Here is a 72,089-nt window from a genome sequence, read left to right as displayed (position 1 = left end):
CTTCCTACAGATAAGTAGCCTGAGTAACACTTTTGCCCGTCCTTCTGACAGATAAGTAGCCTGGGTAACACTTTTGCCCAGCCTTCCTACGTATAAGTAGCCTGGGAAATACTTTTGCCAGGCCTTTCTATTGATAAGTTGCCTGGGTAACACCTTTGCCAGGCCTTGCTATGGATAAGTAGCCTGCATAATACTTTAACCCGGCCTTCCTACGGATAAATAGCCTGGGTAACACTGTTGCCCGGCCTTCCTATGGATAAATAGCCTGGGTAACACTTTTGCCCAGCCTTCCTACGGATAAGTAGCCGGGGTAACACTTTTGCCCTGCCTTCCTACGGATATGTATCCTTGGTAACACTTTTGCCCGGCCTTCCTACGGATAAGTAACCTGGGCAATACTTTTGCCCGGCCTTCCTATGAATAAATAGCCTGGGTAAGACTTTTGCCCGGCCTTCCTACGGATGAGTTGCCTTTGTAACACTTTTGCCCGTCCTTCCTATGGATACCTTTCCTTGGTAACACTTATGCCCGGCCTTCCTACGAATCAGTAACCTGGGCAATACTTTTGCCCAGCGTTCCTACGGATAAGTAGCTTGGCTAACACTTTTACCCGGCCTTCCATTGGATAAGTAGCCTGGGAAATACTTTTGCCTGGCCTTCCTACTGATAAGTTGCCTGGGTAACACCTTTGCCCTGCCTTGCTATGGATAAGTAGGCTGCATAATACTTTTATCCGGCCTTCCTATGGATAAGTAGCCTGGGTAACACCGTTGCCCGGCCTTCCTATGGATAAGTAGCCTGGGTAACACCGTTGCCCGGCCTTCCTATGGATAAATAGCCTGGGTAACACTTTTGCCCAGCCTTCCTATGGATAAGGAGCCGGGTAACACTTTTGCCCTGCCTTCCTATGGATAAGTAGCATGGGTAACACTTTTCCCAGCCTTCCAATGGATAAATATCCTGGGTAAGACTTTTGCTCGGCCTTCCTACGGATAAGTAGCCTGGGTAACACTTTTTCCCGTCCTTCCTACGGATAAGTATCCTTGGTAACACTTTTGCCCGGCCTTCCTACGGATAATAGCCTGGGTAACACTTTTGCACGGCCTTCCTACGGATAAGTAGCCTGACTAACACATTTACCCGGCCTTCCTTTGGATAAATAGCCTGTGTTTCCCGACAGCATGGCCTTCCTACGGATAAGTAGCCTGAGTAACATTTTTACCCGGCCTTTCTACTTATAAGTAGCCTGAGTAACACTTTTACCTGGCCTTCCTTTGGATAAATCGACTCTGTTACCCGACAGCCTGGGATTCCTACAGATAAGTAGCCATACTTTTGTATGTAAAAGGATACACACTGCGCTGTCAATCAGAACTGTGATAGTAATAATGGGTAGTGTAATACAATAAAAATATAAATATAAGGCACACCAAGCACAATGAGTAGAGGACACGCTGTAATTGGATGTAAAAAGCTCTTTATATAGACAAAAATTAAATGTAAAAATAAGGTGGGTAATAAACTAAAATTGGAATATAATTAACATTTAAACACATACATATAGGACCACAAATAATTTACTAAGATTGAAGGTGGGTAATAAACTAAAATATGAGTATAACTAACATTTATGCATATAACATAGATGACCACAAATAATATACTAAGATTGAGATGGGTAATCAACTAAAATTGGAGTATAATAAACACAATTGCATATGTTAATACACAGTACAATTCCTGATAAATAAGCCAGTATAATGAGGATAAAATAGCAGACTTAGTGAATTTCATAGACCACCGTAAGCTGGCGTCCCAGCAGGGATGTAAGGGTGGTATTGAAATAAAGGTAAAAATGTCCCTTCAGAGGATTGCCGTTTTGAGGTAAATACAGTGAAAGTGCTTATAGCAGCCAAGGATTAGAGCCAAGTTGACCTTAATTAGCGTGTAAGTTGACACGCACAGGAGTTCATGCAGGTGCTTAGTAGGCAAAACAAATAAGCAGGTGTTTGTAAATTAGTAAAGCGTAGCAGGCACAGTTAGTAGTAAGCCCAAACAGCAGGAGTTTGCGAGTTGCGCTTTGAATAGCGGGTATGGATACACTCACTGCGTCTTGAGGGATATGGCACCTCAGCGGGCTGCTTTGCGGGTAGCCTGTCGGATCGATGCAAGCCAGAAGCCGGTTTCTGTGTAGGGATGTACGCCGGGCTGCGTGTTGGGGAGATGCGGCAAAACGCCTCCAGCCGGGTATCGTCACGGCAGAGGGTCCTGGGACTGAGGATGAGGGCGGAAGTCCGTCACAAGTCTGCTGAGTAAACTGGCGGAAGTGGGGCGGAAGTGGGGCAACGCGTTTCGTCTCCCAAGCCACTGGAGACTTTTTCAAGCTGTGATTTAGCCATTGCTAGTGCTTCATATTTATAGATCCATACTTATATAGGTCCTATGGAGTAAAACTTTTTTCCCGGCCTTCCTACAGATAAGTAGCCTGAGTAACACTTTTGCCCGTCCTTCCTACGGATAAGTAGCCTGGGTAACACTTTTGCCTGTACTTCCTACGGAAAAGTATCCTTGGTAACACTTTTACCAGGCCTTCTTACGGACAAGTAGCCTGAGTAACACTTTTACATGGCCTTCCTACGGATAAGTAGCCTGAGTAACACTTTTACCCAGCCTTCCTATGGATAAATAGCCTGTGTTACCCTACAGCCTGGCCTTCCTACGGATAAGCAGCCTGAGTAACACTTTTACCCGGCCTTCCTACGGATAAGTAGCCTGAGTAACACTTTTACCTGGCCTTCCTATGGATAAGTAGCCTGAGTAAGACTTTTACCCGGCCTTACTATGGATAAATATCCCTAGTAACACTTTTACCCGGTCTTCCTATGGATAAGTAGCCTGAGTAAGACTTTTACTCGGCCTTACTATGGATAAGTATCCTTAGTAACACTTTTTCGCCCAGCCTTCCTACGGATAAGTATCCTTGGTAACTCTTTTGCCTGGCCTTCCTACGGATAAGTAGCCTAAGTAACACTTTTTCCCGGCCTTCCTATGGCTAAATTGCCTGTTTTACCCAACAGCCTGGCCTTCCTATGGATAAGTAGCCTGAGTAACAGTTTTGCCCGGACTTCCTACAGGTACTGTAAGTAGCCTGGGTAATACTTTTGCCCGGTCTTCCTGCGGATAAGTAGCCTGGGTCACACTTTTACCCGGCCTTTATACGGATAAGTAGCCTAAATAACACTTTTACCCGGCCTTCCTATGGATAAATAGCCTGTGTTACCCAACAGCCTGGCCTTCCTAGGGATACATAGCCTGAGAAACACTTTACCCGCCCTTCCTACAGATAAGTAGCCTGGGTAACAGTTTTGCCCGTGCTTCCTACGGATAAGTAGCCTGGGTCACACTTTAACCTGGCCTTCCTATGGATTAGTAGCCTGAGTAACACTTTTACCTGGCCTTTCTACGGATAAGTAACATGAGTAACACTTCTACCCGGCCTTCCAACGGATAAGTAGCCTGGGTAACACTTTTACCCGTCCTTCCTACAGAAAAGTAGCCTGAGTAACACTTTCACCCGGCCTTCCTATAGATAAATAGCCTGTGTTACCCGACAGCCTGGCCTTCCTAGGGGTACATAGCCTAAGAAACACATTTACCCAGCCTTCCTACAGATAAGTATCATTGGTAACACTTTTACCCGGCCTTCCTACGGATAAGTATCCTTGGTAACACTTTTGCCCGGCCTTCCTACGGATAAGTATCCTTGGTAACACTTTTGCCCGGCTTTCCTACGGATAAGTAACCTGGGTAACACTTTTGCCCGGCCTTCCTACGGATAGGTAGCCGGGGTAATACTTTTGCCCTACCATCCTTCGGATAAGTAGCTTGGGTAAAACTTTTCCCAGCCTTCCTATGAATAAATAGCCTGGGTAAGACTTTTGCCCGGCCTTCCTACGGATAAGTAGCCTGGGTAACACTTTTGACCATCCTTCCTATAGATAACTTTCCTTGGTAACACTTTTGCCCGGCCTTCCTACGGATAAGTAACCTGGGCAATACTTTTGCCCGGCCTTCCTACGGATAAGTAGCTTGACTAACACTTTTACCCGGCCTTCCTTTGGATAAATAGCCTGTGTTACCGACAGCCTGGCCTTCCTACGGATAAGTAGCCTGAATAACACTTTTACCCGGCCTTTCTACGGATAAGTAGCCTGAGTAACACTTTTGCGCAGCCTTCCTACAGATAAGTAGCCGGGGTAACACTCTTGCCCAGCCTTCCTACGGATAAGTAGCATAGGTAACACTTTTCACAGCCTTCCTATGGATAAATAGCCTGGGTAAGACTTTTGCTCGGCCTTCCTACGGATAAGTAGCCTGAGTAACATTTTTAACCGGCCTTTCTACTTATAATTAGCCTGAGTAACACTTTTACCTGGCCTTCCTATGGATAAATCGCCTGTGTTACCCGACAGCCTGGGATTCCTACAGATAAGTAGCCTGAGTAACACTTTTGCCCGTCCTTCCTACGGATAAGTAGCCTGGGTAACACTTTTGCCTGTCCTTCCTACGGAAAAGTATCCTTGGTAACACTTTTACCCGGCCTTCTTACGGACAAGTAGCCTGGGTAACACTTTTGCCAGGCCTTCCTATGGATAAGTAGCCTGAGTAACACTTTTACCTGGCCTTTCTATGGATAAGTAGCATGAGTAACACTTCTACCCGGCCTTCCTACGGATAAGTAGCCTGGGTAACACTTTTACCCGTCCTTCCTACAGAAAAGAAGCCTGAGTAACACTTTCACCCGGCCTTCCTATGGATAAATAGCCTGTGTTACCCGACAGCCTGGCCTTCCTAGGGGTACATAGCCTGAGAAACACATTTACCCGGCCTTCCTACAGATAAGTAGCCTGGGTAACCCTTTTGCCCGTCCTTCCTACGGATAATTAGCTTGTGTAACACTTTTACCCATCCTTCCTACGGATAAGTATCCTTGGTAACACTTTTACCCGGCTTTCCTACGGATAAGTAGCCTGGGTAACACTTTTGCCCGGCATTCCTACGGATTGGTAGCCGGGGTAATACTTTTGCCCATCCTTCCTACGGATAAGTATCCTTGGTAACACTTTTACCCGGCCTTCCTACGGATAAATATCCTTGGTAACACTTTTGCCCGGCATTCCTACGGATAAGTAACCTGGGCAATACTTTTGCCCGCCCTTCCTATGGATAAGTAGCCTGAATAACACTTTTACCCGGCCTTTCTATGGATAAGTAGCCTGAGTAACACTTTTGCCCTGCCTTTCTACAGATAAGTAGCCGGGGTAACACTTTTACTCAACCTTACTACGGATAAGTAGCATGGGTAACACTTTTCCCAGCCTTCCTATGGATAAATAGCCTGGGTAAGACTTTTGCTCTGCCTTCCTACGGATAAGTAGCCTGGGTAACACCGTTGCCCGGCCTTCCTACGGATAAGTAGCCGGGGTAATACTTTTGCCCTGCCTTCCTACGGATAAGTAGCCTGGGAAACACTTTTGCCCGGCGTTCCTACGGATAAGTAGCCTGGGAAATACTTTTGCCAGGCCTTCCTACAGATAAGTTGCCTGGGTAACACCTTTGCCCGGCCTTGCTATGGATAAGTAGCCTGCATAATACTTTTACCCGGCCTTCCTACGGATAAGTAGCCTGGGTTACACCATTGCCCGGCCTTCCTACGGATAAGTAGCCTGGGTAACACTTTTACCCGTCCTTCCTACAGAAAAGTAGCCTGAGTAACACTTTCACACGGCCTTCCTATGAATAAATAGCCTGCGTTACGCGACAGCCTGGCCTTCCTAGGGGTACATAGCCTGAGAAACACATTTACCCGGCCTTCCTACAGATAATTAGCCTGGGTAACACTTTTGCCCGTCCTTCCTACGGATAAGTAGCTTGTGTAACACTTTTACCCATCCTTCCTTCGGATAAGTATCATTGGTAACACTTTTACCCGGCCTTCCTACGGATAAGTATCCTTGGTAGCACTTTTGACTGGCCTTCCTACGGATAATAGCCTGGGTAACTGAAGGGTTAAATCTAGAACCCATGTCGCATATAAGAATTTGCACGTAGAATGCTCTCATTTTCAGTAGACTGTTTCTCTATAGCTACATTTCAAGGTTACAGAATAATAAGTCTGTGTGTCTTATCACTTCCACACTGAGCTTCTACTTTCAACCCCCCCCCTTTGGAATTGCTATGCAGTGTGTTCATGCTTAAACTCCTCTATAATCGAAAACCCCCCTCTCTCACCCATTCTCTTGTGTATAATATCTTGTATGCCTCCTGTTTAATCTGCCCAGCAACTGTTAAACAGCCAATAACAAAGTACCACACATTTGTCCACACCCATGTATCATGTCTTTTTAACTTACTGTTAAACTTCTAATAAACCAGAATGTTTCTTGACTCGCCACCGTGTGTTTGGTGTGTAGGGTTAAATCACATTCTCACGGGTACCTAAGGGGCCACCAGGTCGAGGGGCTACACATTTATCCTTACAATTTGGGGGCTTCGTCTGGGATTCAGCCGGCCGTCCCCTCCACGGGATTGCGGCCACCTGCTGAATTTGAGAATCTGAACTCACTCCGTGTTCCGGGAACACGTGACAAGGTAATATTTAAGTCCGGGACTTAATATTACGTAATTGTATGTAAGGAAATTTATGACGCCATAAAATGTATCAGGGATACAAGGACCAGAGGTCCACGTCATAAAAAAAGGACCTGGGGTCCACGTAAAGGTAATTCAAGTCCGGGACTTGAGATTACGAAACAGGTATCCGGGATACCGCAATTGAACCAGGGGTTCACAGAGAAAGCCTCCTCGATCTGATCGCCTAAATATATGTATGTACATGTTTGTCTGTTAATGTTGCAAACTGTGTATTTGTTTAAACACTCAGTAGACGGATGGTAAGTGCACGTACGCTGAAGTGTTCTGTCTGTCTTATATACAATTGTACTGCATATTTTTGTATTAAGGATACTCAGTGGACGGTTGGTAAGTGTGCGGCCGCTGAGTGTCATTACTGTGTAGAGCGATTATAAGTAGATTTGCAAAGTGATTTGGCTACTGAATGTCATTTTGTTTAAAGTAATTTTAAGTACAATTGCGACTTGACTTGTGACAGATATTATTGTGACCATATTGACTGATATACTGTTATATTATGGGATTATATTAGAGTAAAGAAACAGAATATCCCCCGCTTTTACCAGGAGAGACATGTAAAGAATATGTTGCCCGTGTCTCCCCCACAAGTTACTATTTTATTAACCCTTGGGTAGACAATTTAGCGGGATAGATAGGATAATTAAAAATCGTCCCAAACCAATAATAACACCAATAGGATGTATAATATATTTATAGAAAGCATGCAAAGGACGCAGTTTTACCCAAGGAGATATGAGACTCATTGTTAATGATATAATTGACCATTACAATAAATGAGACTGGGAAAAAGTTCCACTTATCAGTGTACCCTCAGTCACACAAACAACTGTAGGTTACCCACTTAATACACAAGAAGGCATAGATGCTATGTGGGATCAACTTGCTGCACATATGAATGAAGTGTTTAAAGCACGCTCATCTCTCCCCATAGCTGTAAGTTGTAAACAGAAACAGTGACAAATTTCTGGAAGAGATTCAAGAAGTGCTGGACCGAGGAAGCAGGTCTGCCGCTTCTGCATAATGATAATTTACTTGTTTCTACTTTCATTAATAATCTGCTGCCGATATATATATATATATCCTCGCTGTGAAGCAGAGTGTTTCAACTTGAACCTCTGATACAGTGAAGGATTTTAAAAAAAACATTTGTATGAAAAGGAAGCAGCAGGTTGTTTTGAAGTTAAAAGAAACACTGTCACACCATCACATACCCCGTTCACACGCTTCCAAAATCAAAACAATCCTAGGAGACAGAATAAATCATTCCGTTCTCCTAGAGACAGACTACCTCAGAGGGCTCCTGCGGGACCCCCACCCAACAGGCAGACAAGCTGCTATAATTGTAAAAGGGATAGCCATTGGGCTAGAGACTGTCCGTTCCCTTCAAACAAACTCCGACAGGTCAGTAACCCCATGCAGCCCAGCCAACCCAGACCTAGAGACAACCCCAGATTTCAGATTGACTGGCAGGGACAGACCTTAAAGGGCCATGACATAGGAAAACATGAATTTACTGTAATACCTGACTGCCCAATGAATTTGCTAGGCAGAGATCTTCTCTCTGTGCTAGAAATCACAATTAGTCCATCAGAAGCAGGAAAGGGAATTGATGTTTCATAACCACACTTGCTCATGACTGACAGTTCTGACCCAAACACAGAATTAGACACTGTAAATCCTCAGATATGGTCAACAGGACCTCAGAGCAATAAACCAATTAATTGTCCCCATTGCATCCATTGTACTTGATATAAACTCACTCATCTCAGCCATCCCTGTAGATGCCGCCTACTTCTCAGTAACCGATTTGAAAAATATATTTTTTAGCATACCTGTGGACACCCAGACACAACTGTTATTTGCATTTTCTTTGAGGCCAGCAGTTAACATGATGCAGGCTGCCACAGGAGTATATTGACTCCCCTGTTGTGTGCAGCATCGTGCTCCAAGCCACATTCCCTGGCACCCCCCCCTATGGTTCAGTCCTGCTACAGTATGCAGATGATCTGCTTATCTGTAGTTCAACAAAGGAGGCATGCCGAGAGGATGGTATATCACTGTTAAACTGGCTCTGTGAATGTGGGCACAAAGTGTCAAAAAGCAAAAATGCAATGGTGCAAAAAGAATGTTGATTATTTAGGTTTTGTCTTGACAAAAGGGGAAAGGAAAGTCAGCCCACAACGCATACAGTCTGTACTGGGTCTGGTCCGCCCAAACACTATTATTGCAGACAGTGGATTTCTGACTGTTCCTACTATGATAACATTTTGAGACAAGCCACACTCAATGACAAACCTAAACAGATACAATGGTCACAAGAAATGTTAAATGCATATGAAAGCCTTAAAAATGTATGTTGATGAAAAGTCTGGCATTGACCCTCCCAAACTATGTACAACCATTTCATTTATATGCAAGGGACAAAATGTAAAACCATGGCGGGTGTGCTGACAAAAAAAACATGGAGGTAAGCTGCGCCCCGTGGCATTCTTTTCCAAAGTGATGCCGGTGTCGGTCCAAGGTATGCCTGCCTGTCTTTGGGCACTGGCGGCCTGTGCAATGGTAGCTGAGATGGCAACCACACTCACCCTAGGCTCACCCACTGTTCTCCATACCACACATAATGTAGTAGCATTACTTAAAGGGCTACACACACAACATGTTAGCCCAGCGTCTTAGTGGAGATGAGGTTCTGTTGCTAGGAAGCCCCTCACTCACCATTAAGTATGCAAACGCATCCTCAGGCCCCGCACCCATTCTAAATGCACTTTTAGGACTAAAGGGCTCCCAGGATGACATTCCTGACGATCATGACTGTTCTGCATCAATAGAGTCAGAGACCTCCCCTAGACTTGACATTTCCCTTGTACCAATACCAGGTTCTGACCATGTATTTGTGGATGGTTCTTGTAGTAGACCCAATGACTCGACATATCAGGCAGGCTACGCAGTGGTACGCCTCCCAAATGACATTTTAGAAGCGAGACCCATTCCATATCAATCAGCACAAGCTGCAGAACTCATAGCGCTCACAAGAGCTTGCCAAATGTAGAAAGATAAACCTGATCACTGAACTACAAAGCTCAGCATCACAAAAAGACTTGGATGACTGGTTATTTCCAATATTGCAGAAAAATCCTATAACAGGATTGATCTGCAAAGAGGGGAGACCATGCATACCACAATCAAGCGCCCCATTGTTCATTGCTCACTACCATGGGGTAGGACATTATAGCAAAATCACCACAGCTATGCTTTTAAACAAAGATTTTTACATCAAAGATGCAAAAACAGTTGCACGCATACTGACACAAGAAATCATCCCTAGATGGGGATGCCCGCTGCAGATAGATAGCGACAAAGGCACTGCCTTTACAGCAAAAAAAAATCACACAAGCTTTAGTGAAAGCATTTCAAATAGAGAGGAAATTTCACATTCCTTATCATTCCCAAAGTTCAGGGATAGTGGAGAAAAGGAATAGGACTTTAAAGGACAAACTTAGGAAAGCAACAGGAGGAACATTTAATAAATGGAAACAAACCCTCCCCATAGTCCTAGCAGAGATTAGAATGACCCCCCCAACAGACTCTGGGTTATTCACCCTTTGAAATTTTAATAGGAAGACCTTTCCCCACGCCCTGGGCTAAGAAACCATTAGTAGTCCAGGAGGGAGACCTAGAACAGATTAGAGAAGAGTATGTTAGGTCCCTCATCACCAGACTTAGTGAAATTGAACATGGTGTTATTTGTAAAAATCTTTTTAATCCACAGGAATCAACACATCCTTTCCAGATCGGAGACAAGGTCGTTGTGAAGGTCCTCGCCAGAAATAAAGGTCCAGGAGATTTCACCTATGGTCCAGAGACAGAGATCGTAGCGGTAACGAGGACGGCTGTCCTTACAGAAGAGAGTCCAGTGTGGATACACGCATCCAGGGTAAAGAGAATCCCGAGTAACGTCCCGGATAGAGAACAGTTCAAGGCGAGGTACTAATGGGGGCAGACAGCCCTAACCTCCTACATGATGGAGAAGACGACTCACCAGCAGATGAGGTCATTCTAGAATTCTGGACGATGGTGGATAACGTATATTATTCTATTGATTCTTGTTTGCCAGATACCTTTGCACAAAAACTGAAGTGGACATGACTGAAAAGGCAGGCGTATACATTTTCTGGTACAATTCTTTCAGCACCGAGGTAGCCGCCTACCAGATAGACTTTTGCACCATTAACCCCTGTGTCTCCAAACGATGGACATAGGGATGTAATAAGAATGGTCACCCAAATGGTATAGAGCAGGCCCTTGTTCAATTAGCAATCTATATATTGATTATTCTTACTATTATCTGTATTGTTGTATTTTGCATTATACCATGTTGTAGAAAACTTGCTACCAAAGGTATTGAAAATACTCTTATGTATGAATCCATTGCCCCTGCACACGCAAATTCCCCTGAAGGCTACAAACAATATCTTGCTAAGCACAGAAATAAGGAATTCAGTAAGAAGAATCATATCATCTAAATTCATGATTCTAAGAGGGGATTGAAGGGTTAAATCTAGAACCCATGTCGCATATAAGAATTTGCACGTAGAATGCTCTCATTTTCAGTAGACTGTTTCTCTATAGCTACATTTCAAGGTTACAGAATAATAAGTCTGTGTGTCTTATCACTTCCACACTGAGCTTCTACTTTCAACCCCCGCCTTTGGAATTGCTATGCAGTGTGTTCATGCTTAAACTCCTCTATAATCGAAAACCCCCCTCTCTCACCCATTCTCTTGTGTATAATATCTTGTATGCCTCCTGTTTAATCTGCCCAGCAACTGTTAAACAGCCAATAACAAAGTACCACACATTTGTCCACACCCATGTATCATGTCTTTTTAACTTACTGTTAAACTTCTAATAAACCAGAATGTTTCTTGACTCGCCACCGTGTGTTTGGTGTGTAGGGTTAAATCACATTCTCACGGGTACCTAAGGGGCCACCAGGTCGAGGGGCTACACATTTATCCTTACAGTAACACTTTTGCCCGGCCTTCCTACGGATAAGTAGCCGGGGTAATACTTTTGCCCTACCATCATACGGATAAGTAGCTTGGGTAACACTTTTCCCAGCCTTCCTATGAATAAATAGCCTGGGTAAGACTTTTGCTCGGCCTTCCTACGGATAAGTAGCCTGTGTAACACTTTTGCCCGTCCTTCCTACGGATAACTTTCCTTGGTAACACTTTTGCCCGGCCTTCCTACAAATAAGTAACCTAGGCAATACTTTTGCCCGGCCTTCCTACGGATAAGTAGCATGACTAATACTTTTACCCGGCCTTCATTTGTATAATTTGCCTGTGTTACCCGACAGCCTGGCCTTCCTATGGATAAGTAGCCTGAATAACACTTTTACCCGGCCTTTCTATGGATAAGTAGCCTGAGTAACACTTTTGCCCTGCCTTCCTATGGATAAGTAGCATAGGTAACATTGTTCCCAGCCTTCCTATGGATAAATAGCCTGGGTAAGACTTTTGCTCGGCCTTCCTACGGATAACTAGCCTGGGTAACACTTTTTTCATTCCTTCCTACGGATAAGTAGCCTGGGAAATACTTTTGCCCGGCCTTCCTACTGATAAGTTGCCTGGGGAACACCTTTGCCCTGCCTTGCTATGGATAAGTAGGCTGCATAATACTTTTACCCGGCCTTAGTACAGATAAGTAGCCTGGGTAAAACTGTTGCCCGGCCTTCCTATGGATAAATAGCCTGGGTAACACTTTTGCCCAGCCTTCCTATGGATAAGTAGCCGGGGTAACACTTTTGCCCTGCCTTCCTACGGATAAGTAGCATGGGTAACACTTTTCCCAGCCTTCCAATGGATAAATATCCTGGGTAAGACTTTTGCTCGGCCTTCCTACGGATAAGTATCCTTGGTAACACTTTACCCGGCCTTCCTATGGATAAGTAGCCTGAGTAACACTTTTACCTGGCCTTCCTACGGATAAGTAGCCTGAGTAACCCTTTTACCCGGCCTTTCTATGGATAAATAGCCTGAGTAACACTTTTACCCGGCCTTCCTATGGATAAATAGCCTGTGTTACCCTACAGCGTAGCCTTCCTACGGATAAGCAGCCTGAGTAACACTTTTACCCGGCCTTCCTATGGATAAGTAGCCTGAGTAAGACTTTTACCCGGCCTTACTATGGATAAATATCCTTAGTAACACTTTTTCGCCCGGCCTTCCTACGGATAAGTATCCTTGGTAACTCTTTTGCCCGGCCTTCCTACGGATAAGTAGCCTGAGTAACACTTTTACCCGGCCTTCCTATGAATAAATTGCCTGTTTTACCCAACAGCACAACACTTTTATTGGCAAGCTGCTCAATCAGAGGTCTGTCATTCAGGTGCCAACAGGGAGGGGTAAATCTGGTTAGGAAAAAAAACAGTTTGTTTCCCTATTGCACACTGAATGAGAAATATACATATAATAATCAGATAATACAGAGATCTTGGTTGCATATATCTGCAGATATAGGGTTAAGCCCCCAGGCCGTACGTCAAGGCATCTCTGTCACTGGGGGTCCCTAACACTGGGTATGGGTCTGGGGTGTGGGCCCCCAATATGCCGGCACAGGCTGACTACTCCAGGGCAGCACACAAATGAAAGTTAGTAGGTGTTAAATAAGAAGCACATAAGTGCTATGTAGGAAGGTGAAGGTGTGATGAAAATAATACATACAATGTGATAGGGAAAAACATAAATGTTAATAAAGTGTTAGGGTGTGTCGACCTGGAGCAGACCAGCCATACCAACAAAGAGGGAATCACACTCCCAAACCCATCCCATGCACAATAACAAATTTATGGGCCTAATAGCCCAGTGTAAGGCCACATGATAATGGCTTACAACATCTGAGAGCCAGCTTACCTGGAGATACCCCTGGCTTCTCCAATGGCACTCAGGTGTCAGCAATCCCTCCTAATGCTGACCCATCTATGCCTCTCTCAACTGCACAACACTTTTATTGGCAAGCTGCTCAATCAGAGGTCTGTCATTCAGGTGCCAACAGGGAGGGGTAAATCTGGTTAGGAAAAAAAAAACAGTTTGTTTCCCTATTGCACACTGAATGAGAAATATACATATAATAATCAGATAATACAGAGATCTTGGTTGCATATATCTGCAGATATAGGGTTAAGCCCCCAGGCCGTACGTCAAGGCATCTCTGTCACTGGGGGTCCCTAACACTGGGTATGGGTCTGGGGTGTGGGCCCCCAATATGCCGGCACAGGCTGACTACTCCAGGGCAGCACACAAATGAAAGTTAGTAGGTGTTAAATAAGAAGCACATACGTGCTATGTAGGAAGGTGAAGGTGTGATTAAAATAATACATACAATGTGATAGGGAAAAACATAAATGTTAATAAAGTGTTAGGGTGTGTCGACCTGGAGCAGACCAGCCATACCAACAAAGAGGGAATCACACTCCCAAACCCATCCCATGCACAATAACAAATTTATGGGCCTAATAGCCCAGTGTAAGGCCACATGATAATGGCTTACAACATCTGAGAGCCAGCTTACCTGGAGATACCCCTGGCTTCTCCAATGGCACTCAGGTGTCAGCAATCCCTCCTAATGCTGACCCATCTATGCCTCTCTCAACTGCACAACACTTTTATTGGCAAGCTGCTCAATCAGAGGTCTGTCATTCAGGTGCCAACAGGGAGGGGTAAATCTGGTTAGGAAAAAAAAACAGTTTGTTTCCCTATTGCACACTGAATGAGAAATATACATATAATAATCAGATAATACAGAGATCTTGGTTGCATATATCTGCAGATACTGTATAGGGTTAAGCCCCCAGGCCGTACGTCAAGGCATCTCTGTCACTGGGGGTCCCTAACACTGGGTATGGGTCTGGGGTGTGGGCCCCCAATATGCCGGCACAGGCTGACTACTCCAGGGCAGCACACAAATGAAAGTTAGTAGGTGTTAAATAAGAAGCACATAAGTGCTATGTAGGAAGGTGAAGGTGTGATTAAAATAATACATACAATGTGATAGGGAAAAACATAAATGTTAATAAAGTGTTAGGGTGTGTCGACCTGGAGCAGACCAGCCATACCAACAAAGAGGGAATCACACTCCCAAACCCATCCCATGCACAATAACAAATTTATGGGCCTAATAGCCCAGTGTAAGGCCACATGATAATGGCTTACAACATCTGAGAGCCAGCTTACCTGGAGATACCCCTGGCTTCTCCAATGGCACTCAGGTGTCAGCAATCCCTCCTAATGCTGACCCATCTATGCCTCTTTTACCCGGCCTTCCTACGGATAAGTAGCCTGGGTTACACCATTGCCCGGCCATCCTGCAGATAAGTAGCCTGGGTAACACTTTTGCCCGTCCTTCCTACGGATAAGTAGCTTGTGTAACACTTTTACCCATCCTTCCTTCGGATAAGTATCATTGGTAACACTTTTACCCGGCCTTCCTACGGATAAGTATCCTTGGTAGCACTTTTGCCCGGCCTTCCTACGGATAAGTAGCCGGGGTAATACTTTTGCCCGGCCTTCCTACGGATAAGTAGCCGGGGTAATACTTTTGCCCTACCATCCTACGGATAAGTAGCTTGGGTAACACTTTTCCCAGCCTTCCTATGAATAAATAGCCTGGGTAAGACTTTTGCTCGGCCTTCCTACGGATAAGTAGCCTGTGTAACACTTTCACACGGCCTTCCTATGAATAAATAGCCTGCGTTACGCGACAGCCTGGCCTTCCTAGGGGTACATAGCCTGAGAAACACATTTACCCGGCCTTCCTACAGATAATTATCCTGGGTAACACTTTTGCCCGTCCTTCCTACGGATAAGTAGCTTGTGTAACACTTTTACCCATCCTTCCTTCGGATAAGTATCATTGGTAACACTTTTACCCGGCCTTCCTACGGATAAGTATCCTTGGTAGCACTTTTGCCCGGCCTTCCTACGGATAAGTAGCCGGGGTAATACTTTTGCCCGGCCTTCCTACGGATAAGTAGCCGGGGTAATACTTTTGCCCTACCATCCTACGGATAAGTAGCTTGGGTAACACTTTTCCCAGCCTTCCTATGAATAAATAGCCTGGGTAAGACTTTTGCCCGTCCTTCCTACGGATAACTTTCCTTGGTAACACTTTTGCCCGGCCTTCCTACAAATAAGTAACCTAGGCAATACTTTTGCCCGGCCTTCCTACGGATAAGTAGCATGACTAATACTTTTACCCGGCCTTCATTTGGATAAATTGCCTGTGTTACCCGACAGCCTGGCCTTCCTATGGATAAGTAGCCTGAATAACACTTTTACCCGGCCTTTCTATGGATAAGTAGCCTGAGTAACACTTTTGCCCTGCCTTCCTATGGATAAGTAGCATGGGTAACACTGTTCCCAGCCTTCCTATGGATAAATAGCCTGGGTAAGACTTTTGCTCGGCCTTCCTACGGATAACTAGCCTGTGTAACACTTTTTCCATTCCTTCCTACGGATAAGTAGCCTGGGAAATACTTTTGCCCGGCCTTCCTACTGATAAGTTGCCTGGGGAACACCTTTGCCCTGCCTTGCTATGGATAAGTAGGCTGCATAATACTTTTACCCGGCCTTAGTACGGATAAGTAGCCTGGGTAAAACTGTTGCCCGGCCTTCCTATGGATAAATAGCCTGGGTAACACTTTTGCCCAGCCTTCCTATGGATAAGTAGCCGGGGTAACACTTTTGCCCTGCCTTCCTACGGATAAGTAGCATGGGTAACACTTTTCCCAGCCTTCCAATGGATAAATATCCTGGTTAAGACTTTTGCTCGGCCTTCCTACGGATAAGTATCCTTGGTAACACTTTACCCGGCCTTCCTATGGATAAGTAGCCTGAGTAACACTTTTACCTGGCCTTCCTACGGATAAGTAGCCTGAGTAACACTTTTACCCGGCCTTCCTATGGATAAATAGCCTGAATAACACTTTTACCCGGCCTTCCTATGGATAAATAGCCTGTGTTACCCTACAGCGTAGCCTTCCTACGGATAAGCAGCCTGAGTAACACTTTTACCCAGCCTTCCTATGGATAAGTAGCCTGAGTAAGACTTTTACCCGGCCTTACTATGGATAAATATCCTTAGTAACACTTTTTCGCCCGGCCTTCCTACGTATAAGTATCCTTGGTAAATCTTTTGCCCAGCCTTCCTACGGATAAGTAGCCTGAGTAACACTTTTACCCGGCCTTCCTATGAATAAATTGCCTGTTTTACCCAACAGCCTGGCCTTCCTATGGATAAGTAGCCTGAGTAACAGTTTTGCCCGGACTTCCTACAGGTACTGTAAGTAACCTGGGTAACACTTTTGCCCGGACTTCCGACGGATAAGTAGCATTGGTCACACTTTTACGCGGCCTTCATACGGATAAGTAGCCTAAATAACACTTTTACCCGGCCTTCCTATGGATAAATAGCCTGTGTTACCCAACAGCCTGGCCTTCCTAGGGATACATAGCCTGAGAAACACTTTACCCGGCCTTCCTACAGATAAGTAGCCTGGGTAACAGTTTTGCCTGGCCTTTCTACGGATAAGTAGCCTGGGTCACACTTTAACCTGGCCTTCCTATGGATTAGTAGCCTGAGTAACACTTTTACCTTGCCTTCCTACGGATAAGTAGCCTGGGTAACACTTTTCCCCTCCTTTCTACAGAAAAGTAGCCTGAGTAACACTTTCACCCAGCCTTCCTATGGATAAATAGCCTGTGTTACCCGACAGCCTGGCCTTCCTAGGGGTACATAGCCTGAGAAACACATTTACCCGGCCTTCCTACAGATAAGTAGCCTGGGTAACACTTTTGCCCGTCCTTCCTACGAATAAGTAGCTTGTGTAACACTTTTACCCGTCCTTCCTACGGATAAGTATCCTTGGTAACACTTTTACCCGGCCTTCCTACGGATAAGTAGCCTGAGTAACACTTCTACATGGCCTTCCTACGGATAAGTAGCCTGGATAACACTTTGCCCGTCCTTCCTACGGATAAGTATCCTTGGTAACACTTTTGCCCAGCCTTCCTACGGATAAGTAGCCTGGGTAACACTTTTTCCCGGCCTTCCTACGGATAGGTAGCCGGGGTAATACTTTTGCCCTACCATCCTTCGGATAAGTAGCTTGGGTAACACTTTTCCCAGCCTTCCTATGAATAAATAGCCTGGGTAAGACTTTTGCCCTGCCTTCCTACGGATAAGTAGCCTGGGTTACACTTTTGCCCATCCTTCCTACGGATAACCTTCCTTGGTAACACTTTTGCCCGGCTTTCCTACGGATAAGTTACCTGGGCAATACTTTTGCCAGGCCTACCTACGGATAAGTAGCTTGACTTACACTTTTACCCGGCCTTCCTTTGGATAAATAGCCTGTGTTACCCGACAGCCTGGCCTTACTACGGATAAGTAGCCTGAATAACACTTTTACCCGGCCTTTCTACGGATAAGTAGCCTGAGTAACACTTTTGCCCAGCCTTCCTACAGATAAGTAGCCGGGGTAACACTTTTGCCCAGCCTTCCTACGGATAAGTAGCATGGGTAACACTTTTCCCAGCCTTCCTATGGATAAATAGACTGGGTAACAGTTTTGCCTGGCCTTTCTACGGATAAGTAGCCTGGGTCACACTTTAACCTGGCCTTCCTATGGATTAGTAGCCTGAGTAACACTTTTACCTGGCCTTCCTACGGATATGTAGCCTGGGTAACACTTTTACCCGTCCTTTCTACAGAAAAGTAGCCTGAGTAACACTTTCACCCGGCCTTCCTATGGATAAGTATCCTTGTTAACACTTTTACCCGGCCTTCCTACGGATAAGTAGCCTGAGTAACACTTCTACCCGGTCTTCCTACGGATAAGTAGCCTGGATAACACTTTTGCCCGTCCTTCCTACGGATAAGTATCCTTGGTAACACTTTTGCCCAGCCTTCCTACGGATAAGTAGCCTGGGTAACACTTTTGCCCGGCCTTCCTACGGATAGGTAGCCGGGGTAATACTTTTGCCCTACCATCCAACGGATAAGTAGCTTGGGTAACATTTTTCCCAGCCTTCCTACGAATAAATAGCCTGGGTAAGACTTTTGCCCTGCCTTCCTACGGATAAGTAGCCTGGGTTACACTTTTGCCCATCCTTCCTACGGATAACTTTCCTTGGTAACACTTTTGCCCGGCTTTCCTACGGATAAGTTACCTGGGCAATACTTTTGCCCGGCCTACCTACGGATAAGTAGCTGGACTTACACTTTTACCCGGCCTTCCTTTGGATAAATAGCCTGTGTTACCCGACAGCCTGGCCTTACTACGGATAAGTAGCCTGAATAACACTTTTACCCGGCCTTTCTACGGATAAGTAGCCTGAGTAACACTTTTGCCCAGCCTTCCTACAGATAAGTAGCCGGGGTAACACTTTTGCCCAGCCTTCCTACGGATAAGTAGCATGGGTAACACTTTTCCCAGCCTTCCTATGGATAAATAGACTGGGTAAGACTTTTGCTCGGCCTTCCTAAGGAAAAGTAGCCTGGGTAACACTTTTTCCAGTCCTTCCTATGGATAAGTATCCTTGGTATCACCGTTGCCCGGCCTTCCTACGGATAAGTAGCCGGGGTAATACTTTTGCCCTGCCTTCCTATGGATAAGAAGCATGGGTAACACTTTTCCCAGCCTTCCAATGGATAAATATCCTGGGTAAGACTTTTGCTCGGCCTTCCTACGGATAAGTAGCCTGGGTAACACTTTTGCCCGTCCTTCCTACGGATAAGTATCCTTGAAAACACTTTTGCCCCGCCTTCCTACGGATAAGTAGCCTGGGTAACACGTTTGCCCGGCCTTCCTACGGATAAGTAGCCTGACTAACACATTTACCCCACCTTCCTATGGATAAGTAGCCTGAGTAAGACTTTTACCCAGCCTTACTATGGATAAATATCCTTAGTAACACTTTTTCGCCCGGCCTTCCTACGGATAAGTATCCTTGGTAACTCTTTTGCCAGGCCTTCCTACGGAAAAGTAGCCTGAGTTACACTTTTAACCGGCCTTTCTATGGATAAATTGCCTGTTTTACCCGACAGCCTGGCCTTCCTATGGATAAGTAGCCTGAGTAACAGTTTTGCCCGGACTTCCTACAGGTACTGTAAGTAACCTGGGTAACACTTTTGCCCGGCCTTCCTACGGATAAGTAGCCTAGGTCACACTTTTACGCGGCCTTCATACGGATAAATAGCCTAAATAACACTTTTACCCGGCCTTCCTATGGATAAATAGCCTGTGTTACCCAACAGCCTGGCCTTCCTTGGGATACATAGCCTGAGAAACACTTTATCCGGCATTCCTACCGTTAAGTAGCCTGGGTAACAGTTTTGCCCGGCCTTCCTACGGATAAGTAGCCTGGGTCACACTTTAACCTGGCCTTCCTATGGATTAGTAGCCTGAGTAACACTTTTACATGGCCTTCCTACAGAAAAGTAGCCTGAGTAACACTTTCACCCGGCCTTCCTATGGATAAATAGCCTGTGTTACCTGACAGCCTGGCCTTCCTAGGGGTACATAGCCTGAGAAACACATTTACCCGGCCTTCCTACAGATAAGTAGCCTGGGTAACACTTTTGCCCGTCCATCCTACGGATAAGTAGCTTGTGTAACACTTTTACCCGTCCTTCCTACGGATTAGTATCCTTGGTAACACTTTTACCTGGCTTTCCTACGGATAAGTAGCCTGAGTAACACTTCTACCCGGCCTTCCTACGGATAAGTATCCTTGGTAACACTTTTGCCCAGCCTTCCTACGGATAAGTAGCCTGGGTCACACTTTTACGCGGCCTTCATACGGATAAGTAGTCTAAATAACACTTTTACCCGGCCTTCCTATGGATAAATAGCCTGTGTTACACAACAGCCTGGCCTTCTAGGGATACATAGCCTGAGAAACACTTTACCCGGCCTTCCTACAGATAAGTAGCCTGGGTAACAGTTTTGCCCGGCCTTCCTACGGATAAGTAGCCTGGATCACACTTTAACCTGGCCTTCTTATGGATTAGTAGCCTGAGTAACACTTTTACCTGGCCTTCCTACAGAAAAGTAGCCTGAGTAACACTTTCATCCGGCCTTCCTATGGATAAATACCCTGTGTTACCTGACAGCCTGGCCTTCCTAGGGGTACATAGCCTGAGAAAAACACATTTACCCGGCCTTCCTACAGATAAGTAGCCTGGGTAACACTTTTGCCCGTCCTTCCTACGGATAAGTAGCTTGTGTAACACTTTTACCCGTCCTTCCTACGGATAAGTATCCTTGGTAACACTTTTACCCGGCCTTCCTACAGATAAGTAGCCTGAGTAACACTTCTACCCGGCCTTCCTACGGATAAGTAGCCTGGGTAACACTTTTGCCCATCCTTCCTACGGAAAAGTATCCTTGGTAACACTTTTGCCCAGCCTTCCTACGGATAAGTAGCATGGGTAACACTTTTGCCCGGCCTTCCTACGGATAAATAGCCTGTGTTACCCTACAGCGTAGCCTTCCTACGGATAAGCAGCCTGAGTAACACTTTTACCCAGCCTTCCTATGGATAAGTAGCCTGAGTAAGACTTTTACCCGGCCTTACTATGGATAAATATCCTTAGTAACACTTTTTCGCCCGGCCTTCCTACGTATAAGTATCCTTGGTAAATCTTTTGCCCAGCCTTCCTACGGATAAGTAGCCTGAGTAACACTTTTACCCGGCCTTCCTATGAATAAATTGCCTGTTTTACCCAACAGCCTGGCCTTCCTATGGATAAGTAGCCTTATTAACAGTTTTGCCCGGACTTCCTACAGGTACTGTAAGTAACCTGGGTAACACTTTTGCCCGGACTTCCGACGGATAAGTAGCATTGGTCACACTTTTACGCGGCCTTCATACGGATAAGTAGCCTAAATAACACTTTTACCCGGCCTTCCTATGGATAAATAGCCTGTGTTACCCAACAGCCTGGCCTTCCTAGGGATACATAGCCTGAGAAACACTTTACCCGGCCTTCCTACAGATAAGTAGCCTGGGTAACAGTTTTGCCTGGCCTTTCTACGGATAAGTAGCCTGGGTCACACTTTAACCTGGCCTTCCTATGGATTAGTAGCCTGAGTAACACTTTTACCTTGCCTTCCTACGGATAAGTAGCCTGGGTAACACTTTTCCCCTCCTTTCTACAGAAAAGTAGCCTGAGTAACACTTTCACCCAGCCTTCCTATGGATAAATAGCCTGTGTTACCCGACAGCCTGGCCTTCCTAGGGGTACATAGCCTGAGAAACACATTTACCCGGCCTTCCTACAGATAAGTAGCCTGGGTAACACTTTTGCCCGTCCTTCCTACGAATAAGTAGCTTGTGTAACACTTTTACCCGTCCTTCCTACGGATAAGTATCCTTGGTAACACTTTTACCCGGCCTTCCTACGGATAAGTAGCCTGAGTAACACTTCTACATGGCCTTCCTACGGATAAGTAGCCTGGATAACACTTTGCCCGTCCTTCCTACGGATAAGTATCCTTGGTAACACTTTTGCCCAGCCTTCCTACGGATAAGTAGCCTGGGTAACACTTTTTCCCGGCCTTCCTACGGATAGGTAGCCGGGGTAATACTTTTGCCCTACCATCCTTCGGATAAGTAGCTTGGGTAACACTTTTCCCAGCCTTCCTATGAATAAATAGCCTGGGTAAGACTTTTGCCCTGCCTTCCTACGGATAAGTAGCCTGGGTTACACTTTTGCCCATCCTTCCTACGGATAACCTTCCTTGGTAACACTTTTGCCCGGCTTTCCTACGGATAAGTTACCTGGGCAATACTTTTGCCAGGCCTACCTACGGATAAGTAGCTTGACTTACACTTTTACCCGGCCTTCCTTTGGATAAATAGCCTGTGTTACCCGACAGCCTGGCCTTACTACGGATAAGTAGCCTGAATAACACTTTTACCCGGCCTTTCTACGGATAAGTAGCCTGAGTAACACTTTTGCCCAGCCTTCCTACAGATAAGTAGCCGGGGTAACACTTTTGCCCAGCCTTCCTACGGATAAGTAGCATGGGTAACACTTTTCCCAGCCTTCCTATGGATAAATAGACTGGGTAACAGTTTTGCCTGGCCTTTCTACGGATAAGTAGCCTGGGTCACACTTTAACCTGGCCTTCCTATGGATTAGTAGCCTGAGTAACACTTTTACCTGGCCTTCCTACGGATATGTAGCCTGGGTAACACTTTTACCCGTCCTTTCTACAGAAAAGTAGCCTGAGTAACACTTTCACCCGGCCTTCCTATGGATAAGTATCCTTGTTAACACTTTTACCCGGCCTTCCTACGGATAAGTAGCCTGAGTAACACTTCTACCCGGTCTTCCTACGGATAAGTAGCCTGGATAACACTTTTGCCCGTCCTTCCTACGGATAAGTATCCTTGGTAACACTTTTGCCCAGCCTTCCTACGGATAAGTAGCCTGGGTAACACTTTTGCCCGGCCTTCCTACGGATAGGTAGCCGGGGTAATACTTTTGCCCTACCATCCAACGGATAAGTAGCTTGGGTAACATTTTTCCCAGCCTTCCTACGAATAAATAGCCTGGGTAAGACTTTTGCCCTGCCTTCCTACGGATAAGTAGCCTGGGTTACACTTTTGCCCATCCTTCCTACGGATAACTTTCCTTGGTAACACTTTTGCCCGGCTTTCCTACGGATAAGTTACCTGGGCAATACTTTTGCCCGGCCTACCTACGGATAAGTAGCTGGACTTACACTTTTACCCGGCCTTCCTTTGGATAAATAGCCTGTGTTACCCGACAGCCTGGCCTTACTACGGATAAGTAGCCTGAATAACACTTTTACCCGGCCTTTCTACGGATAAGTAGCCTGAGTAACACTTTTGCCCAGCCTTCCTACAGATAAGTAGCCGGGGTAACACTTTTGCCCAGCCTTCCTACGGATAAGTAGCATGGGTAACACTTTTCCCAGCCTTCCTATGGATAAATAGACTGGGTAAGACTTTTGCTCGGCCTTCCTAAGGAAAAGTAGCCTGGGTAACACTTTTTCCAGTCCTTCCTATGGATAAGTATCCTTGGTATCACCGTTGCCCGGCCTTCCTACGGATAAGTAGCCGGGGTAATACTTTTGCCCTGCCTTCCTATGGATAAGAAGCATGGGTAACACTTTTCCCAGCCTTCCAATGGATAAATATCCTGGGTAAGACTTTTGCTCGGCCTTCCTACGGATAAGTAGCCTGGGTAACACTTTTGCCCGTCCTTCCTACGGATAAGTATCCTTGAAAACACTTTTGCCCCGCCTTCCTACGGATAAGTAGCCTGGGTAACACGTTTGCCCGGCCTTCCTACGGATAAGTAGCCTGACTAACACATTTACCCCACCTTCCTATGGATAAGTAGCCTGAGTAAGACTTTTACCCAGCCTTACTATGGATAAATATCCTTAGTAACACTTTTTCGCCCGGCCTTCCTACGGATAAGTATCCTTGGTAACTCTTTTGCCAGGCCTTCCTACGGAAAAGTAGCCTGAGTTACACTTTTAACCGGCCTTTCTATGGATAAATTGCCTGTTTTACCCGACAGCCTGGCCTTCCTATGGATAAGTAGCCTGAGTAACAGTTTTGCCCGGACTTCCTACAGGTACTGTAAGTAACCTGGGTAACACTTTTGCCCGGCCTTCCTACGGATAAGTAGCCTAGGTCACACTTTTACGCGGCCTTCATACGGATAAATAGCCTAAATAACACTTTTACCCGGCCTTCCTATGGATAAATAGCCTGTGTTACCCAACAGCCTGGCCTTCCTTGGGATACATAGCCTGAGAAACACTTTATCCGGCATTCCTACCGTTAAGTAGCCTGGGTAACAGTTTTGCCCGGCCTTCCTACGGATAAGTAGCCTGGGTCACACTTTAACCTGGCCTTCCTATGGATTAGTAGCCTGAGTAACACTTTTACATGGCCTTCCTACAGAAAAGTAGCCTGAGTAACACTTTCACCCGGCCTTCCTATGGATAAATAGCCTGTGTTACCTGACAGCCTGGCCTTCCTAGGGGTACATAGCCTGAGAAACACATTTACCCGGCCTTCCTACAGATAAGTAGCCTGGGTAACACTTTTGCCCGTCCATCCTACGGATAAGTAGCTTGTGTAACACTTTTACCCGTCCTTCCTACGGATTAGTATCCTTGGTAACACTTTTACCTGGCTTTCCTACGGATAAGTAGCCTGAGTAACACTTCTACCCGGCCTTCCTACGGATAAGTATCCTTGGTAACACTTTTGCCCAGCCTTCCTACGGATAAGTAGCCTGGGTCACACTTTTACGCGGCCTTCATACGGATAAGTAGTCTAAATAACACTTTTACCCGGCCTTCCTATGGATAAATAGCCTGTGTTACACAACAGCCTGGCCTTCTAGGGATACATAGCCTGAGAAACACTTTACCCGGCCTTCCTACAGATAAGTAGCCTGGGTAACAGTTTTGCCCGGCCTTCCTACGGATAAGTAGCCTGGATCACACTTTAACCTGGCCTTCTTATGGATTAGTAGCCTGAGTAACACTTTTACCTGGCCTTCCTACAGAAAAGTAGCCTGAGTAACACTTTCATCCGGCCTTCCTATGGATAAATACCCTGTGTTACCTGACAGCCTGGCCTTCCTAGGGGTACATAGCCTGAGAAAAACACATTTACCCGGCCTTCCTACAGATAAGTAGCCTGGGTAACACTTTTGCCCGTCCTTCCTACGGATAAGTAGCTTGTGTAACACTTTTACCCGTCCTTCCTACGGATAAGTATCCTTGGTAACACTTTTACCCGGCCTTCCTACAGATAAGTAGCCTGAGTAACACTTCTACCCGGCCTTCCTACGGATAAGTAGCCTGGGTAACACTTTTGCCCATCCTTCCTACGGAAAAGTATCCTTGGTAACACTTTTGCCCAGCCTTCCTACGGATAAGTAGCATGGGTAACACTTTTGCCCGGCCTTCCTACGGATAGGTAGCCGGAGTAATACTTTTGCCCTACCATCCTTCGGATAAGTAGCTTGGGTAACAATTTTCCCAGCCTTCCTACGAATAAATAGCCTGGGTAAGACTTTTGCCCGGCCTTCCTACGGATAAGTAGCCTGGGTAACACTTTTGCCCATCCTTCCTACGGATAACTTTCCTTGGTAACACTTTTGCCCGGCCTTCCTACGGATAAGTAGCCTGGGCAATACGTTTGCCCGGCCTTCCTACGGATAAGTAGCTTGACTAACACTTTTCCCAGCCTTTCTATGAATAAATAGCCTGGGTAAGACTTTTGCCCGGCCTTGCTACGGATAAGTAGCCTGGGTAACACTTTTGCCCAGCCTTCCTACGGATAAGTAGCATGGGTAACACTTTTGCCCAACCTTCCTACGGATAAGTAGCCGGGGTAACACTTTTGCCCTGCCTTCCTACGGATAAGTAGCATGGGTAACACTTTTCCCAGCCTTCCAATGGATTAATATCCTGGGTAAGACTTTTGCTCGGCCTTCCTACGGCAAAGTAGCCTGGGTAACACTTTTGTCCGTCCTTCCTACGGATAAGTAGCCTGGGTAACACTTTTGCCCGGCCTTCCTACGGATAAGTAGCCTGACTAACACATTTACCCGGCCTTCCTTTGGATAAATAGCCTATGTTTCCCGACAGCATGGCCTTCCTACGGATAAGTAGCCTGAGTAACATTTTTACCCGGCCTTTCTATTTATAAGTAGCCTGAGTAACACTTTTACCTGGCCTTCCAATGGATAAATCGCCTGTGTTACCCGACAGCCTGGGATTCCTACAGATAAGTAGCCTGAGTAAAACTTTTGCTCGGCCTTCCTACAGATAAGTAGCCTGAGTAACACTTTTGCCCGTCCTTCCTACGGATAAGTTGCCTGGGTAACACTTTTGCCTTTCCTTCCTACGGAAAAGTGTCCTTGGTAACACTTTTACCCGGCCTTCTTAAGGACTTGTAGCCTGGGTAACACTTTTGCCAGGCCTTCCTATGGATAAGTAGCCTGAGTTACACTTTTACCTGGCCTTCCTACGGATAAGTAGCCTGAGTAACAATTTTACCCAACCTTCCTATGGATAAGTAGCCTGAGTAACACTTTTACCCGGACTTCCAATGGATAAGTAGCCTGAGTAAGACTTTTACCCGGCCTTACTATGGATAAGTATCCTTAGTAACACTTTTTCGTCCGGCTTTCCTACGGATAAGTATCCTTGGTAACTCTTTTACCCGGCCTTCCTACGGATAAGTAGCCTGAGTAACACTTTTGCCCAGCCTTCCTACAGATAAGTAGCCGGGGTAACACTTTTGCCCAGCCTTCCTACGGATAAGTAGCATGGGTAACACTTTTCCCAGCCTTCCTATGGATAAATAGCCTGGGTAAGACTTTTGCTCGGCCTTCCTACGGATAAGTAGCCTGGGTTACACTTTTGCACGTCCTTCCTACGGATAAGTAGCCTGGGAAACACTTTTGCCCGGCCTTCCTACGGATAAGTAGCCTGGGTAACACCGTTGCCCGGCCTTTCTATGGATAAATATCCTGGGTAACACTTTTGCCCAGCCTTCCTACGAATAAGTAGCCTGGGTAACACTTTTGCCCTGCCTTCCTTTGGATAAGTAGCATGGGTAACACTTTTCCCAGCCTTCCAATGGATAAATATCCTGGGTAAGACTTTTGCTCGGCCTTCCTATGGATGAGTAGCCTGGGTAACACTTTTGCCCATCCTTCCTACGGATAAGTATCCTTGGTAACACTTTTGACCGGCCTTCCTACGGATAAGTAGCCTGGGTAACACTTTTACCCAGCCTTCCTATGGATAAATTGCCTGTTTTACCCGACAGCCTGGCCTTCCTATGAATAAGTAGCCTGAGTAAAAGTTTTGCACGGACTTCCTACAGGTACTGTAAGTAGCCTGGGTAAAACTTTTGCCCGGCCTTCCTACGGATAAGTAGCCTGGGTCACACTTTTACGCGGCCTTCATACGGATAAGTAGCCTAAATAACACTTTTTCCCGGCCTTCCTATGGATAAATAGCCGGTGTTACCCAACAGCCTGGCCTTCCTAGGGATACATAGCCTGAGAAACACTTTACCCAGCCTTCCTACAGATAAGTAGCCTGAGTAACACTTTTACCTGGCCTTCCTATGGATAAATCGCCTGTGTTACCCGACAGCCTGGGATTCCTACAGATAAGTAGCATGGTTTTTTTTTTTTTTTTTTTAAATCTTTTTATTAGATTTTTCAATCAGTGCGTTACAAATGTTACACATAAAAGAATGGAGAGACATGTTACAATGTTTTGTCATCACAATCAGTACATTTAAATACATTATATTATATTATCTCTGAATACAATATTTCTGACTGTTTTCCAAATATACCATCCTTAATAATAACAAAGGCATCGGATCCAACACAAACTGACGTTTGGTACAAATAATTATAATATCGTGCGACCTTAGCCTTTGCATATCTATACCTGTTACTTTAACTAACCAATATAAACATATACACGTAGACAAGATGGGGAGGGAGGGTGGGATATGAGCCTAGGGAGGGGGGGGGGGAAGGGTTTTCCATTCCTTTGAAATTATTAATCTATATATATCTCTTTTGTTTAGATCATCTGCACAAAGTGCATCTAATAGACACGACATTGAAGTCTAGCCAAGGTATGAGACATGCCTATGACAGCCTGAATCACACTAAAAAGGGCAAATACCACACCCCTATCTCTATTGCCTCGGACGCTTTTCAACTTATCCTGTATTTATATGAAATGTTTACAGAGAGTTAGATCTACATTATTTAACTTAAATTATTTTATATTATTTTATATTAAATTATGTTGTATTATATTAAATTAAATTAAAGATTTTCTGCGTCAAACAGGACATGTGATTTCGTGCTTTCATCCAATGTGTTTATAAATGGTGACCATTTTGCATAAAATCTCCGCAATCCGGACTGCTGCTCTAAACGTGCATACTTTTTTTCAAAATACATTATCTGCAGTAGTTTCCTTTTGACATTGTCCAGAGTTGGTGCTATTTTCTTGGTCCAGTTAAACAGAATGCATTTCCTTGCTACTGTAATTGTAGTTATTAAAATATGAAAGTCTTCTGACCTAATAGAGTCCAAGGGCCAGTGGTCAAATGATATTCCCATACAGGCCGAGGGGTCTACCATCCAACAAACTGACAGCATTGTGTTGATAAAACAAGTAACTTTGCACCAAAACCTCCGTAGTTTGTAGCAGTCCCACATGCAATGTGCATAATCCGCCTTAGTTGTGCCACATTTTATGCAGGATCCTTGTTCCTCAGGTACCATATATCTTCGCCTATACGGCGTTATATATGCTCTGTGTAACGTGCGGATATGTACTTCCTGTAAATAAACTGATTTAAGTGATTTCAGTACTCTTACATGCGAATGAACCAGTTGCGAAGCAGTCCGGATATGCGGTATATCTGCATTCCACCTCTCGGCCAGCAGTCTCCATTGACTAGTATCCGCAAACAGCTTTGTAATTAAAAGTTTATATAATAAACTTAATTTATATGCTTTGGTAGTTATAAATATTAATAGCAATTCTACACTTTTAATTTGCGAACAATATAAGACCGAAGGAGGGTCTATTTTAGTATTCTTACTGCGGACCGAGAAGTGTCTTGCCTGATAATACATGAATAAATGATTATTAGGAAGATCATACTTTTGGGATAATTCTGTAAACGAAAGTATGCGGCCCCCAGGGTCAAATATTTTATTGGCTAGATCTAGGCCTTTATTCCTCCAAATGGTGAATCTATTATCCAAGATGGTGGGAGGGAAGGCAGGGTTTCCCCATAATGGAATATAATGGGTTTCACTAGGATTCTCTTGCATGATTTTATTAATTTGAAGCCAGGCTAAGTATGTCTCTTTAAATAATATGTGCTCTCTGACCTCTGGCGGCAGATCTTTTGACTTCAATTGCAGGAGTGCTCCAGGTGAATAAGGATAGAAAACGCTCCTTTCTAAGGCAATATCCGTGTAAGTGGACTTGTTTAAAAGCCAGTCCCCTACATATCGGAAATGGATTGCCAGGGCATAACTCTGTAGGTCAGGATATCCCAATCCTCCTTCAGATGTGGGTGACTTGAGTTTTATCCTGGCAATTCTAGGGCGCTTGCCCATCCATATAAATTTAGAAAACAGTGCATCCAATTTTGCTATGTCCGACTTTTTCAAAGTGATAGGCAGCATCTGTGCACAATACAAGATTTTTGGTAAAATTATTGATCTTATTACCGCCAATCTACCTAATAATGAAATCGGTAAATCCTTCCAACTCTCGAGTTTCGTCTCCACCTGTGCAATTATAGGACCATAATTAAGACCATATAATTTATTTATATCATTACTAATTTGCACTCCTAAGTATTTGAAGTGTGTTTGGCAAACAGGAAAAGGGGAGTCCAGGGATTGCAATAATTGGGGAGTTGTACCACCTAATGGTAAGATTTCAGATTTAGTGATGTTGACTCTATACCCTGATTGCTCTCCAAACGATTTTATAAGGTGTAAAACAGCTGGTAGAGTATGAGTGGGATTAGAAATAAAAATAAGGGTGTCATCCGCAAACAATGTGATTTTAACCTCTTCATTGTGTACCTTAATTCCCTGTATAAGAGGCGATGTTCGGATAGCAATGGCAAATGGTTCGACTGCTACCGCGAACAAAAGCGGCGATAGTGGGCAGCCCTGACGGGTACCCCTTTGCAACTGAAAAGGGTCTGATAAAAGACCGTTACATGCTATTACTGATTTGGGTGATGTATAAATTATTCGTATCATATCCACAAATCTAGATGGGAATCCAAAATTTTCTAGGCATCTAAATAAATGCGGCCATAATACCATGTCGAACGCCTTCTCGGCGTCCAGCGTGAGGACCAAATTATCGACCCCGCTGGACGCCGACAAGGCGCCCGAACTTTGAATAGTTGCCAGTAATTTCCTTACGTTGGTGACCGAGTGCCGACCGGTAATAAATGCGGTCTGGTCCCTGTGAATGATAGTTGGTAGGATTCCTTTCAACCGTTCGGCCAGTATTTTCGTGAACAGTTTATACTCTGTGTTCAGGAGGGAAATGGGCCTATAGGAGCCCGGCAGATTTAAATTGCGGCCCTTTTTTGGTAGGACCCTGATTATCGCATCTGAGAAATAGGCAGGTAATTTGCCATTATCCAAAATAGCATTGAAGCCTGCTGTAAGTGGTTTTACTATCTGAGTTGCCATCATCTTAAAAAATTCATTGGAGTACCCGTCAGGGCCTGGTGCCTTTGTAAGTTTCAGTTTGCCAATTGCCCACATCACCTCTTCTTCTGTAATATTACTAATCAGGCTGATCTTTGAAGCCTCTGGTACCTGAGGATATGGAAGTGAATTCCAGTAATCGCTTGTTAATGGAAGGGATTGTGTGACTACTGGTATCTGACCATTACCTGCATAGGCTCGCTCCTCTAAGTTACCCCTAGGAACAGAATATAAATTTTCATAAAATTTTTTCAAAAGATCTGCTATTTGTGAGTCTGAATTAGTCAATGTTCCGTCCTCTAGAAGTAAAGGCTGTACTATCGTTTTATGTCTAGATCCCTGTAAAAGGTTGGTCAACATTTTTCCTGTTTTATTTCCGAATTTATAAAACTTGGAGCTGACGTTAAAAAAATATTTATCCCCTATAGTCTCCAAATATTCACTACTCTGGGTTTGGGCCATTAAGAACTTGGCTTTAGTTTGGGGATTAGGTGATCTCTTATAAGTTTGAAATGCTTCTGAAAGTTCTGTCTGTATTTCTATATATTTTTTATTTAGTTTCTTTTTTTGTCTAGATACATAAGAAATAACTTCTCCCCTGATGACAGCTTTTGCTGCCTGCCAAAATATCATAGGATCTTTTGATTGATAACTCTCGTTATCTTCCTGAAATTGTGTCCAGATCTTTTTAATATGAATTTGGAGTTCCTTTGATTGTGCTAAATGCGATGGGAACCTCCATATCGGGTTCGGCCCACTAGATGCCCGGAGCTCCATCCTTAATGACACCATGCCATGATCTGATAAAACGGGAGACTCTATCTCTGGCTGTGTCACTCTAGAAAGTAATGGTTCTGCCACCAATATATAATCGATTCTCGACCACGAATTGTGGGTAAGAGACAAACAAGTGTAATTTTTTTCAATTGGGTTGTGAATCCTCCAGGCATCTACTAGGTTGAGAGCCTTACACAAATAGGGGATTCCTATACGAGGGAGATGGGGTGTCGTTGTATGTAGTGATGATCTGTCTAAGCTGATCGATGAAATAAGATTTAAATCCCCACATAATATCAGCTTGGTCGGATCTAATTTGTATAGTTGTGCTAGTAGCTTAGTAAAGAAGGACTTCTTATATCCTGTAGGAGCATAAATATTGCCTAATGTGATATCTATCCCTGCCATTACTAATCCTAAGATCACTATTCTGCCACCAGGGTCAGAGAACACTGAGTTAACCTGCAAATCCAAAGATTTCCTAGCCAAGGTGATCACCCCACATGATTTAGAGCTTAATGACGAGGATCCCAGCACCTTCCATCCCATCATCTGGAGTTTTTTCACCTCTGGGGGAAGCAAATGCGTCTCTTGGAGACAGATTATATCTATTTTCTGTTTATTCAAATATGAAAAAAGCTTTCTTCTCTTAGCAGGGGTATGAATTCCCCTTATGTTAAGCGAAGCAATTTTAAGTGCCATCATAGGTTCTGACTCTATTAGTTAAAGACCTATTCAAAGAGTTGCTATTAAAGGATTGGGGAATGGAATGGTAGACACAAAGGGGATACATCAGACAAATAAGGACATACATTAACTTGAACTGAGCAGTAATCTGGAATTGGTTGATAGACTTCCGGGTTTCAATCAACACGAGGGAGCCAAAGGACCCCATGTTTAAATTATGTTTACCTGAAATTTTAACAATCAATTCCGACAGGCTCCAATCAACCACCTGATCAAATATATATTTTGTTTTACATTTTTTTTTTTTTTTTTTTTTTTTTATTTATTTATTATTTTTTTAATTATAATTATTTTTTTTATATATTTTTTAATGTTTTTCTACTATATTAACTATGCTAGACCCGCTCCTGAACTTCTGAATTATGACATTTAGCTGCAATGAAGCTATACAGCTCCAATTTTAAATAGGTAGGCCAAACTTAAAAACCAAGAGTAGGGAACAGACCGTGGGAAAGACCTTTTATATAAGATATCTCAAACTGGAAACCGTCTCAAAAGCAGTGCATTTGTCCTTAGACCAACACACTTATCAGTCTCAGAAATAAATACTTCTGAGAGAGTCATAGAAAAACTCAAATGGGTACTTATGCTTCTTCATCCAACTGCAGACGGTGTATAATCCGAAATATCATCAGCGTTAAGCCCATTCAAATCTTGTTTCAGGAAATCCTCTGCTTCTTTTGCTGACCTGAAATCATTGAAGCTATTTCCTGAGAAAATACGTAAGCATGAGGGGTACATCATATAAAACCTCCGATTCGCCTTTGCCAATTCAGAGCAGACATTAGAAAAAGATCTTCTTTCCTTAGAAAGAGCAATTGAGAAGTCCTGAAAGAACCTGAGGGAGTGTTCCTCCCATTTCACTGGGTTAATTTTTCTGGAGGCAGACCAGATAACCTGTCGGTGCAGAAAGTTCAGAACCCTGAAGATCACCACACGTGGTCGGTCTTTTTTCTGAGGGTCGAGCTGGCCCACCCTGTGTACACGCTCCACTACCATGTCAGCACATTGTGTGCCGACATCCAGTAGCGTAGGAATAGTGTTTTTTACAAAGTGCTCTAATTGCGCTCCTTTTACAGTCTCAGGTATTCCTGAAATCCTCAAATTGTTGCGTCTGGCTCTGTTGTCTGCGTTTTCCAGCCCCTCCCTTAACGATTTTTGCTCTTTCTCTAGTTTCTGGACAGTTTTCCTCAAAGTAAGCAGTTCGCCCATATTGCTTTCTATCTGTGTTTCAGCGTTGTCTAAGCGTGTATTAATCCTCCCCAGCTGCGCTGTAATTTCCCCAACAGCGTTTTGTAATAAAGGCTGCACTGCCGCTTGTATGATAGCTGTGAGGTCTTTTTGCGATGTTATAGACATACCTTGTAGCTTCTGTATGTCTGTTTGTTTACCTCCGTCCGCAGTAATAGCCTTTTTTGCTGCCGGAGTGCCTTGGGCGTTGTCTGGGTCAGACGCCATGCTGTGCTCCCCCCTCCGCTTGTCCTGGCGCTGATGTAATGGCGCTGCGTTGCTTTTTCCTCCGTGCTGCGGGCTCTGAGCTGAGTCCATGTCAGCGTGAGGGCGGCGAGGTGATCTGGAGCGATTCCTGCGTGTCGGATTCAGGGTGAAATCTAGCTGGTCTCAGGTGGGTGACGGAGCGACGGAGAGAAGCTGCTCACCTCTCCATGCCGGAACCGGAAGTCTTCAGATAAGTAGCATGGTTAAACTTTTGCTCGGCCTTCCTACAGATAAGTAGCCTGAGTAAAACTTTTGCTCGGCCTTCCTACAGATAAGTAGCCTGAGTAACACTTTTGCCCGTCCTTCCTACGGATAAGTAGCCTGAGTAACACTTCTACCCGGCCTTCCTACGGATAAGTAGCCTGGGTAACACTTTTGCCCATCCTTCCTATGGATAAGTATCCTTGGTAACACTTTTGCCCAGCCTTCCTACGGATAAGTAGCATGGGTAACACTTTTGCCCGGCCTTCCTACGGATAGGTAGCCGGGGTAATACTTTTGCCCTAACATCCTTCGGATAAGTAGCTTGGGTAACACTTTTCCCAGCCTTCCTACGAATAAATAGCCTGGGTAAGACTTTTGCCCGTCCTTCCTACGGATAAGTAGCCTGGGTAACACTTTTGCCCATCCTTCCTACGGATAACTTTCCTTGGTAACACTTTTGCCCGGCCTTCCTACGAATAAGTAACCTGGGCAATACTTTTGCCCGGCCTTCCTACGGATAAGTAGCTTGACTAACACTTTTACCCGGCCTTCCTTTGGATAAATAGCCTGTGTTACCCGACAGCCTGGCCTTCCTATGGATAAGTAGCCTGAATAACACTTTTACCCGGCCTTTCTACGGAAAAGTAGCCTGAGTAACACTTTTGCCCAGCCTTCCTACAGATAAGTAGACAGCGTAACACTTTTGCCCAGCCTTCCTACGGATAAGTAGCATGGGTAACACTTTTCCCAGCCTTCCTATGGATAAATAGCCTGGGTAAGACTTTTGCTCGGCCTTCCTACGGATAAGTAGCCTGGGTAACACTTTTTCCAGTCCTTCCTACGGATAAGTATTCTTGGTAACACCTATGCCCGGCCTTCCTACGGATAAGTAGCCGGGGTAAAACTTTTGTCCTGCCTTCCTACAGATAAGTAGCATGGGTAACACTTTTCCCAGCCTTCCTATGGAAAAATAGCCTGGGTAAGACTTTTGCTCAGCTTTCCTACGGATAAGTAGCCTGGGTAACACTTTTGCACGTCCTTCCTACGGATAAGTAGCCTGGGAAACACTTTTGCCCGGCCTTCCTACGGATAAGTAGCCTGGGAAATACTTTTGCCCGGCCTTCCTACAGATAAGTTGCCTGGGTAACACCGTTGCCCGGCCTTGCTATGGATAAGTAGCCTGCATAATACTTTTACCCGGCCTTCCTACGGATAAGTAGCCTGGGTAACACCGTTGCCCGGCCTTTCTATGGATAAATATCCTGGGTAACACTTTTGCCCAGCCTTCCTACGAATAAGTAGCCTGGGTAACACTTTTGCCCTGCCTTCCTTTGGATAAGTAGCATGGGTAACACTTTTCCCTGCCTTCCAATGTATAAATATCCTGAGTAAGACTTTTGCTCGGCCTTCCTACGGATAAGTATCCTTGGTAACACTTTTGACCGGCCTTCCTACAGATAAGTAGCCTGGGTAACACTTTTACCCAGCCATCCTATGGATAAATTGCCTGTTTTACCCGACAGCCTGGCCTTCCTATGAATAAGTAGCCTGAGTAACAGTTTTGCCCGGACTTCCTACAGGTACTGTAAGTAGCCTGGGTAAAACTTTTGCCCGGCCTTCCTACGGATAAGTAGCCTGGGTCACACTTTTACGCGGCCTTCATACGGATAAGTAGCCTAAATAACACTTTTACCCGGCCTTCCTATGGATAAGTAGCCGGAGTTACCCAACAGCCTGGCCTTCCTAGGGAGACATAGCCTGAGAAACACGTTACCCAGCCTTCCTACAGATAAGTAGCCTGAGTAACACTTTTACCTGGCCATCCTATGGATAAATCGCCTGTGTTACCCGACAGCCTGGGATTCCTACAGATAAGTAGCCTGAGTAAAACTTTTGCTCGGCCTTCCTACAGATAAGTAGCCTGAGTAAAACTTTTGCTCGGCCTTCCTACAGATAAGTAGCCTGAGTAACACTTTTGCCCGTCCTTCCTACGGATAAGTAGCCTGGGTAACACTTTTGCCTGTCCTTCCTACGGAATAGTATCCTTAGTAACACTTTTACCCGGCCTTCTTACGGACAAGTAGCCTGGGTAACACTTTTGCCAGGCCTTCCTATGGATAAGTAGCCTGAGTAACACTTTTACCTGGCCTTCCTATGGATAAGTAGCCTGAGCAACACTTTTACCCGGCCTTCTATGGATAAATAGCCTGTGTTACCCTACAGCCTGGCCTTCCTATAGATAAGCAGCCTGAGTAACCCTTTTACCCGGCCTTCCTACGGATAAGTAGCCTGAGAAACACTTTTACCCGACCTTCCTATGGATAAGTAGCCTGAGTAAGACTTTTACCCGGCCTTACTATGGATAAATATCCTTAGTAACACTTTTTCGCCCAGCCTTCCTACGGATAAGTATCCTTGGTAACTCTTTTGCCAGGCCTTCCTACGGATAAGTAGCCTGAGTTACACTTTTAACCGGCCTTCCTATGGATAAATAGCCTGTGTTACCCAACAGCCTGGCCTTCCTAGGGATACATAGCCTGAGAAACACTTTACCCGGCCTTCCTACAGATAAGTAGCCTGGGTAACAGTTTTGCCCGGCCTTCCTACGGATAAGTAGCCTGGGTCACACTTTAACCTGGCCTTCTTATGGATTAGTAGCCTGAGTAACACTTTTACCTGGCCTTCCTACAGAAAAGTATCCTGAGTAACACTTTCACCCGGCCTTCCTATGGATAAATAGCCTGTGTTACCTGACAGCCTGGCCTTCCTAGGGGTACATAGCCTGAGAAACACATTTACCAGGCCTTTCTACAGATAAGTAGCCTGGGTAACACTTTTGCCCATCCTTCCTACGGATAAGTAGCTTGACTAACACTTTTACCCGTCCTTCCTATAGATAACTTTCCTTGGTAACACTTTTGCCCGGCCTTCCTACGGATAAGTAACCTGGGCAATACTTTTGCCCGGCCTTCCTACGGATAAGTAGCTTGACTAACACTTTTACCCGTCCTTCCTATGGATAAGTATCCTTGGTAACCCTTTTACCCGGCCTTCCTACGGATAAGTAGCCTGAGTACCACTTCTACCCGGCCTTCCTACGGATAAGTAGCATGGGTAACACTTTTGCCCATCCTTCCTACGGATAAGTATCCTTGGTAACACTTTTGCCCAGCCTTCCTACTGATAAGTAGCATGGGTAACACTTTTGCCCGGCCTTCCTACAAATAAATAGCCTGGGTAAGACTTTTGCCCGGCCTTCCTACGGATATGTAGCCTGGGTAACACTTTTGCCCATCCTTCCTACGGATAACTTTCCTTGGTCACACTTTTGCCCGGCCTTCCTACGAATAAGTAACCTGGGCAATACTTTTGCCAGGCCTTCCTGTGGATAAGTAGCTTGACTAACACTTTTACCCGGCCTTCCTTTGGATAAATAGCCTGTGTTACCCGACAGCCTGGCCTTCCTACGGATAAGTAGCCTTGATAACACTTTTACCCAGCCTTCCTACAGATAAGTAGCCGGGGTAACACTTTTGCCCAGCCTTCCTACGGATAAGTAGCATGGGTAACACTTTTCCCAGCCTTCCTATGGATAAATAGCCTGGGTAAGACTTTTGCTCGGCCTTCCTACGGATAAGTAGCCTGGTTAACACTTTTTCCAGTCCTTCCTACGGATAAGTATCCTTGGTAACACCGTTGCCCGGCCTTCCTACGGATAAGTAGCCGGGGTAATACTTTTGCCCTGCCTTCCTACGGATAAGTAGCATGGGTAACACTTTTCCCAGACTTCCTATGGATAAATAGCCTGGGTAAGACTTTTGCTCGGCCTTCCTACGGATAAGTAGCCTGGGTAACACTTTTGCACGTCCTTCCTACGAATAAGTAGCCTGGGAAACACTTTTGCCCGGCCTTCCTACGGATAAGTAGCCTGGGAAATACTTTTGCCCGGCCTTCCTACAGATAAGTTGCCTGGGTAACACCTTTGCCCGGCCTTGCTATGGATAAGTAGCCTGCATAATACTTTTCCACGGCCTTCCTACGGATAAGTAGCCTGGGTAACACCGTTGCCCGGCCTTTCTATATATAAATATCCTGGGTAACACTTTTGCCCAGCCTTCCTACGAATAAGTAGCCTGGGTAACACTTTTGCCCGGCCTTCCTTTGGATAAGTAGCATGGGTAACACTTTTCCCAGCCTTCCAATGGATAAATATCCTGGGTAAGACTTTTGCTCGGCCTTCCTATGGATAAGTAGCCTGGGTAACACTTTTGCCCATCCTTCCTACGGATAAGTATCCTTGGTAACACTTTTGACCGGCCTTCCTACGGAAAAGTAGCCTGGGTAACACTTTTACCCTGCCTTCCTATGGATAAATTGCCTGTTTTACCCGACAGCCTGGCCTTCCTATGAATAAGTAGCCTGAGTAACAGTTTTGCCCGGACTTCCTACAGGTACTGTAAGTAGCCTGGGTAAAACTTTTGCCCGGCCTTCCTACGGATAAGTAGCCTGGGTCACACTTTTACGCGGCCTTCATACGGATAAGTAGCCTAAATAACACTTTTACCCGGCCTTCCTATGGATAAATAGCCGGTGTTACCCAACAGCCTGGCCTTCCTAGGGATACAGATGGGTCTTGTCCCATCCTTGCTGGCGGGTCGCCATGGCATCTGCGCTGGTGACCCGCCAGCAGCCACGCCAGCGAGGAGACTGAGACGCGCGTGCGTCTCACGCGCACGCGCGTCTCAGTCTCCGTCGCTTGCGCGACGGAAACCCTGTCCGTCTCCGCCTCAGGGAGAAGGACAGGGTTAGGGGGGGGGTTAGGGGGGGTGCGGGCAGTCGGCGGGGACCCGGGGAAACGTATGGAAGCGCCGTCGGAAGGGGACGCGCGCGCCTCTCGTGCGCGCGCGTCCCCTTCTCACGATCGCCATGGCGTTGGCGGGGGATGGCGGCTGGCGACGCCAGCGCCATCCCCTGCCAAGATGGGAAAAGACCCATCTGTACATAGCCTGAGAAACACTTTACCCAGCCTTCCTACAGATAAGTAGCCTGAGTAACACTTTTACCTGGCCTTCCTATGGATAAATCGCCTGTGTTACCCGACAGCCTGGGATTCCTACAGATAAGTAGCCTGAGTAAAACTTTTGCTCGGCCTTCCTACAGATAAGTAGCCTGAGTAACACTTTTGTCCGTCCTTCCTACGGATAAGTAGCCTGGGTAACACTTTTGCCTGTCCTTCCTACGGAATAGTATCCTTGGTAACACTTTTACCCGGCCTTCTTACGGACAAGTAGCCTGGGTAACACTTTTGCCAGGCCTTCCTATGGATAAGTAGCCTGAGTAATACTTTTACCTGGCCTTCCTATGGATAAGTAGCCTGAGCAACACTTTAACCCGGCCTTCCTATGGATAAATAGCCTGTGTTACCCTACAGCCTGGCCTTCCTATAGATAAGCAGCCTTAGTAACACTTTTACCCGGCCTTCCTACGGATAAGTAGCCTGAGAAACACTTTTACCCGGCCTTCCTATGGATAAGTAGCCTGAGTAAGACTTTTACCCGGCCTTACTATGGATAAATATCCTTAGTAACACTTTTTCGCCCGGCCTTCCTACGGATAAGTATCCTCGGTAACTCTTTTGCCAGGCCTTCCTACGGATAAGTAGCCTGAGTTACACTTTTAACCGGCCTTCCTATGGATAAATTGCCTGTTTTACCCGACAGCCTGGCCTTCCTATGGATAAGTAGCCTGAGTAACAGTTTTGCCCGGACTTCCTACAGGTACTGTAAGTAACCTGGGTAACACTTTTGCCCGGCCTTCCTACGGAAAAGTAGCCTAGGTCACACTTTTACGCGGCCTTCATACGGATAAGTAGCCTAAATAACACTTTTACCCGGCCTTCCTATGGATAAATAGCCTGTGTTACCCAACAGCCTGGCCTTCCTAGGGATACATAGCCTGAGAAACACTTTACCCGGCCTTCCTACAGATAAGTAGCCTGGGTAACAGTTTTGCCCGGCCTTCCTACGGATAAGTAGCCTGGGTCACACTTTAACCTAGCCTTCCTATGGATTAGTAGCCTGAGTAACACTTTTACCTAGCCTTCCTATGGATTAGTAGCCTGAGTAACACTTTTACCTGGCCTTCCTACAGAAAAGTAGCCTGAGTAACACTTTTACCCGGCCTTCCTATGGATAAATAGCATGTGTTACCTGACAGCCTGGTCTTCCTAGGGGTACATAGCCTGAGAAACACATTTACCCGGCCTTCCTACAGATAAGTAGCCTGGGTAACACTTTTGCCCGTCCATGCTACGGATAAGTAGCTTGTGTAACACTTTTACCCGTCCTTCCTACGGATAAGTATCCTTGGTAACACTTTTACCCGGCCTTCCTACGGATAAGTAGCCTGAGTAACACTTCTACCCGGCCTTCCTACGGATAAGTAGCCTGGGTAACACTTTTGCCCATCATTCCTACGGATAAGTATCCTTGGTAACACTTTTGCCCAGCCTTCCTATGGATAAGTAGCAAGGGTAACACTTTTGCCCGGCCTTCCTACGGATAGGTAGCCGGGGTAATACTTTTGCCCAACCATCCTTCGGATAAGTAGCTTGGGTAACACTTTTCCCAGCCTTCCTACGAATAAATAGCCTGGGTAAGACTTTTGCCCGGCCTTCATACGGATAAGTAGCCTGGGTAACACTTTTGCCCATCCTTCCTATGGATAACTTTCCTTGGTAACACTTTTGTCCGGCCTTCCTACGGATAAGTAGCCTGAGAAACACTTTTACCCGGCCTTCCTATGGATAAGTAGCCTGAGTAAGACTTTTACCCGGCCATACTATGGATAAATATCCTAAGTAACACTTTTTCGCCCGGCCTTCCTACGGCTAAGTATCCTTTGTAACTCTTTTGCCAGGCCTTCCTACGGATAAGTAGCCTGAGTTACACTTTTAACCGGCCTTCCTACGGATAAGTATCCTTGGTAACTCTTTTCCCAGCCTTACTATGAATAAATAGCCTGGGTAAGACTTTTGCCCGGCCTTCCTACGGATAAGTAGCCTGGGTAACACTTTTGCCCATCCTTCCTACGGATAACTTTCCTTGTTAACACTTTTGCCCGGCCTTCCTACGGATAAGTAGCCTGAGAAACACTTTTACCCGGCCTTCCTATGAATAAGTAGCCTGAGTAAGACTTTTACCCGGCCTTATTATGGATAAATATCCTTAGTAACACTTTTTCGCCCGGCCTTCCTACGGATAAGTATCCTTGGTAACTCTTTTGCCAGGCCTTCCTACGGATAAGTAGCCTGAGTTACACTTTTAACCGGCCTTCCTATGGATAAATTGCCTGTTTTACCAGACAGCCTGGCCTTCCTATGAATAAGTAGCCTGAGTAACAGTTTTGTCCGGACTACCTACAGGTACTGTAAGTAACCTGGGTAACACTTTTGCCCGGCCTTCCTACGGATAAGTAGCCTAGGTCACACTTTTACGCGGCCTTCATACGGATAAGTAGCCTAAATAACACTTTTACCCGGCCTTCCTATGGATAAATAGCCTGTGTTATCCAACAGCCTGGCCTTCCTAGGGATACATAGCCTGAGAAACACTTTACCCGGCCTTCCTACAGATAAGTAGCCTGGGTAACAGTTTTGCCCGGCCTTCCTACGGATAAGTAGCCTGGGTCACACTTTAACCTAGCCTTCCTATGGATTAGTAGCCTGAGTAACACTTTTACCTAGCCTTCCTATGGATTAGTAGCCTGAGTAACACTTTTACCTGGCCTTCCTACAGAAAAGTAGCCTGAGTAACACTTTCACCCGGCCTTCCTATGGATAAATAGCCTGTGTTACCTGACAGCCTGGTCTTCCTCGGGGTACATAGCCTGAGAAACACATTTACCCGGCCTTCCTACAGATAAGTAGCCTGGGTAACACTTTTGCCCGTCCATGCTACGGATAAGTAGCTTGTGTAACACTTTTACCCGTCCTTCCTACGGATAAGTATCCCGGCCTTCCTACGGATAAGTAGCCTGAGTAACACTTCTACCCGGCCTTCCTACGGATAAGTAGCCTGGGTAACACTTTTGCCCATCCTTCCTACGGATAAGTATCCTTGGTAACACTTTTGCCCAGCCTTCCTATGGATAAGTAGCAAGGGTAACACTTTTGCCCGGCCTTCCTATGGATTAGTAGCCTGAGTAACACTTTTATCTGGCCTTCCTACAGAAAAGTAGCCTGAGTAACACTTTTACCCGGTCTTCCTATGGATAAATAGCCTGTGTTACCTGACAGCCTGGTCTTCCTAGGGGTACATAGCCTGAGAAACACATTTACCCGGCCTTCCTACAGATAAGTAGCCTGGGTAACACTTTTGCCCGTCCATGCTACGGTTAATTAGCTTGTGTAACACTTTTACCCGTCCTTCCAACGGATAAGTATCCTTGGTAACACTTTTACCCGGCCTTCCTACGGATAAGTAGCCTGGGTAACACTTTTGCCCATCCTTCCTACGGATAAGTATCCTTGGTAACACTTTTGCCCAGCCTTCCTATGGATAAGTAGCAAGGGTAACACTTTTGCCCGGCCTTCCTACGGATAGGTAGCCGGGGTAATACTTTTGCCCTACCATCCTTCGGATAAGTAGCTTGGGTAACACTTTTCCCAGCCTTCCTACGAATAAATAGCATTGTGTAAGACTTTTGCCCGGCCTTCCTACGGATAAGTAGCCTGGGTAACACTTTTGCCCATCCTTCCTATGGATAACTTTCCTTGGTAACACTTTTGTCCGGCCTTCCTACGGATAAGTAGCCTGAGAAACACTTTTACCCGGCCTTCCTATGGATAAATAGCCTGAGTAAGACTTTTACCCGGCCATACTATGGATAAATATCCTAAGTAACACTTTTTCGCCCGGCCTTCCTACGGCTAAGTATCCTTTGTAACTCTTTTGCCAGGCCTTCCTACGGATAAGTAGCCTGAGTTACACTTTTAACCGGCCTTCCTACGGATAAGTATCCTTGGTAACTCTTTTCCCAGCCTTCCTATGAATAAATAGCCTGGGTAAGACTTTTGCCCGGCCTTCCTACGGATAAGTAGCCTGGGTAACACTTTTGCCCATCCTTCCTACGGATAACTTTCCTTGTTAACACTTTTGCCCGGCCTTCCTACGGATAAGTAGCCTGAGAAACACTTTTACCCGGCCTTCCTATGGATAAGTAGCCTGAGTAAGACTTTTACCCGGCCTTATTATGGATAAATATCCTTAGTAACACTTTTTCGCCCGGCCTTCCTACGGATAAGTATCCTTGGTAACTCTTTTGCCAGGCCTTCCTACGGATAAGTAGCCTGAGTTACACTTTTAACCGGTCTTCCTATGGATAAATTGCCTGTTTTTCCCGACAGCCTGGCCTTCAAATGGATAAGTAGCCTGAGTAACAGTTTTACCCGGACTTCCTACAGGTACTGTAAGTAACCTGGGTAACACTTTTGCCCGGCCTTACTTCGGATAAGTAGCCTGGGTCACACTTTTACGCGGCCTTCATACGAATAAGTAGCCTAAATAAAACTTTTACCCGGCCTTCCTATGGATAAATAGCCTGTGTTACCCAACAGCCTGGCCTTCCTAGGGATACATAGCCTGAGAAACACATTTACCCGGCCTTTCTACAGATAAGTAGCCTGGGTAACACTTTTGCCCGTCCTTCCTACGGATAAGTAGCTTGTGTAACACTTTTACCCATCCTTCCTACGGATAAATATCCTTGGTAACACTTTTACCCGGCCTTCCTACGGATAAGTAGCCTGAGTAACACTTCTACCCGGCCTTCCTACGGATAAGTAGTCTGGGTAACACTTTTGCCCATCCTTCCTACGGATAAGTATCCTTAGTAACACTTTTGCCCAGCCTTCCTACGGATAAGTAGCATGGGTAACACTTTTTCCCGGCCTTCCTACGGATAGGTAGCCGGGGTAATACTTTTGCCCTACCATCCTTCGGATAAGTAGCGTGAGTAACACTTTTCCCAGCCTTCCTACGAAAAAATAGCCTGGGTAAGACTTTTGCCCGGCCTTCCTACGGATAAGTAGCCTGGGTAACACTTTTGCCCATCCTTCCTTCGGATAACTTTCCTTGGTAACACTTTGCCCGGCCTTCCTACGGATAAGTAACCTGGGCAATACTTTTGCCCGGCCTTCCTACGGATAAGTAGCTTGACTAACACTTTTACCCGGCCTTCCTTTGGATAAATAGCCTGTGTTACCCGACAGCCTGGCCTTCCTACGGATAAGTAGCCTGAATAACACTTTTACCCGGCCTTTCTATGGATAAGTAGCCTGAGTAACACTTTTGCCCAGCCTTCCTACAGATAAGTAGCCGGGGTAACACTTTTGCCCAGCCTTCCTACGGATAAAAAGCATGGGTAACACTTTTCCCAGCCTTCCTATGGATAAATAGCCTGGGTAAGACTTTTGCTCGGCCTTCCTACGGATAAGTAGCCTGGGTAACACTTTTTCCAGTCCTTCCTATGGATAAGTATCCTTGGTAACACCGTTGCCCGGCCTTTCTACGGATAAGTAGCTGGGGTAATACTTTTGCCCTGCCTTCCTACGGATAAGTAGCATAGGTAACACTTTTCCCAGCCTTTCTATGGATAAATAGCCTGGGTAAGACTTTTGCTCGGCCTTCCTATGGATAAGTAGCCTGGGTAACACTTTTGCACGTCCTTCCTACGGATAACTTTCCTTGTTAACACTTTTGCCCGGCCTTCCTACGGATATGTAGCCTGAGAAACACTTTTACCCGGCCTTCCTATGGATAAGTAGCCTGAGTAAGACTTTTACCCGGCCTTATTATGGATAAATATCCTTAGTAACACTTTTTCGCCCGGCCTTCCTACGGATAAGTATCCTTGGTAACTCTTTTGCCAGGCCTTCCTACGGATAAGTAGCCTGAGTTACACTTTTAACCGGCCTTCCTATGGATAAATTGCCTGTTTTTCCCGACAGCCTGGCCTTCAAATGGATAAGTAGCCTGAGTAACAGTTTTACCCGGACTTCCTACAGGTACTGTAAGTAACCTGGGTAACACTTTTGCCCGGCCTTACTTCGGATAAGTAGCCTGGGTCACACTTTTACGCGGCCTTCATACGAATAAGTAGCCTAAATAAAACTTTTACCCGGCCTTCCTATGGATAAATAGCCTGTGTTACCCAACAGCCTGGCCTTCCTAGGGATACATAGCGTGAGAAACACTTTACCCGGCCTTCCTACAGATAAGTAGCCTGGGTAACAGTTTTGCCCGGCCTTCCTACGGATAAGTAGCCTGGGTCACACTTTAACCTGGCCTTCTTATGGATTAGTAGCCTGAGTAACACTTTTACCTGGCCTTCCTACAGAAAAGTAGCCTGAGTAACACTTTCACCCGGCCTTCCTATGGATAAATAGCCTGTGTAACCTGAGAGCCTGGCCTTCCTAGGGGTACATAGCCTGAGAAACACATTTACCCGGCCTTCCTACAGATAAGTAGCCTGGGTAACACTTTTGCCCGTCCTTCCTACGGATAAGTATCCTTGGTAACACTTTTACCCGGCCTTCCTACGGATAAGTAGCCTGAGTAACACTTCTACCCGGCCTTCCTATGGATAAATAGCCTGTGTAACCTGAGAGCCTGGCCTTCCTAGGGGTACATAGCCTGAGAAACACATTTACCCGGCCTTCCTACAGATAAGTATCCTTGGTAACACTTTTGCCCAGCCTTCCTACGGATAAGTAGCATGGGTAACACTTTTGCCCGGCCTTCCTACGGATAGGTAGCCGGGGTAATACTTTTGCCCTACCATCCTTCAGATAAGTAGCTTGGGTAACACTTTTCCCAGCCTTCCTACGAATAAATAGCCTGGGTAAGACTTTTGCCTGGCCTTCCTACGGATAAGTAGCCTGGGTAACACTTTTGCCCATCCTTCCTACGGATAACTTTCCTTGGTAACACTTTTGCCCGGCCTTCCTACGGATAAGTAGCCTGAGAAACACTTTTACCCGGCCTTCCTATGGATAAGTAGCCTGAGTAAGACTTTTACCGGGCCTTCCTACGGATAAGTATCCTTGGTAACTCTTTTGCCAGGCCTTCCTACGGATAAGTAGCCTGAGTTACACTTTTAACCGGCCTTCCTATGGATAAATTGCCTGATTTACCCGACAGCATGGCCTTCAAACGGATAAGTAGCCTGAGTAACAGTTTTGCCCGGACTTCCTACAGGTACTGTAAGTAACCTGGGTAACACTTTTGCCCGGCCTTCCTTCGGATAAGTAGCCTGGGTCACACTTTTACGCGGCCTTCATACGGATAAGTAGCCTAAATAACACTTTTACCCGGCCTTCCTATGGATAAATAGCCTGTGTTACCCAACAGCCTGGCCTTCCTAGGGATACATAGCCTGAGAAACACATTTACCCGGCCTTTCTACAGATAAGTAGCCTGGGTAACACTTTTGCCCGTCCTTCCTACGGATAAGTAGCTTGTGTAACACTTTTACCCATCCTTCCTATGGATAAATATCCTTGGTAACACTTTTACCCGGCCTTCCTACGGATAAGTAGCCTGAGTAACACTTCTACCCGGCCTTCCTACGGATAAGTAGTCTGGGTAACACTTTTGCCCATCCTTCCTACGGATAAGTATCCTTAGTAACACTTTTGCCCAGCCTTCCTACGGATAAGTAGCATGGGTAACACTTTTTCCCGGCCTTCCTACGGATAGGTAGCCGGGGTAATACTTTTGCCCTACCATCCTTCGGATAAGTAGCGTGAGTAACACTTTTCCCAGCCTTCCAATGAAAAAATAGCCTGGGTAAGACTTTTGCCCGGCCTTCCTACGGATAAGTAGCCTGGGTAACACTTTTGCCCATCCTTCCTTCGGATAACTTTCCTTGGTAACACTTTGCCCGGCCTTCCTACGGATAAGTAACCTGGGCAATACTTTTGCCCGGCCTTCCTACGGATAAGTAGCTTGACTAACACTTTTACCCGGCCTTCCTTTGGATAAATAGCCTGTGTTACCCGACAGCCTGGCCTTCCTACGGATAAGTAGCCTGAATAACACTTTTACCCGGCCTTTCTACGGATAAGTAGCCTGAGTAACACTTTTGCCCAGCCTTCCTACAGATAAGTAGCCGGGGTAACACTTTTGCCCAGCCTTCCTACGGATAAAAAGCATGGGTAACACTTTTCCCAGCCTTCCTATGGATAAATAGCCTGGGTAAGACTTTTGCTCGGCCTTCCTACAGGTAAGTAGCCTGGGTAACACTTTTTCCAGTCCTTCCTATGGATAAGTATCCTTGGTAACACCGTTGCCCGGCCTTTCTACGGATAAGTAGCTGGGGTAATACTTTTGCCCTGCCTTCCTACGGATAAGTAGCATGGGTAACACTTTTCCCAGCCTTTCTATGGATAAATAGCCTGGGTAAGACTTTTGCTCGGCCTTCCTATGGATAAGTAGCCTGGGTAACACTTTTGCACGTCCTTCCTACGGATAACTTTCCTTGTTAACACTTTTGCCCGGCCTTCCTACGGATATGTAGCCTGAGAAACACTTTTACCCGGCCTTCCTATGGATAAGTAGCCTGAGTAAGACTTTTACCCGGCCTTATTATGGATAAATATCCTTAGTAACACTTTTTCGCCCGGCCTTCCTACGGATAAGTATCCTTGGTAACTCTTTTGCCAGGCCTTCCTACGGATAAGTAGCCTGAGTTACACTTTTAACCGGCCTTCCTATGGATAAATTGCCTGTTTTTCCCGACAGCCTGGCCTTCAAATGGATAAGTAGCCTGAGTAACAGTTTTACCCGGACTTCCTACAGGTACTGTAAGTAACCTGGGTAACACTTTTGCCCGGCCTTACTTCGGATAAGTAGCCTGGGTCACACTTTTACGCGGCCTTCATACGAATAAGTAGCCTAAATAAAACTTTTACCCGGCCTTCCTATGGATAAATAGCCTGTGTTACCCAACAGCCTGGCCTTCCTAGGGATACATAGCGTGAGAAACACTTTACCCGGCCTTCCTACAGTTAAGTAGCCTGGGTAACAGTTTTGCCCGGCCTTCCTACGGATAAGTAGCCTGGGTCACACTTTAACCTGGCCTTCTTATGGATTAGTAGCCTGAGTAACACTTTTACCTGGCCTTCCTACAGAAAAGTAGCCTGAGTAACACTTTCACCCGGCCTTCCTATGGATAAATAGCCTGTGTAACCTGAGAGCCTGGCCTTCCTAGGGGTACATAGCCTGAGAAACACATTTACCCGGCCTTCCTACAGATAAGTAGCCTGGTTAACACTTTTGCCCGTCCTTCCTACGGATAAGTATCCTTGGTAACACTTTTACCCGGCCTTCCTACGGATAAGTAGCCTGAGTAACACTTCTACCCGGCCTTCCTATGGATAAACAGCCTGTGTAACCTGAGAGCCTGGCCTTCCTAGGGGTACATAGCCTGAGAAACACATTTACCCGGCCTTCCTACAGATAAGTATCCTTGGTAACACTTTTGCCCAGCCTTCCTACGGATAAGTAGCATGGGTAACACTTTTGCCCGGCCTTCCTACGGATAGGTAGCCGGGGTAATACTTTTGCCCTACCATCCTTCAGATAAGTAGCTTGGGTAACACTTTTCCCAGCCTTCCTACGAATAAATAGCCTGGGTAAGACTTTTGCCCGGCCTTCCTACGGATAAGTAGCCTGAGAAACACTTTTACCCGGCCTTCCTATGGATAAGTAGCCTGAGTAAGACTTTTACCCGGCCTTCCTACGGATAAGTATCCTTGGTAACTCTTTTGCCAGGCCTTCCTACGGATAAGTAGCCTGAGTTACACTTTTAACCGGCCTTCCTATGGATAAATTGCCTGTTTTACCCGACAGCATGGCCTTCAAACGGATAAGTAGCCTGAGTAACAGTTTTGCCCGGACTTCCTACAGGTACTGTAAGTAACCTGGGTAACACTTTTGCCCGGCCTTCCTTCGGATAAGTAGCCTGGGTCACACTTTTACGCGGCCTTCATACGGATAAGTAGCCTAAATAACACTTTTACCCGGCCTTCCTATGGATAAATAGCCTGTGTTACCCAACAGCCTGGCCTTCCTAGGGATACATAGCCTGAGAAACACATTTACCCGGCCTTTCTACAGATAAGTAGCCTGGGTAACACTTTTGCCCGTCCTTCCTACGGATAAGTAGCTTGTGTAACACTTTTACCCATCCTTCCTATGGATAAGTATCCTTGGTAACACTTTTACCCGGCCTTCCTACGGATAAGTAGCCTGAGTAACACTTCTACCCGGCCTTCCTACGGATAAGTAGTCTGGGTAACACTTTTGCCCATCCTTCCTACGGATAAGTATCCTTAGTAACACTTTTGCCCAGCCTTCCTACGGATAAGTAGCATGGGTAACACTTTTTCCCGGCCTTCCTACGGATAGGTAGCCGGGGTAATACTTTTGCCCTACCATCCTTCGGATAAGTAGCGTGAGTAACACTTTTCCCAGCCTTCCTACGAATAAATAGCCTGGGTAAGACTTTTGCCTGGCCTTCCTACGGATAAGTAGCCTGGGTAACACTTTTACGCGGCCTTCATACGGATAAGTAGCCTAAATAACACTTTTACCCGGCCTTCCTATGGATAAATAGCCGGTGTTACCCAACAGCCTGGCCTTCCTAGGGATACATAGCCTGAGAAACACTTTACCCAGCCTTCCTACAGATAAGTAGCCTAAATAACACTTTTACCCGGCCTTCCTATGGATAAATCGCCTGTGTTACCCGACAGCCTGGGATTCCTACAGATAAGTAGCCTGAGTAAATCTTTTGCTCGGCCTTCCTACAGATAATTAGCCTGAGTAACACTTTTGCCCGTCCTTCCTACGGATAAGTAGCCTGGGTAACACTTTTGCCTGTCCTTCCTACAGAATAGTATCCTTGGTAACACTTTTCCTCGGCCTTCTTACGGACAAGTAGCCTGGGTAACACTTCTGCCAGGCCTTCCTATGGATAAGTAGCCTGAGTAACACTTTTACCTGGCCTTCCTATGGATAAGTAGCCTGAGCAACACTTTTACTCGGCCTTCCTATGGATAAATAGCCTGTGTTACCCTACAGCCTGGCCTTCCTATAGATAAGCAGCCTGAGTAACACTTTTACCCGGCCTTCCTACGGATAAGTAGCCTGAGAAACACTTTTACCCGGCCTTCCTATGGATAAGTAGCCTGAGTAAGACTTTTACCCGGCCTTACTATGGATAAATATCCTTAGTAACACTTTTTCGCCCGGCCTTCCTACGGATAAGTATCCTTGGTAACTCTTTTGCCAGGCCTTCCTACGGATAAGTAGCCTGAGTTACACTTTTAACCGGCCTTCCTATGGATAAATTGCCTGTTTTACCCGACAGCCTGGCCTTACTATGGATAACTAGCCTGAGTAACAGTTTTTCCCGGACTTCCTACAGGTACTGTAAGTAACCTGGGTAACACTTTTGCCCGGCCTTCCTACGGATAAGTAGCCTAGGTCACACTTTTACGCGGCCTTCATACGGATAAGTAGCCTAAATAACACTTTTACCCGGCCTTCCTATGGATAAATAGCCTGTGTTACCCAACATCCTGGCCTTCCTAGGGATACATAACCTGAGAAACACTTTACCCGACCTTCCTACAGATAAGTAGCCTGGGTAACAGTTTTGCCCGCCCTTCCTACGGATAAGTAGCCTGGGTCACACTTTAACCTGGCCTTCCTATGGATTAGTAGCCTGAGTAACACTTTTACTTGGCCTTCCTACAGAAAAGTAGCCTGAGTAACACTTTCACCTGGCCTTCCCATGGATAAATAGCCTGTGTTACCTGACAGCCTGGCCTTCCTAGGGGTACATAGCCTGAGAAACACATTTACCCGGCCTTCCTACAGATAAGTAGCCTGGGTAACACTTTTGCCCGTCCATCCTACGGATAAGTAGCTTGTGTAACACTTTTACCCGTCCTTCCTTCGGATAAGTATCCTTGGTAACACTTTTACCCGGCCTTCCTACGGATAAGTAGCCTGAGTAACACTTCTACCCGGCCTTCCTACGGATAAGTAGCCTGGGTAACACTTTTGCCCATCCTTCCTACGGATAAGTATACTTGGTAACACTTTTGCCCAGCCTTCCTACGGATAAGTAGCATGTGTTATAGTGTGTCCACACGGTTCGATATGGCTTCCGATGTTGACGATATCGTCAACATCGGAAGCCATATCGCATACATATCGCATACAGATTGTATGCATTGTAAGGGCTTCCTAGCCCGATGCGCGCTCCCGTTTAAGGACAGATCGGAGGGGAGATAGAGTGGGCAGCACACTCTATCTAGCACAAATCTTAAGCATATCGCATGCATCGTATGTGCCTTGCGATATGCTTAAGATGCGATGTGCTAGACGATTTCCAGGGCCCTGTCAGTCATCCTGGTGCCGCCCACTTCTATCCAGTCCCGGGCGGGAGAACACGCAGCAGCAGCATTTCCTGTGCGGATCTGGAGCCTGGAGCAGCAAGTCGGTAAGTACAAGCGTTAACCACTGGCCACCAATGTATGGGGAGCATTAACCCACTGACCACCAATGTCTGGGGACTCATTTTTAATAATACAGGTGGCGTTTTAACCACTGCACCTCCAATGATCTATATAGGTGCAGATTTAACCACTGCACCACCAATGAACTATATAGGTGCCGATTTAACCACTGCACCACCAATGATTATTTGCACATATACATGCATGTACTGTACACCAGCAATGACCATTTGCATATATACATGCATGTATATGTTCTAATGTACCCACTGGACACCACCAATGATCATTTGCATATATACATGCATGTACTGTATATGTGCTAATGTACCCCCTGTACAGCAATGATTATTAGCATATATACATGCATGTTTATGTGCTAATGTACCCCCTGTACAGCAATGCATATTAGCATATTTACATGCATGTATATGTGCTAATGTCCCCCCTGTACAGCAATGCATATTAGCATATTTACATGCATGTATATGTGCTAATGTACCCCCTGTACAGCAATGCATATTTGCATATTTACATGCATGTATATATGCAAATGGTCATTGCTGGTGTACAGTACATGCATTTTTTTGTTTGGTTGCAAAAATCTTTTGCAAGCGACATGGATACCTGCTGCACACTGCAAGCAAACGGGTGTGGCTCATCTATTACAATGCATTTAGGTAGACAGTCATTAGGTCGACCCCACTAGGTCGACTTGCAGGAAGGTCAACCTGACTTAAGGGCGTCATGAGAGAAGGTCGACATGGATGTAAGGTTGACATGAGGAAGGTCGACTGGTCATAAGGTCGACATGCAGTTTTTCACCCTTTTTTTAGCTGAATGTCAACAGAGTCGACATGGACACAGTTGGCAATGAGAATCGGACCCTCGCATTGCTCGCTTCGCTCGCCATAGCTTAAAAAACTTCCTCCATGCCCTAGTGCAGGGATCGCCAAGCCGTCACTTGCGAGCGACCGGTAGCTCTCCGGGTGTTATGCGGTAGCTCGGTTCCTCGCTCGGAGGTAGGAGGTCAGAAAGTGACTTCCTGCCGCTCCACGATTTTACGGCGTGAGGTGACTTCCCAACAGGAGATTACACGCCTTCACCCCCATGCCGTTGCCGCCACCACCTCCCATAGCTGGTAACTGTCAGTTTGCTGTTGTTTTTTTAAACTGTGCAGTGCGCATTTGCCTGTGACTCCCATCCGAATACTGCTTTCACTGCTGTATAATGGGCATCATGTGTGGGACATATGTATAATGGGCATCATGTGTGGGACATATGTTTAATGGAGCATCACGGTGTGTGACATATGTTTAATGGAGCATCATGATGTGTGGCATATGTATAATGGGCATCACGGTGTCTGGCATATGTATAATGGAGCATCACAGTGTGCTGCATATGTATAATGGGCATCACGGTGTGTGGTATATGTATAATGGAGCATCACGGTGTGCAGCATATGTATAATGGGCATCATGTGCGTGTGGCATATGTATAATGGGCATCACGGTGTGCGGCATATGTATAATGGGCATCACGGTGTCTGACATATGTATAATGGGCATCACGGTGTCTGGCATATGTATAATGGACATCACGGTGTCTGGCATATGTATAATGGGCATCACGATGTGTGGCATATGTATAATGGGCATCACGGTGTCTGGCATATGTATAATGGGCATCACAGTGTGTGTGTGCCATATGTATAATGAGCATCACGGTGTGTGACATGTTTAATGGAGCATCATGGTGTGCGGCATATGTATAATGGGCATCACAGTGTGTGTGCCATATGTATAATGGGCATCAGGGTGTGTGGCATATGTATAATGGAGCATCACGCTGTGGGACGTTTGCATAATGAAGCGTCACGTTGTGGGGCATATGTACTGTATAATGGGCATATGTATAATGGGCATCATGTGTGTGGGTTATGTATAATGGAGCATCACGGTGCGGGGCATATTTATAATGGGCATCACAGTGTGCGGCATAGGTATAATGGGCATCACGGACTGCACTATTGGGGTCATGTGTATCTGGCACTGCACTATTGGGGGCATATGTGTAGCACACCTCCATTTTCCATGGCCGCACCCCATGTGGCTACAGCTCTGACCATATTGGTAAAATGGGGGATGTAGATTGCAGGAGTTCCATGGTAGTAGGTGAACCCTCTAATTTTGGCAGCGTGCCTACGGCATGCACAGATGTCTCCTCTCCTCTGCCTCGTGTTGGGAGGTATGTTTGTGACATATTGGACATAGCAGTGTGTGGCATATTGTGTCTGGGGTTATTGCAGTGTGTGGCATAAGGTGTCAGGGGCATTACGGTGTGTGGCATAATGTGTAAAGGGCATTGTTTTGGATATTATGCAGATTTTTTTCCGTGTTTTAATTCTGTAGCTCTTTGGGCGGTTTATTTTGTCGCGAGTAGGTCCCGCCCCAAAAAAGGTTGGAGACCACTGCCCTAGTGGATATTAGGCCATGAAATACCGCCTGTCGGCACTTGTCACCTCCAAAAACAGTAAAAAAAACACCATGTCGACCATATGACCAGTCGACCGTCCTCATGTCGTCCTTACATCCATGTCGCCCTAACATCATGTCGACCTTCTCTCCTGGCGACCTTATGTCAGGATGACCTTCCTGCAAGTCGACCTAATGACTGGCTACCTAAATGCTTTCTAATAGATGACCGTTTCCCAAACAAACCGGCCCCTATTTATTGGAAATTTACTAAATGCATTATTTATTTATTTACAGTGTCTTATATAGTGCGGCCTTGTGTTTGTCTGTGACCTGACACTCAACCAGCCACGGCGTCTTCACTCGAGGCCCAGGTGGCAAACGAAGTTGGTGTGTGGTGCGTGGTGCTTGTGTGCGGAGCGTCTCTGTGTTGGTAAGTATTCGCTCCCCACTGGCCACCAATGCATGCATTTGTTCCCCACTGAATACCAATGTATGTATTAGCTCCCCAGTGACCACCAATGTATGTATTTTCAACCCACTGACCACCAATGTATAGCAGGGGTAGAAATACAGTGGATAACTAGGAGGAGGCCCAATTCAGTCTTGTGCACCACATATCGCTGACCAATTTCATGATTATTTATTTGTTCACAGACGAATACTCCTGATCCGAGAACCAGGACGTCAGGATACCCTAGTTTGCATAGTGGGCAGAGGAGGTGTCCTGAACCAGGTGCGACGGTGCTAGCAAAACACACCTGAGCAAGCGCTGCTGTGGTTGCACAGAAGAGCAGGAAGCAGAGACTCACTGCAGCTGGGGTAAGTCATTGTGGTTTTGGAACCTGCACCCCTGCATAAGCACAATAACTTTCTCTCTATCTCTCTCTCCCCTCTGTCCCTTTCTCTGTATCAATGTTTTTCTCCTTTTTTCTCTCTTTCACTCTCTCTCTCTCTCCGCCTCTCCCTGTATCTCCCCTGTTTTTTTTTTCTCCCCCTTCTCTCTCTCCCCTCTCTTTTGTTCTTCCACTGTCTTGCTCTTTCCTACTGTCTTGCTCTGTCTCTCTCTCCCTGTCTCTCCCCCTGTCTCTGTCTCTACCCCTGTCTCTGTGTGTACCCCTGTCTCTGTCTCTCCCCTAGGGCTGCATTTTTCAAATAATATTTGTTGGAAATGCCCCGAAACCACCCATTTTCGGGGGTAAACTGCAAATATCATGTATCACCCCAATGTTTCACCGGGAACTCTCCGATCCCTGCTGCGATCCCCCCCTGCAGCTCCTCTGGCCGCATCCCCCATAGGTTTATATGGGGGATGCCAACCTGGCCGATGTATCAACATTGGGGAGCCTGGCTTTGCACCCCTGAGCTATCGCCATTCTGGGATGGTGATAGGCCATTGCAGGCAATGGCTACATATCGCATTACCCGTGCAGGGCAGTACGGTGAGAGGGGTTGGCGGGGGACAGCACATAACTGCGCATGCGCTGACACCCCCCCCCTGCTTCTGGGTTAGGGATTTGCAGGTCCCTGCAGTCCCATGGATGATACATCCCGGTGATAGGATCGCATTTTAAAATACGATCCTTGCCAGCAGCCTGGCCTGCCATCTGACTGAGACGCGCATGCGTCTTACGCGAACGCGCGTCTCAGTCTCCGTGGGCGGGCCAACGGGAACCCTGTCCGTCTCCGCCTCAGGGAGACCGACAGGGTTAGGGGGGGTGCGGGCAGGTGGCGGGGACCCCGGCTGACCTGGGGAAGCGCCTGGAAGCAACGTACTTTAGGGGACGCGCGCGCGTCCCCTTCTCGTTATAGATATGGGGCTGGCGGGGGATGGCGGCTGGCGTCGCCATTCCCATCCCCTGCCAAGATGAGACCTGCCCCATCTGTATGTAACCTTAGCCACATGGCTGTGTGTTTTCCCTGCCACACATGTACAAAGGTAGCAGGGCATGCATTTTGAAACGTTGCCTTGTTACGCTATACCTTTTTGTTATACAAAAATGCAATCGTTTGAAAGGATGTGTATTTATCGTAATATTTTTATGTTTTCCAGAGCTATTTGTCGATCAGATTTGAAAAATAATGGCATCAACATCCTCACGTGTAGCAGCCATTGGTAATTTTTGATGAAGTCTAACATTTTAATTTTTAAAAATGAATGTGTTTTGAAAATTGTATTATGCTTCCTGTCTTTTGCCTTTAATGTACACATGTTTTTCGATGCATTTGTGCACAATGGGGGTTATTCTGTTGGATTTGCAAGGCCGCCAATTCGCAGCCTTGCAAGACCAACAAACCCCAGCCTGTCTGACCACCTGTCTCCCCCTCGCATGACACAGCCTGCAAATGTTGCTGGGTGTTGCATGTTGATGCATTTATTTATTTCTGCATTTTGTAACATTCAGCAGCTCTTAAACATGTCTATTTTCAAACTTGCCCCACTTGCTGGGGCCGATGTTTATGTGGTACTGCAGAAGAACATTGGGCGGTATTCAATGTGAATACCGGCGACGTGCAGCGAAACCTGTTTAGGATTCGCTGCACATTCGCCACCGCTCGATGTGTTCCGTAGACTCGCCGGCACTGGTATTCAACGAGTCAGGGGCTCGCTGCCCCCGACCGGCGAATTTGAGCTCCTGCGGCGGATGCCGCAGGGAGCCTGAGGACGGTGGCAGGCAGGGAGATGGAAGTCTCCCTACCTGCCCCAGAACGTTTGTGGGGGAGAGGTGGGCTTCCCGGGTGCCAGGCAGCACTGGCTGCCCCCCGTGGGTGCCAGCGGGGGACCGGGTTTATTCACTACACCCGATCATGAATATGTAATGATCGGGTGGAGTGAATATATGAATATCTAATGAGCGGCTCGGCTCCGGCCCCCTGCTGGCTGGTCTGTGTTAAAAAAAGATATATATATATATATTTTTTTAACAATTAAATATCTATTCATGTGCTTACAGCACATGAATAAAAATAGCATGCCCCTCCTCAGAATAAAAGTCCAGTTTTTTTGACACGAATTGTAAAACAAGTGTCTGTGGAGCAATTCAGCGCAATTGATTAAGTGGGGTGCAGCTAATCAAACAATAGAAGGTACACCACCTTCAAAGGTACAGATTCAAAGAACAAATTTGTTTGAATGATAGCGCAACCCCCTTAAAAAGATGTGATGGACACAATAAACATTTAGAGATTTATTGTGTCAAAAATGTGACAGAATAGTAAGCGAAAAAAGCACATATAACAATAATTACAAATGGTCCAAGGGCAGCTTTCAGTTTTCTTAAAGGTTACACCAGGCAAATAAATGAAGACTCTCTCTCACCATGAAATGAGGTTGCGGTGGGCTATACTCCCATGTGAAGTCCTGCGGCCACACCACAGATGGCTTACTGTAGAAAAGTCCACAGGTAAAGTGCTGGTGCGTCATTAAAAAGTGTCTGGTCGTTTTTAAAGTGCAAGGTGGCAGTGCAATGTGATGGGCAGTCTGTATCCAGAAAAGCAGCTTTTCTGGATACAGACTGCCCATCACATTGCACTGCCACCTTGCACTTTAAAAACGACCAGACACTTTTTATTGACGCACCAGCACTTTACCTGTGGACTTTTCTACAGTAAGCCATCTGCGGTGTGGCCGCAGGACTTCACATGGGAGTATAGCCCACCGCAACCTCATTTCATGGTGAGAGAGAGTCTTCATTTATTTGCCTGGTGTAACCTTTAAGAAAACTGAAAGCTGCCCTTGGACCATTTGTAATTATTGTTCTATGTGCTTTTTTCGCTTACTATTCTGTCACATTTTTGACACAATAAATCTCTAAATGTTTATTGTGTCCATCACATTTTTTTAAGGGGGTTGCGCTATCATCCAAACAAATTTGTTCTTTGAACCAATTGTAAAACACCAAACACTTTATTTAAAAAGTTCATACTCCACTTCACCATAAAAAGATAGCGATTGCTACTCTCTGAATCATGGCGAAAAAAACCTTGAAATGTATTTGCCATCTGGTCATTGAATAGGGTGATTCAACGTTTTTGTCAGAACTTCGCCTTACAGCACAAAATCGCCATAAAAACCTGGCGAATCAGCCTCATTGAATGCCGCCCATTGTGTTTTGGCCATTACTGGTGGCGTTTTGATTACATCTGGCACTGCTGGTGCCTTTGTGATTGACTTAAAAATGTATGCAGCAATTGAAACCCTGCACCTTTGATAGCTCCACTCACATTGGCGACCACTTCTGCCCCGTCTACACTTCCAGAACTAATTTTGCTTAAATAATAGCTCTTGATCTGTAGGATGGGTACTTATGTATTATCTGGACTCCCATGTTAAATGCACCCCATTTTTTCAGAGCCCTACTATCCAAACACGCATGGTGTTGATTTTATATAGTGTGGTGAGCGCTGCAAGCCACCGTGGCCGAAGCGTGGTGAGCGCAGCGAGCCCCGCGAGGGGACGCGGTATCCTAAGAAAAACGGGAGTCCAGATATTACATAAGTACCGTAGGATGTTTTAATTCAGCAACAACTGTACAGGCAAATGTTCTTCTTTAATTTATACATGTTATAAAAAGGAATTACTGTGTAGTATTTTATATGTATTTTAAAGATGTAATTCTTCATTTCAATTAACAAATATGTCTTCATTTTTACTTACAGATAGTGGTGCTGATGACCACAGCGCATACTGGACTGGATTTATTAACTTGTATAGGAGCCACGAATGTCTGTGGCGTGTCCGAAGCAAGGACTATTCAAACAATGTCAAGCGGAGCATTGCTTATGAGGACCTTGTCAACTACTGTAAGGAGACAAACAGCGATGCATCAGTGAAATTGGTCAAGAAGAAAATCTCCAACATGCGAACAGTGTTCCTCAAGGAGTACAAGAAGCATTTGGAATCGATGCAATCAGGTGCCGGGGCGGATGAGGTCTACAACCCGTCGTTGTGGTATTATGACCTCCTTAAATTCACTGTAGAACAGCCGGCGAAGACAACATCCGTGAGCAGTGCTAGAGCAGTGTCTCCTCCACAGCCTTCACCTGCCAGTGTGGAGGTTGAAGAGACAAGGAGTCCTGATCTAGTGAGTATATTTAATTTTGACAAAAAAAAAAATTCTAGCGTGCAATATATTTCATTGTTTTCTTTTTTTCACAGGCATTGTGTCCGGAGCTGGGCGAGGATTTGACATCTTCCGTGCACCGGGATCCCCAACAGGATACAGCGGACGTGGAGGAGCCATGCCCTACTCCTCTTCTTAGAAGGAGGAAGGCCCCCAAGAAGTCCGCCCCGGTGCAGCCCAGCCATGAACAATTTTTTTATGCGGGCTGATGCATTTCTTAGTTCCCAGTCGAATCCGGATGCGGTGTACGGGCAATACATTGGCACCGAGGTTAAAAGCTTGGATGAGGATCAAAAGCGGCTTTTTAAAAAATTGGTGGCGGATGCACTGCACTATGCGACGGGCAAGAAATTGACCGAAACATGTGCAGTGCTTCCGTCAACCACCCCTCATCCAGCAGTTATGCCTCAACCCACATTTCACCATCCCCGACCCTACTTGTATGCGCCGGGAAGTCATCAGCCTTCCCATACTTATGCGCCGGGTGCCCACATGTCCAATCCCCCCATGCAAGCTAGTTCATCCGGTGGGGCATTTTCAAAGCTCCTGGAGTCCGAAATGACTCCACAGGATGAATATAGGTTGCAAAATATGTAGCTCTAAATTTTACGTCGGTCTAAAAAGTTTGTTTATTTTATGTTTAAAAAATTGTTCATGTGGTTGTCTTTGTTAGCTGTTCTATTGTGAATTTGAGGTGGTCTACGGTCCCACACGTTCGGGTTGTAGACCATATTCCACCTGGCCACCTGTTGCATCGATTTCAATGCATTCTTGTACTTCTTGACAGAATGCTGGTTGCATGTTGGAGATTTATTATTGTACCGTTATCACTGATGCATTGACTTTTTGTCTCCTTACACTCTTGTTGACAAGGTTCACATATGCATTGTTCTGCTTGACATTGTATATGGTTTTAATCCTTGCTTCGGACACATTTGTGGCTCCTATATGACTTGTGAATCCAGTCCAGTATGCCACATATTAATGTCATATTTGATATTTATTTTTTGTATCTAAAGTAAAAATTTAAATTTAACATACTTGTGTTGTGTTTTCATTAATGTTTAGTTATTGTTTTCTCAAAGATTAATGTTATGTTTGTAACAATGCTTTCACAGGTACAGTATTGCTGTGTACACACGGTGCAATATGATTGCTAGCGATATATTGCTAGCAATATATTGGCAGCAATCATATTGCTCAGTGTTTCCTTTTCATCAGCGATGAAAAGGAGACACTGCTACGGGACGGAGGGGGAGTGCAGCAGCAGCAGACGCTGCTGCTGTCACTTTGAAGGGAGGAAGGAGGGAGCAGCGGCACAGGGCTGGGGAGATCAATGCTGATCTCCCCGGCGCTGACCTCCGTGAAGGGAGGAGGGAGGGAGCAGCGGCACTGGGCTGCGCTGACCTCCCGGCACAGTGATTGCCGGGGAAAGCCGCTGGTCGCAGGAGCATGCTCCAGCGACCAGCAACCAGCAGGGAGTGCACACGGGAGCGCGCAGCTGGCGATTTATCACTGGCAATATGGTCGCTCAGCGACCATATTCCCAGCGATTTCACCTAATATTGCTCCCGTGTGTACACACCATATGTTATATGGTGGCTGTCATGCAATTTGAAAGGGACTGCAGTACAATTTGATTTCAAACTTCCAAAATTTAAAAATTTTGGAAATGGTGAAATCACTCTGGACCTTTCAGAATGTACTTGTTAACCTTTTCATACAGCAGAAATCATGGTAATAAGTGCATTTTGAAACGGACATTTCTAAGTTATGTAGAAGTGATTCCATAGCATTTGAGAGGTAATAGAAGACACTTTACAAATACATTCATTTCATGGTGTGACATCATTACTGATCATTTGGAGGTCTGCTTAATGCAACTTTTGTAACGTAGGGTGAGATTTTATAGGATGAGAGATTCAGAAAGAGAGATTTGGTGAGAAATCTCTTTTTTTTTTTTTTTTTAAAGCGGCAATCTCAAATTCAAACTGGTTTATCAGTGTAAATAGTTCCCGCTTTCAAAAAACTGGAGTTTTCTCACTACATCTCTCACTTTCTGAATCTCTCATACTATTAAATCTCACCCTTAATGTAATTTTCAACCCTGCATAGACTCTCAACTTAAGGAGCCCACACACGCACCGATCCCGGCGTGCGTTGTGGTCGTAACTAGCACACATAGCATCGCATCGTTTTCCTTGTGCATACGATGTGCATGCGATGCTCGAAAAAGCTAGTACAAAAAGTATGTGCAGCACATACTTTTTGTACTTTACGATGAGGTGCAGCGGGAGCGTGCACCCCATCGTACAGCATTGCACCGCCGGCAACAGTGCGTGTGTGGGCACCTTAAGTTCTATTATTGTACTGGTCCCAGATCTCCCAAACTGCAGAACCATTTAAACACGAGTAAATTCCTATCCCTTTTCTATAACTTCCTTGCATCAGTGAACCCATTATGTCCCTTTTCCATGAAGCACACATTTTTTTGGGAAAAACATTTTTTATTTATCAAACATTTTGAGGTTATAGTTTGAATACAATTGTTTTGGTTTTGAAATATTATATGAAATCACATTTAAAAAAAAAATCTTGAATAATGTTGAACTTTCATTATCCGTCGATTATTGAAGGTGTTCCTACAAGAAAAAAATAAAGTTGGAATTGGCAATTACATATTATCTTGAAACCAATGGTACATCCAAAAATAAATTTAAAAAAAATGTACTACAGTATATATTGATACAGATATTTATTGAAAAAATTTCATTGAAGTAATATCAGAGGAAGTGTACTTTACTGGGTTAAAAAAAAACCACAATTATTACTATGCTCTATGTCAGTAAGGGTTATCATTGTCAATTCTGATGTTATCGAACTACACATACCAGCATTCAGTGCAACAGTTAATCCATTTCCCCATGCTACAAAGGATGCAGGGCATGCTGGAGTGTGTAGTAAAACAACATGTTGGGTGTCCCCTTTAAACATAACCAATCTGCAGATCAATTACACTTATAGATTGACACAGTAATATAAATTTTAGCTGAAACTATGGTTTTAACATTTGTTTAGCCTAATGGAACATACTTTAAATTTATGCTTTTCTGCTTACTAAATGACAAAATTGACCACTTGGGATTGGGGAGAATCCTTAAAAATACATTGAAATATTTTAGTTTTAAATAAATATACATAGTTTAAATAAGTTTTTTACTTACTTTTCTTAGTTTTTTTCCTTTGTTGTTTAATGTGAGTGGCTACCTGTACATGTTACGATTAGGATTGGTTGCAGATCTTATCTATGTAAAATATTGCAAAAAAAGTGCTAAGACAGAAAATTTATCAATTAAAATTTTATTGTTCTAGAAAAAAAAAACAGTAGGATCAGTTGTTGGCCCTAATAAATGTAATTGGCATTAACAATGGAGCTGTCATCATTTCCTACTATTAGTACATGCACGTGCATGTAAGCCCAAACAAGTACGCAACACTCCTTCACAAAACATTGATGTTAAACTGTTAAACAACAAACAATGAAATAAGAGTAAAAACCGTGTCTGATGGCTTGATCTGTTGTTGGTTGTCCAAACGCAGTCCACTGGGTAAGCATCCGGGTCTCCGTGATCTCCATCCAGTTCAGCACGAAGATGCAATGTCCTGGTATCCCATCAGCAATCCAGCTCATCAATGAACATTCCTGCCATGGTTTGCTCCTACATTGTCCAGTAATGTTCTAGAGTCCACCCTGACCATCAAAGTTTATTCTAAATACATGCTGCAAAGTTAGTTGTCAATGGTTGACCAAACGCAGTCCACTGGGTAACACAAAGATGCAATGTCCATAGATACAAATAAGGAACCCATTAGCAAGTTTATGTTTGGGCTGTTTGGGCTCATTACCATATGTTTATACCCCGCGTTTCATGGGCGTTCCCATGAAAACGCTGGGCGTACGTATGGTAATGCGCCCGTGAGGCATGTGTAGGGGGCGGACATATGACATTGCCGGATGTCAGCTGCCGGCCCAGATCCCTGCTTTTGCGCGGAGAAATGGCCGTGTGGTCTGAGGTTGCGGGAGCTGGCGGACCACTCGGTCCTGCATTCGATGGTCTGCGACCATCAAATGATGGGGGAGGTTCCAAGAGATGGAGGAGGTGTATCTGTGAGAAATCCACTCGTGCTCCGTACGGTCAGCGGCTTACCGCATTCGGACGGAGTGAGCGATCCATACAAAAGGTGGGGTTTAGGACGCACGGTCCTGCCCACATATTCGCCTCCGTCCGCACCGACCAGAATAAGGCGCATAGTGTGCCAAGCTCAGTGCAGTACATAGCCTGCAGCATGGCGAGTGCAGTGAGCCATGCAAGAAGACGAGATTACAAACATAGACACGTTAACAACATTGAAAACTCATGTCAACCTTTCACCCATGTTGACATTTTACATGCAACCATTACTGGTCCACCACATGAAAGTCTATCATGAGTCAATCTATGTTTAATACCCTAAATCCCTGCTTTCATTGAATGCATATGCATAGTAGCAGGGCCGAAACTAGGTGTTTCGGCACCCGGGTCGGCAGTCACTTGGTGGCCCCCCAAAATAAAATTAAAAACCCACCAAATTACTGCCTTGGGGACAGGCAGCGGGGGTCCGGGGACTGCAGAAGGTTAACTCCGGCTCCTACTAGCGCTGCCAGGCGGTGGGTGGGAAGCAGGTTTTGAAAAGACTTGCCGGACGCTGATTGGCTGAATTCAGCCAATCAGCGTCCGGCAAGTCTTTTCAAAAACATCAGCGCTTCCCGCCGCCAGGCAAATAGCGAGCGACTGTGTATGTGAAAGCTGCCGCTACACCAGTCCCTGGACCCCCGCTGCCAACATACCTGTGTGCAGCCAGCGGGGGTCTCACTCCATCTCCCAGCGCTATCTGCCTGGCGGCAGGAAGCGCTGATGACTTTGAAAAGACTTGCCGGACGCTGATTGGCTGAATTCAGCCAATCAGTGTCCGGCAAGTCTTTTCAAAACCTGCTTCCCGCCCACCGCCCGGCAGCGCTAGTAGGAGCCGGAGTTAACCCACCAGTCCCCGGACCCCCGCTGCCCGTCCCCGGGACCCCGGTAGGAGCCAGCGTTAACCCACCAGTCCCTGGACTACCGCTAAAATTTGTCACAAAAAATAAATCGAGCAAAATGGGCTGACATGCAGACTAGCAGAGTTCAAATGCAGAATCCCTGCATTGATTAATGCTTTTATTTAGCAAGGAATAGACACACCCCCTCTCCCTCCCTTTTTTCAAATATACAGATAAGTCAAAATCTTAAGCAAATCTTTAGGCACATAGGAAATCGCATAGTAAATCAAATAGGAAATCGCATAGCAAATTGTATGGTAAAAAGTCAAAATCTTAAGCATATCTTAAGGCATAGCTTAAGGAGTAGAGAAAAAAAAAAAAGGGAAAAGTAAAAATCGGACAAAACATCGAATCGTACATCGGATCGCACAGAACATCGAACCGTGTGTACACACTATAACACTTTTGCTCGGCCTTCCTACGGATAGGTAGCAGGGGTAATACTTTTGCACTAACATCCTTCGGATAAGTAGCTTGGGTAACACTTTTCCCAGCTTCCTACGAATAAATAGCCTGGGTAAGACTTTTGCCCGGCCTTCCTACGGATAAGTAGCCTGGGTAACACTTTTGCCCATCCTTCCTACGGATAACTTTCCTTGGTAACACTTTTGCCCGGCCTTCCTACGGATAAGTAGCCTGAGAAACACTTTTACCCGGCATTCCTATGGATAAGTAGCCTGAGTAAGACTTTTACCCAGCCTTACTATGGATAAATATCCTTAGTAACACTTTTTCACCCGGCCTTCCTACGGATAAGTATCCTTGATAACTCTTTTGCCAGGCCTTCCTACGGATAAGTAGCCTGAGTTACACTTTTAACGGGCCTTCCTATGGATAAATTGCCTGTTTTACCCGACAGCCTGGCCTTCAAATGGATAAGTAGCCTGAGTAACAGTTTTGCCCGGACTTCCAACAGGTACTGTAAGTAACCTGGGTAACACTTTTGCCTGGCCTTCCTTCGGATAAGTAGCCTGGGTCACACTTTTACGCGGCCTTCATACGGATAAGTAGCCTAAATAACACTTTTACCCGGCCTTCCTATGGATAAATAGCCTGTGTTACCCAACAGCCTGGCCTTCCTAGGGATACATAGCCTGAGAAACACTTTACCCGGCCTTCCTACAGATAAGTAGCCTGGGTAACAGTTTTGCCCGGCCTTCCTACGGATAAGTAGCCTGGGTCACACTTTAACCTGGCCTTCTTATGGATTAGTAGCCTGAGTAACACTTTTAACTGGCCTTCCTACAGCAAAGTAGCCTGAGTAACACTTTCACCCGGCCTTCCTATGGATAAATAGCATGTGTTACCTGACAGCCTGGCCTTCCTAGGGGTACATAGCCTGAGAAACACATTTACCCGGCCTTCCTACAGATAAGTAGCCTGGGTAACACTTTTGCCCGTCCTTCCTACGGATAAGTAGCTTGTGTAACACTTTTACCCGTCCTTCCTACGGATAAGTATCCTTGGTAACACTTTTACCCGGCCTTCCTACGGATAAGTAGCCTGAGTAAGACTTCTACCCAGCCTTCCTACGGATAAGTAGCCTGGGTAACACTTTTGCCCATCCTTCCTACGGATAAGTATCCTTGGTAACACTTTTGCCCAGCCTTCCTACGGATAAGTAGCATGGGTAACACTTTTGCCCGCCCTTCCTACGGATAGGTAGCCGGGGTAATACTTTTGCCCTACCATCCTTCGGATAAGTAGCTTGGGTAACACTTTTCCCAGCCTTCCTACGAATAAATAGCCTGGGTAAGACTTTTGCCCAGCCTTCCTACGGATAAGTAGCCTGGGTAACACTCTTGCCCATCCTTCCTACGGATAACTTTCCTTGGTAACACTTTTGCCCGGCCTTCCTACGGATAAGTAACCTGGGCATTACTTTTGCCCGGCCTTCCTACGGATAAGTAGCTTGACTAACACTTTTACCCGGCCTTACTTTGGATAAATAGCCTGTGTTACCCGACAGCCTGGCCTTCCTACGGATAAGTAGCCTGAATAACACTTTTAACCGGCCTTTCTACGGATAAGTAGCCTGAGTAACACTTTTGCCCAGCCTTCCTACAGATAAGTAGCCGGGGTAACACTTTTGCCCAGCCTTCGTACGGATAAGTAGCATGGGTAACACTTTTCCCAGCCTTCCTATGGATAAATAGCCTGGGTAAGAATTTTGCTCAGCCTTCCTATGGATAAGTAGCCTGGGTAACACTTTTTCCAGTCCTTCCTACGGATAAGTATCCTTGGTAACACCGTTGCCTGGCCTTCCTACAGATAAGTAGCCGGGGTAATACTTTTGCCCTGCCTTCCTACGGATAAGTAGCATGGGTAACACTTTTCCCAGCCTTCCTAAGGATAAATAGCCTGGGTAAGACTTTTGCTCGGCCTTCCTACGGATAAGTAGCCTAGGTAACACTTTTGCACGTCCTTCCTACGGATAAGTAGCCTGGGAAACGCTTTTGCCCGGCCTTCCTACGGATAAGTAGCCTGGGAAATACTTTTGCCCGGCCTTCCTACAGATAAGTTGCCTGGGTAACACCTTTGCCCGGCCTTGCTATGGATAAGTAGCCTGCATAATACTTTTACCCGGCCTTCCTACAGATAAGTAGCCTGGGTAACACCGTTGCCCGGCCTTTCTAAGGATAAATATCCTGGGTAACACTTTTCCCCAGCCTTCCTACGAATAAGTAGCCTGGGTAACACTTTTGCCCTGCCTTCCTTTGGATAAGTAGCATGGGTAACACTTTTCCCAGCCTTCCAATGGATAAATAGCCTGGGTAAGACTTTTGCTCGGCCTTCCTACGGATAAGTAGCCTGGGCAACACTTTTGCACGTCCTTTCTACAGATAAGTAGCCTGGAAAACACTTTTGCCCAGCCTTCCTACGGATAAGTAGCCTGGGAAATACTTTTGCCCGGCTTTCCTACAAATAAGTTGCCTGGGTAACATCTTTGCCCGGCCATGCTATGGATAAGTAGCCTGCATAATACTTTTACCCGGCCTTCCTACGGACAAGTAGCCTGGGTAACACCGTTGCCCGACATTCCTATGGATAAATAGCATGGGTAACACTTTTGCCCAGCCTTCCTACGGATAAGTAGCCTGGGTTACACTTTTCCCTGCCTTCCTTTGGATAAGTAGCATGGGTAACACTTTTCCCTGCCTTCCAATGGATACATATCCTGGGTAAGACTTTTGCTCAGCCTTCCTATGGATAATTAGCCTTGGTAACACTTTTGACCGGCCTTCCTACGGATAAGTAGCCGGGGTAATACTTTTGCCCTACCATCCTACGGATAAGTAGCTTGGGTAACACTTTTCTCAGCCTTCCTATGAATAAATAGCCTGGGTAAGACTTTTGCCCGGCCTTCCTACGGATAAGTAGCCTGGGTAACACTTTTGCCCGTCCTTCCTACGGATAACTTTCCTTGGTAACACTTTTGCCCGGCCTTCCTACAAATAAGTAACCTGGGCAATACTTTTGCCCGGCCTTCCTACGGATAAGTAGCTTGACTAACACTTTTACCCGGCCTTCCTTTGGATAAATAGCCTGTGTTACCCGACAGCCTGGCCTTCCTATGGATAAGTAGCCTGAATAACACTTTTACCAAGCCTTTCTATGGATAAGTAGCCTGAGTAACACAACTTTGCCCAGCCTTCTACGGATAAGTTGCCGGTGTAAAAATTTTGCCCAGCCTTCCTACGGATAAGTAGCATGGGTAACACTTTTCCCAGCCTTCCTATGGATAAATAGCCTGGGTAAGACTTTTGCTCGGCCTTCCTACGGATAAGTAGTCTGGGTAACACTTTTTCCAGTCCTTCCTACGGATAAGTATCCTTGGTGACAACGTTGCCCGGCCTTCCTACGGATAAGTAGCCGGGGTAATTCATTTGCCCTGCCTTCCTACGGATAAGTAGCATGGGTAACATTTTTCCCAGCCTTCCTATGTATAAATAGCCTGGGTAAGACTTTTGCCTGGCCTTCCTACGTATAAGTAGCCTGGGTAACACCTTTGCCCAGCCTTGCTATGGATAAGTAGGCTGCATAATACTTTTACCCGGCCTTAGTACGGATAAGTAGCCTGGGTAACACCGTTGCCCAGCCTTCCTATGGATAAATAGCCTGGGTAACACTTTTGCCCAGCCTTCCTACGGATAAGTAGCCGGGGTAACACTTTTGCCCTGCCTTCCTACGGATAAGTAGCATGGGTAACACTTTTCCCAGCCTTCCAATGGATAAATAGCCTGGGTAAGACTTTTGCTCGGCCTTCCTACGGATAAGTAGCCTGGGCAACACTTTTGCACGTCCTTCCTACAGATAAGTAGCCTGGAAAACACTTTTGCCCAGCCTTCCTACGGATAAGTAGCCTGGGAAATACTTTTGCCCGGCTTTCCTACAAATAAGTTGCCTGGGTAACATCTTTGCCCGGCCATGCTATGGATAAGTAGCCTGCATAATACTTTTACCCGGCCTTCCTACGGACAAGTAGCCTGGGTAACACCGTTGCCCGACCTTCCTATGGATAAATAGCATGGGTAACACTTTTGCCCAGCCTTCCTACGGATAAGTAGCCTGGGTTACACTTTTCCCTGCCTTCCTTTGGATAAGTAGCATGGGTAACACTTTTCCCTGCCTTCCAATGGATACATATCCTGGGTAAGACTTTTGCTCAGCCTTCCTATGGATAATTAGCCTTGGTAACACTTTTGACCGGCCTTCCTACGGATAAGTAGCCGGGGTAATACTTTTGCCCTACCATCCTACGGATAAGTAGCTTGGGTAACACTTTTCTCAGCCTTCCTATGAATAAATAGCCTGGGTAAGACTTTTGCCCGGCCTTCCTACGGATAAGTAGCCTGGGTAACACTTTTGCCCGTCCTTCCTACGGATAACTTTCCTTGGTAACACTTTTGCCCGGCCTTCCTACAAATAAGTAACCTGGGCAATACTTTTGCCTGGCCTTCCTACGGATAAGTAGCTTGACTAACACTTTTACCCGGCCTTCCTTTGGATAAATAGCCTGTGTTACCCGACAGCCTGGCCTTCCTATGGATAAGTAGCCTGAATAACACTTTTACCAAGCCTTTCTATAGATAAGTAGCCTGAGTAACACAACTTTGCCCAGCCTTCTACGGATAAGTTGCCGGTGTAAAAATTTTGCCCAGCCTTCCTACGGATAAGTAGCATGGGTAACACTTTTCCCAGCCTTCCTATGGATAAATAGCCTGGGTAAGACTTTTGCTCGGCCTTCCTACGGATAAGTAGCCTGGGTAACACTTTTTCCAGTCCTTCCTACGGATAAGTATCCTTGGTGACAACGTTGCCCGGCCTTCCTACGGATAAGTAGCCGGGGTAATTCATTTGCCCTGCCTTCCTACGGATAAGTAGCATGGGTAACATTTTTCCCAGCCTTCCTATGTATAAATAGCCTGGGTAAGACTTTTGCCTGGCCTTCCTACGTATAAGTAGCCTGGGTAACACCTTTGCCCAGCCTTGCTATGGATAAGTAGGCTGTATAATACTTTTACCCGGCCTTAGTACGGATAAGTAGCCTGGGTAACACCGTTGCCCAGCCTTCCTATGGATAAATAGCCTGGGTAACACTTTTGCCCAGCCTTCCTACGGATAAGTAGCCGGGGTAACACTTTTGCCCTGCCTTCCTACGGATAAGTAGCATGGGTAACACTTTTCCCAGCCTTCCAATGGATTAATATCCTGGGTAAGACTTTTGCTCGGCCTTACTACGGAAAAGTAGCCTGGGTAACACTTTTGTCCGTCCTTCCTACGGATAAGTAGCCTGGGTAACACTTTTGCCTGTCCTTCCTACGGAATAGTATCCTTAGTAACACTTTTACCCGGCCTTCTTACGGACAAGTAGCCTGACTAACACATTTACCCGGCCTTCCTTTGGATAAATAGCCTCTCTTTCCCGACAGCATGGCCTTCCTACGGATAAGTAGACTGAGTAACATTTTTACCCGGCCTTTCTACTTATAAGTCGCCTGAGTAACACTTTTACATGGCCTTCCTATGGATTAATCGTCTGTGTTACCCGACAGCCTGGGATTCCTACAGATAAGTAGCCTGAGTAAAACTTTTGCTCGGCCTTCCTATAGATAAGTAGCCTGAGTAACACTTTTGCCCGTCCTTCCTACGGATAAGTAGCCTGGGTAACACTTTTGCCTTTCCTTCCTACGGAAAAGTATCCTTGGTAACACTTTTACCCGGCCTTCTTACGGACAAGTAGCCTGGGTAACACTTTTGCCAGGCCTCCCTATGGATAATTAGCCTGAGAAACACTTTTACCTGGCCTTCCTACGGATAAGTAGCCTGAGTAACACTTTTACCCGGCCTTCCTATGGATAAGTAGCCTGAGTAACACTTTTACCCGGCCTTCCAATGGATAAGTAGCCTGAGTAAGACTTTTACCCGGCCTTACTATGGATAAGTATCCTTAGTAACACTTTTTCGCCCGGCCTTCCTACGGATAAGTATCTTTGGTAACTCTTTTACCCGGCCTTCCTACGGATAAGTAGCCTGAGTAACACTTTTACCCGGCCTTCCTATGGATAAATTGCCTGTTTTACCCGACAGCCTGGACTACCTATGGATAAGTAGCCTGAGTAACAGTTTTGCCCGGACTTCCTAAAGGTACTGTAAGTAGCCTGGGTAACACTTTTGCCCGGCCTTCCTACGGATAAGTAGTACGGGTCACACTTTTACGCGGCCTTCATACGGATAAGTAGCCTAAATAACACTTTTACCCGGCCTTCATATGGATAAATAGCCTGTGTTACCCAACAGCCTGGCCTTCCTAGGGATACATAGCCTGAGAAACACTTTACCCGGCCTTCCTACAGATAAGTAGCCTGGGTAACAGTTTTGATCGGCCTTCCTACGGATAAGTAGCCTGGGTCACACTTGAACCTGGCCTTCTTATGGATTAGTAGCCTGAGTAACACTTTTACCTGGCCTTCCTACAGAAAAATAGCCTGAGTAACACTTACACCCGGCCTTCCTATGGATAAATAGCCTGTGTTACCTGACAGCCTGGCCTTCCTAGGGGTACATAGCCTGAGAAACACATATACCCGGCCTTCCTACAGATAAGTAGCCTGGGTAACACTTTTGCCCGTCCTTCCTACGGATAAGTAGCTTGTGTAACACTTTTACCCGTCCTTCCTACGGATAAGTATCCTTGGTAACACTTTTACCCGGCCTTCCTACGGATAAGTAGCCTGAGTAACACTTCTACCCGGCCTTCCTATGGATAAGTAGCCTGGGTAACACTTTTGCCCATCCTTCCTACTGATAAGTATCCTTGGTAACACTTTTGCCCAGCCTTCCTACGGATAAGTAGCATGGGTAACACTTTTGCCCGGCCTTCCTACGGATAGGTAGCCGGGGTAATACTTTTGCCCTACCATCCTTCGGATAAGTAGCTTGGGTAACACTTT

At 45.8% G+C, this 72,089-nt stretch overlaps 1 protein-coding gene across 1 annotated transcript; it reads left to right on the top strand.

Annotated features, from left to right (window-relative positions):
• The first annotated feature begins 58,648 nt into the window (after positions 1–58,648).
• Positions 58,649–59,710, top strand: LOC146062893 (uncharacterized). The gene is made up of 2 exons (XM_083174900.1): positions 58,649–59,462; positions 59,537–59,710. The coding sequence occupies exons 1-2, from the start codon at positions 59,016–59,018 to the stop codon at positions 59,708–59,710; spliced, it is 621 nt and encodes a 206-aa protein (XP_083031026.1). The 5' UTR covers positions 58,649–59,015.
• The last annotated feature ends 12,379 nt before the right edge of the window (positions 59,711–72,089 follow it).

This window comes from Crinia signifera, chromosome 3 (genome assembly GCF_055691185.1).
Source record: "Crinia signifera chromosome 3, ASM5569118v1, whole genome shotgun sequence".
NCBI lineage: Eukaryota > Metazoa > Chordata > Amphibia > Anura > Myobatrachidae > Crinia > Crinia signifera.
Note: the sequence above shows the minus strand (reverse complement) of the source record. Positions and strands in the feature narration are given on the sequence as shown.

What these genes read in the sequence shown, in the direction of transcription:
- LOC146062893 (XM_083174900.1), top strand. Translation starts at nt 59,016, where the DNA reads ATGTCTTCATTTTTACTTACAGATAGTGGTGCTGATGACCACAGCGCA. An exon ending in AGACAAGGAGTCCTGATCTA is followed by an intron (nt 59,463 to 59,536) that starts GTGAGTATATTT and finishes TTTTTTTCACAG; the next exon opens with GCATTGTGTCCGGAGCTGGG.